Source organism: Patagioenas fasciata, chromosome 9 (genome assembly GCF_037038585.1).
Source record: "Patagioenas fasciata isolate bPatFas1 chromosome 9, bPatFas1.hap1, whole genome shotgun sequence".
NCBI classification, from domain to species: Eukaryota; Metazoa; Chordata; class Aves; order Columbiformes; family Columbidae; genus Patagioenas; species Patagioenas fasciata.
In genome coordinates, this window is record NC_092528.1 from 24,930,827 (window position 1) to 24,991,774 (window position 60,948).

The window sequence follows — 60,948 nt, forward strand, 5'->3', positions numbered from 1 at the left end:
AGTGTTTAAGATCAGAAATAAAGTCAGGGGATGCAGCAAAAGGCCAGGGAAGCTGCGGGAAATATTGACTCAAAGTCACTTCAAGTGTTAGGGAGTACCTCATCCTCCCAATGCCCAGGGAAAGCATTTAATTTTTAATAGGTTTTTTGTTTTTTGTTTTTTTTAATTTTAAATAATCAGTCAGCATCATCATCGAATCATTCTGTGGGAAGACATGATACTCGTCTTCCTGATTTTTATATACTCAACAGATTATGCAATAGCAGGTAAACTATTATTGCTCAAGGATTTGTGCCTTGTGGTTTGAAGATGCAACACACAAGTGGAAGTGGTGGAGCAGAAGTGGAAGTGCCCGTGTCCACCACTGCTGGAGGTGAGAGCAGGGAATGGCAGGAGCAAGCAGAGCTGCTGGCTCATGGCCACCGGGCCAGTTGTCAGACACACAAGTACGCCTGAGAGAACTGGGAGTGTTTTGCCTTTGAAGATGAATCATAAAAGCGGAAGCATTGGTCTAAGCGCACTTAAAAATCAGACTTGCAGGGTTTTGGCTTTTTTTTCTGGTGAGCACCCCCGACACCTATTTCATGCTGAACGACTCCCAGCACAACACACAGGCTTTTTTACAAGTCTTATGCGAGGGTTGAATTGGTCAGGTCTTGAAAATAGTGTTATAAAATTAAAAGTCATGAAATTGAAAATAGAAAAATCAATCAGCATTTTATTTCCTTACTTTTAAAAAATATCTCTTTTGCTTCTTTTTCAGACAAAATTATTGATTATGGTCCACATCAATTTTTTTTTCCGAAAAGTATTACCTTAGTAAAAACCAGAAAATTCTATCCCTGCATACAACTGATTGATTTCAGCTGTGATTTTCTAGCTCCCAAGAGAATTAATGAGTAAAGAAGAGCTCTTTGTAATGCGTGTGTATCTGTATTTAGATACTATATCGCTTAGTCACTATTTATGTCATAGGAGCTTATTCAAAACTTCGCTCTATCTTTTTCTTTGAAAATACTTAGCTAGAAAGTTACTGACCTGTCTCTCCATCATATCCCTTTCATTGACAGCTCAGGTCCCTTTTTGTGACCCTCAAGTGGGCTTCAGCGCAATACCCCAGCCTGTGCTGTGCATGAGCCTGATTCATTCTTGTGGTTCCAGTTGCTGGTATGTCTGAGACCCACTGTATTACACCAGATAAGTCTTTTAATTCCTTGTGCCTGCTTAGCTCTCCCCTGCAGCGATGGTGATGAGGAGAGGCACTCGGACACACGTGGGATGCAGCCGAACCTCCCGCCTGCTGCCCCAGCACCGCGCTGCCCCGATGAGCCAGGAGCTGAGATTTCAGCATCCTGCTGGCAATGCCGGTCTCCTGAGCTAGCAAGACACAGCAGGGCCTTTTGATTAAAAATAGGTCAAGATTTAATTGAAATGAAGGTATATTTTTGGACGTGCAGAAATTCAAACCAGCATTGAACCTAAGTTTTTTTCTCCCATTTGATGGTCATTATTTGAAAGATGTGCAAAATTTCTGCATCTCTGGAGTTGATGGTGATTCAATTATGTAATAAAGCTCTCCCCTCACTGCCCTCTCCCCTCCAAATTTCCTGAAGTTTTGTTCATTATTTCACACATCAGTAAGTAAACATCCCTCTTCCCATCACTGGCCTGATGGAGATTTACTGCATTACCATGTAAAGCAGAAGGATCATGATATGAAATCCAATATAGAGGCACAGGCAATTTTGGTATCCTTGAGGAATCTCTGCCAAGAGCATGGAAAGCAGTTCGATTTCAAATGTAATGAGATTAATTTGCGAGTCACTTTTATTGAACCTTTTGTGATTTTGCTGTTCTCTCCAACAATTACAACTCCTGACTGATAAACAGTGTTATTATATATAATAGGGAACATTGCCATGTCTCTGTGTGCAGTGTGGCTGGACAGAGTAGATTTCAGCTTCATTTTTTTCAATATTTTCCAATTACATGACCAGACGTTAGTGTTCGAACCTGTTTGGTGGTTTCCAATCATGGCTCCTTAGCAACAGAAGTAATGTTACATTAAATTGATAAATGATGCTCTTAAAAAAATGAAGAACTCCAGTAGAGAGATTAATTTGTGATGCCCTTTTAGGAAAGATTTACGGGATGTGATGTGCATTTGCTATCTGCCAAGTGCAATTCTTCATCACCTGAGTACACAAGCTTTGTGAAACTGTTTTCTGATGAAGTGCAAAGTTAGATTGACTCATCCTTTGCAGCTGATGAGGAAAGATCTACCTTTTTGTTAAAGCTTTTCCTCTCACCCTGCTGCAGCCCTGGGGAGTCCTGGCTAGCCTGGCGTGTGGCAAAGCTGTCACTCAAGGCACAGGACAGATGTCAGGCACTGGGACATTGTCTCCTAATGCCCCTGGCACTGATGCTATGGACCAACGCTTTCCAGAACCAGCTTCTGCCATGCTGTTCAGCTTATCTTCATTCACAAGATACTGAACTTATAAACAAAACAAGACCTCAACCTCCACACCTGAAACCCTGTTTTATCATTTGTCCTCTGTCCTTTCCTCTTCAGTTTAATTAAAACTAGTTTTAATCCGGCACGTGGAAGATGTTAAGACCAAGGCTATTAATTTTGTGGTGATGAGAGAGGGCCTGCTCCTTCCACACAGAGGACCAGGCAGAGTGTCCCTGCCTCATAGGAGTTGGTCTTTTATGTAGGCTTTCATGTCAGGTAAGGCTGAGACAGACCAGTGAGGGGTGGGGGTAGTAGGAACAAGGTTTGGGGTGGACCTCATGTGCACCACGAGGTGATGCTGTGCCTACCTTTCCGAGCCCACCTTGGGAGCCTGCCTTTATATATCTGGAGAAGACGATCAATGCTCAGGCCAACACAAGGCTGGAGGTGCTTTTTCTGGGCTGAGTTCCTCAACCATTTCCATGGCTTTTGTCTGGACTATCCTGATGTGTGCCACTACCCTTTCGTGACTTCCAGCTCCTTCACAGTGAAGTCACTTGTAAAAAGCTGCTTGTTTTGTACCCTCCAGTTCCCTTTTCCTTTTCACTGATTGCTTCATATTGCAGGCAGTCCTTCTGACATGTGCACTTAATCAGTTTGTGACAGGAAGATGGGTCGACGGGCAAGCTCTGAATAAACAGCCAGAGTCCAAAATTGGACATAAGGATTGCTCTGCTGAGCACAGTTCTGGTGTCCTGGCTCCCACTACAGCCAGAGGAAAGTAAAAGAGTAATTATGAGTTATGTTTCTTCTACACCTCTGTTAGCATGAATCTAGTTTATGCATCAAAAATGGAAAGGCTTTCCAAAAACCCCTTAATCGTTCTGCAGATTCTCCTTTTTCCATGCTGATGTCCGATTTCTTTCTGAATTGTGCTTGGCTCTTTTCCTCAATAATTTCCGGCAGTGTGGTATGTTCACGGGACATTTATATACTGGCTGTAAAATCTTTTGATGGGCTTTGAAAGATTATATTAAAGGATTTGATACCCATGAACTACCTGCCAGTTGGCTGCCAGTTTTTTCTAGCTTCTTTTCCTTCTGTTGTTGCTATTAAGCAAATTCGTGCCCAGAGAATATTCCACATTTGCCTTGATGATGGCAGTGATTCTTAAAGTATCTTCAGGCTCTTCATCTTTGACAAAGGCTGAAACAACAATTCCAGGCTGGCCTGCATCAAATCAACACATCTACTCCCATGGGATTGCACAGTTTGGAGCTGTGCTCCGGTCCTTTCCCCTGAAGCCAAAGATGCTGAAGATGGAAGCAGCTACCTTCAGGCCAGTTATTCCATCTCCAGGTGAAATAGTCCATCCTTAAGTGGTCCACCTGCTTTCCCAGACAACATAGAGCTGAACTTTATCACATCTTCTTCACTCCTCTTCTTAACAGGTTTTATAGCAGGACTTATCCCCGCTGCTTGTCCTGCAGGCATAATCATAGACAGATGAACGGGTGATTTGCTTCTGATAGTTACCTCCTGCCTCTCATGACAGTGCTCCGTGACTTTTCCTGCTATGATTGAAAATTTACGCTTTCATTTACATTTATGTTTACATTCTAATTTACATTTGCATTTTGTGCAGAGTAATAGATGATCCTTCTTTGTGGTTTGAAAACACAATCTTTCAAGCACTGTTTGCCCAACAGCTTGCAAAATGCCAAACTATGGGTCATCAAAGAAGTACAGGAAGTCCAAGTAATCTGTTGATTTTAGTGGATTGGATCTGCTTCAATGCAATGTTCTTTTGATTTTTAGAAAATGACTTAATATTCCAAGACTTCTTGTGAGCTCCAAGAGAACACGTGTTTCATCATGGAGCGGAGAAGAGTTTGTGGCTCCCTCTTGCTTTTAGTTTTACCACCCATGAACTCTGTTTGCAATGTTTTGCGTATAGTATTGTTTTTCCCTCACTCCATGCTGTCTTTGGGCACTTCAGGCAGATAGCAGCTCCATCACAACTGGATATGACGCTGGAACTTACTTTCCTTCAAGGATGACAGTTTCCAAGTAAATGTATGCTTGGGGTAATTCTAGATTTATTGGACCAAGTCTTTAACCTCAAGAGGTAACATGTGTTGTATTTTATAAAGAAAACATTTTCCTTGCTGGATGAAATGTAAGAGCAGAGTGTCTCTTATTTTATATAGCTGCTTGGGCATTTCTCTGTCTTGGGATTAATGCTGATGGTGTAATTTAGATTCTGTAACAACTCGAGACAGATGGATTTACAGAGTTATCAGTCTAGCCACATACAGGCAACGGTGCTTTAATTGAATTTAGTGATGGAGAATGGAAAGGAAAATACTTCTCCACCTGACTTGAGAATAATGTCCAGCTGAGGCAGGACCACACTTTGGCTTTATTGCCAATGCAGGTGGTTACCACAGGTGTGATGGCAGGGGAATGATGCCTGGGCATGCAGAGGGTTACCTTCATGATGTGCACAGAGCAGGAGCGAGGTCTGCTGCCTTGTGGTGCCCATCCCAGGGTTTGAGCTGAATGGCAAATCCTTGTGAAGCAATCCAAGGTGATCTTACAGCCCAACTGGCAAGTCCAGACTGCAAGTTCATTTGTTTGCATCACCTGATTTCCTAAAGAATCAGGGCAGTGTGATCGGTATGACTTATGGACTGATATCCATCCATCTCACTGCTGTGGCTCCACAAACTGCTGACCGTGTTCAGTCTGATTTAAACCTTCTCAAATCAACTCAAACATAATAGTGACCTCCTACAAGTTTAGGAAAAATAGCTGGCCAGTAGAAAAGAGAGAAGTGTTTATGCTTCTCTGAGAAGGAGGACATGTCAAATACAATCATATTGGGATAACAGGAGTCTGGGGCTATCAACTTGAGACCTCGAGTGGGAAAGGACCGTCTCCCTAACCAGGACTGGCTTTAGCCAGTGCAGCAGAAATGCCAGTCTCCCTGCTGCCTCACTCAAATCCTGGCCATCCTTTCTTTTGCCTCACTGTGTTGGCAGGAGATTTGAGAGTACATCACCATGTGCCATTTCAAGCTTCATTTGAATAAGCATCCCATATAATAGACTTTTATAGCTCTCTTTCTGTGAATTCTAAATTAACGCAACTAATTAAAATGTTCCAAAGTTTTATGTAAATAACTAATTAGCATTTGAGAAGGAATAGTAAATTCACAGATGGTTGTTCTCCATTCAGGGTCCAGTCTGCTCACACTGGCTGTAGCCAGTGCAGTGCTGGGCCTGTGGTGCAACATCCTCCCTAGTGGGAGCAAACTGCTCAGGTTTAACTCCAAGGATCAACCGTCGCCATCCACCCTCTCTGCAGTGGCAACTCTGCATTTTGCAGGATTAGGCCCATTCTTTCTTTCCCTGACACCAAAACCTGCGAGAGTAAGAGGGTCGTGGAAACGTGGATGAGAACCTCAGTGAACATGAGGTCTGTGCAGAGAACATTAAGTGGGTGTTTGGGGTGTGATTTTTAGTGTTCATACCAGTGTTTCTCCAAGAATGTTCACCTGGAAAGCCTTCCTCAGGCACACCTTTTTAGATGTGCAAGCTATTATGCTTAACACAATGCAGCTGAACCTCAGCACTCCCTGGTTCCAGCCCCAGCACTGCCACCAAGTCCTTGGAAGGCTCTGTTCAGTCACTCAAACGGTGTGCTCAGGCATCCCAAGAGGCAACATAAGCTAAGTATTTTCTTCTTCTCTTATAGGATTGGGACTACTTGATGTCTGCAGCATACTGGAGAGACTTTTGAAGAGGTAGAACAGGAGAAATACCCTGTGAGAATGAGGAGATCTAAAAAATAGATCCATATCTAATGCTGATTGCTACGCAGGTGGAACTGAGAAGATCATCACTTCTCTGACATCCAGACTCTCATGTGTATCAGGAGTTTCACATTTACACAGCCGTCAGCACCCTGCACTTATAAATACTATTACAGCACAAAAATACCTAACTGCAAATATAAGGGAGGAGTTTACAAAAGTATCCCATTGGTGTTTGCTTACTGTAGAAAAGAAATATTATAATCAGAGCAAAGGGGGAAGAGATCATTCTTCCCTTCTAATGAACAGGTCCTACACAACCACCCTCACCTGTTTTGAGGGCAGCTCAAATTGTTTGCACCTTTGGCTTCCAGAGCTGCAAAGGCCTGTGGGAGAATTGTAAAAACCTGCTTCATGGGAGGCTGAGGCTTTCTGGTGAATTTGAGCTAGACCTGTAGGGAGGGCAGAAGAGCTTGGGAAGATTTATATTGTTGGGATGATGCTGCTTGGCCAGAAGGAAACTGAGGGAGCAGAAGTCAGTGGGGAAATCAAAGAGTGAGTTTTAGGGGACAAGTTAAAAGAAGGAAGTGTGTAGACTAAGGCTGTTTGAATGTGTTGAATTTAAAACCAGGAGTGTGTTCTTCAGGCACGTTACCAAGGGAAGACATAAAACTGAGAGATTAAATGAAACAGTAAAGCTGATGGGGGATTTGCAAGTTGAGATGGGGAGAGAGGGCTATGTTAAGCATTCTTCTTTCATGGTCTTATTTGCAATCCCTGCCTACCTTGGAAGAATCCCACACCTATTTTTCCATCTTTTTATACATGCGGGAAACTTCTGCAGAGCAGGCAGGAAGATGCAAGCTCTCTGTCTCCAGCCAGTGTTTCTCGCCCTGGCATCAGCCTGGAGATGAGGTGAGCTCAGTGGATGGAGGGCAGTCTGACCACCCTAGAGGGCTCTGGAGGCTGATGTGGAGGAGCAGCAAACCCTGAGGAGCCTCATCATCTCATCCCTGCCCTGATACCACCTACATTGCTGCAGCATCCTTGGGGAATACAAGACAGGTGAGTACACAGCATCTCACCCCAAGCATCAACTCACTGTGTTTCCAGACACAGCATTTGACTTTTTACCTGTCACAAGGGGAAAGTTAGAGAGAAGCCTGCTGATACTGTGTTTTTTGAATTTGTAAGGGTTGATATGAGCCCTCCTTAATTCTAGGCATGTGGGTGTTTGGCTGCAGCCTGTCCTGAGCTCACTCTGCTTGCAAGAAATGAGGCTCTGAAATTACTGCTCTTCCCTACCTGGAGCCCAAGTGGGCTGGGGGTGCTTAGCAGGGGGCAGGCTACACCTGAAGCCTCCAACAATTCAAAACAAGTGCATAAAGGGCAACTGGCAAGAATTCAAGATGCAAGGTAAGGTTATAAGCAATCAACTATGGCAACAGTCAATAGATATTTGCAAAATCTGAGGAAGTCTTAGGTTGGACTGCTAGCAGGTGTCTTCATTTAAGGACACAACACACTGAGCCTTTGATGCTTGGGGTCTGGGTGTCACAGGAGGCACCAAGAGACATGCACATGTCCCTGTGCCCATGTGGCTCCTCTTGCAGAGCTCACCAGCCCCTCGACCATGGGGTTTATTGGTGGAGTAGTACATGTGCCAGCTGACAATGACCAGCAGTGTGATATATTTCAGTCTTCATTACTAAGTGGTTCTGCCTGGAAAATTTACTCAAAAATGTGTTTCAGGATGTGCCAGATATTCTTATGCTAATTTCTCAGTCAAAATCTCCCATGTGGTGTCCAATGTGATATCAGTACTCAAAGGCAGAAGAAAATGAAGCCTCTATCTGCTTTCAAGCAATTTATTCTCCTTTTGTCTTTTTACATCCAGCAGCTAAGTAAATTACAGGGATTAAAATACAAAAGACATTTATTTTTTTAACTGTAATTTCTTAGCTTCTGGCATCAGAGTAACAAAAAAAAGAGAAATTAAGAAAAATAATTAAACCCTAAATATAACTTATAATAACTAAAATACAAACACAATTTTAACTGATTAAAAGTAAGAGGACCTGTTTGAGCACAGAGAAACAGCAGCAGGCTTCAGGATTCAAGTAGCTGTAATCAGCTTCAATTTCACTTTAAAAAACCAAAGGGGAAAATTTCTGCTGGTGATTACTTTGACTGTATTTCTGGTATGTTTCATTTTTCTCTTTATTCAAGCTGCTTTTAATTTTATCAGCTTCATCCCTAATTCTCCTTTTTTTGTTCCTAAAGTCTGGAGGGTTTTCCAGCCCTTTGAACTGATTTCTGACATGCTCTGTGGGAGGCACAGTGCCTGTCTGGAGAGCTTGTGAGATGAAAGGTCTCTTACACTCTTTTTCCAGGTGGCCTGTAATACACATAAGTTTGTGGCTATGTGAGAAGTCAGTGACAGAGATTGGAATTATTTCAGGTTCTAGTGTCCATGCTAGAAATAAGAGAAGCCACACTACCATGTATTCCTCAGGTGCAGTAGATCTTAAAATGTAATTCTGAGTTTTGAATTGTCCCATAAAACCAAACAATTACTTTTTAAAATTCAAATTCTTTTCAAAAAACCCTTAACTTAGAGGGGAGAAAAATCCCCACCAAACCACTTTTCTAAATTCTTTCCGTTTTCCTTTTCCTCAACACAACACAGCTTTCTGTAAAACACCTTCACACTGTTTTCTGGTTTTAATGGTGAAAACCTGGTCAGTTCTAGAGTTGTTGGCATATGCAGAATGTTTGCTGGACAGGTGCACTTCTCAAAGTTGCTTCCCTCTGTGAATTCCAGAGTGAGAAAGCCTCTGCTTAAATCCTTTTGTGTATGCTCAATATTTCAGTTGTTGCAGTATTTGTTTCAGGTGTTCACTGTAGGGTTGGAATGGGGGTGTTTGGACAATTCATAGCAATTTCCCACAACAGTTCAGTGAACCTTATACTTTGGATAGTTTTAAAGTTTTGACTTTCTATGAGTGTATGATTTAAGGACCACCTATGCATTGAAGAAAGTTCTCAGTCTGGGATATGAACATAGGTATAGGAAAAATCCCTTTTACAAATAACTAACCTAAAAGGAGATTCCTTTTCCTTTAGCTTTCTGCCAGGCAGAAAGCTTCACTGACCACATTCTCTGCTGGATTTTCCCTGCTAATACACCAAGACAAACAAAAGGGCTCTCTGGATCATCCAAGGCAACAGAGGTAGCTGCAGTTGCCTCGGATCTGAGGGTGACCTGCAAAGCCTTGCTCCTGGGGAGGATGCAGTGGAACAAAGTCATCCTTGTTTGTACTCATTTAAACCAGTGCCCAAAGTCTTTCCTTTCTGTGCAGCACGTCCCCCGCACAGGCTCACAAAGGGTTGTATTCATCAGTGATCAGCAACTAGTTATAATCCTTTTGAAAGACAACAAGCTGTGCCAGCTCTGCTGAGTGAAAGAATCCATCCTTCCTTGCTCATGCAAGCCCTGGACTGTATTTGCTGACTCCTGTACATATGGATGGGTTTTTGACGGTCTAAGGATCAACTGGGGTGGTTTCTATGGGGTTGGGAAAGGACTCCCTGGGTCAGAAAGTCCTGTTGAAGTGGTTACATCCTCTGTAGGAGCTCAATGACTTCCGTCATGGAAGCCATTTGGTTTTGTGCCCACACTCCTCCCACAGACAAGCTGCTGCGCAACCTCACTGCTCTGGATGGGGTGAACCTTCTTTGCATTTCCAGTCTCAGTTTGTTCATGGCCAGTTTGCTACCATTTGTTCCTATGCCAGGACTGGCTATTAGCTTAAATAGCTCTCCCTGGCGCTGGATGTATTCATCTCAGCGTGTGTGTTGGGAGCAAGCAGCTCCTTGCAGCCCTTGTTTTATGAAGATGAGACTGAAGCTTCTTTAGTTCTTTTGTTGCAAAGATGCAATGCTCAGTCCTCAGTCCTCCCTATCACCCTGCTCTTCTCTTGGGTCAGACTGAACTTACCTGCCCTGAGTCTTCCCAGGACAGGTGAGGAGCGATGATAACAGCCTGCCAGGGTCTAGATGCTGAGGATGTAAAGCCTGAGCCAGCCACAGAGGTAAAGTCGAGTAGAGAGAGGAGAGATCCCAGCAGACCTAGATTGGAGGAAAAATGGATTGTGATGGTGATGTGAAAATACTGTGACATAAAAAAGCCAACACATACTTAATTAACTCTTGTCAGTGAACTTTAATGTGGAGTGTGTGGCTGCCCTGCCTTTCCTTGTCTCCCACATCACATCTCTGTGCATTCTTCATCCTGTCTCATGTCCTTCCCTATGTTTATCTCACCACCCCTTCTGCCAATGTCATTCTTTACTTTCTTTCTGGAAAAGTCTTTCACAGTCCTGTTCTTGACTGTCCTGAGAGGCTGGTCAGAGCTTAACAAGGTGATTGCTTTCCCAAAAGTCACCCCCAGCAGCTGCCAAATGCTCTGAAGGCAGCAAAGAAAGAGCTTTAGACAGGTTTAAACTGTTGGCTGTGCTTATGAGCTGTCAGGGTCTCTGTATGGGTTCCTGTTTGCCAGTGAATTCCCTCCCACTCTAACCAAAATCCAGAGGTTCCCTGAAATTCTGACTCAAACCAAAAGCATGTCTGAAAATTATTGTATGACAAGCAAGCAAAGGCCATCACTTCTAGCATACATATGTACAAAAATGAGCTCAATTTCTGAAACCTGGACCCTGTCAGACTTGACAAGTTAAATCAGTTTCTCCCAAATTCCTCCTGTCTCCCAGCCTTGCACCCACTCTCATGAAATCCAGCAAGAACCAGCCCCCAGTGGCGGTGGTTTCTGTGGCAACTCTAAAAGTCACCCTTTGGATGATCCTAGAACTGCACATCTTCTTCCCATCAAGAAGACCAGGCACTTTAAGTGAAGAGATAATGGACAATCATAAATTGCTGTATGTTGCAATAGCCCCTGTTGCTGCCTGGGAAATGCATTTGTCACCTAGCAACGACATAAGGTGATGAGGAAATAACAGATTTTTAATCTAATGGTCACAAGTTAACATCTATCACAGAGCAGCCTCCAAATTCCACTGATGAGGTAGATATAATTGATTGAGGAGACAAGAGATACCAAACTTTTAATCAGTAAGTGGATGAGGAGGAGGGAGCAGGGGCTATGTTTCCTGTATGTACACATGTATGTGTGTGTCTTCATAGAGGGAATGACAAAAACTCAAGAAAAATCCCTCAGACTGGAGGTAACCCTCAGACATGGGGGTACCCAGAAGATGAGTCTCGGTATTGCAAAACCCTGTTGGCAGCGGTGTGGTGGTAGATAGAGAGCAGGCAGGAGGGGTTGCAGCCCACTGTGCGTTTCGGTGCAGAGCACCTTTGGGCTTTCAGTGTCGTGTCCTGGCTGGCTTAGAGCAGGTGCTGGGGCTCTATGATATTCATGTATTCAAGCTGCTCAGCAAATCGCAGACACGGAGAATTTTCTTGCTGAAGCAGCAGCTTTTTTCTATATCAGAATTGCCACTCAAGCAAAAGACTGGGAGTTCATAGACCCCTCTTAACCAACTCTCTCTCCTCTTGACTTCATTACTGAGGATACAGTTCCACAAATTGCCACCACCACTTGAAACCTCTGTATGGGAGCAACCAGTAGAAAACATCAAAGTTTGCCTTTAGTACAGCAAACTGAACAGTGGCAGAATTCAGTTCTTCCACTTTTCTTCTAGCAATAGACCCAGAACAGGTGCTATGTATTATTTTTCTATACCAGGAGCTCATTGTGGCACCTGACCCCCAAAATACTGGGAATGATCCATTCAGCAGCTCTAAATGGGAAGTACCCTGGGTGATGGCAAGAGGAAAATAATTGTGAGGGGAAGAAATCTGAAATTTGTTTATTGATGGATGATCTCTTTGAAGCCTGCAGTTGTAAGTCACAAGGTTCCCAGGAAGGCTGTGCTCATTTTTATACTGCAGGAGCTTTCTCTTTTAAGAAAACAGCTAAGAACTTGGTTTGGTAATTTACTCTCAAACAAAAGAAAAGGATTGTTCTGAACCAGGACACCAACATGTTCAGATCACATATTGTGTGGCACGTGTGCTTAGCAACTTTATCAGAGATACTTTCTCAGAGGGCGTCATCTCAGAGACTTGCCTTTAATTAGCAATGATCTGAAAGCAAACATTTGAGAACTCTAGGGTTTGGACTGGGTTTATGCCAAACTTTATCAATAAATAACAAACCTGGGTCGAGTATGCATATCACAGCTGGTTAGACTTCTTGACCTTTTAGATGAAGCAAAGCCACAGGGGTATACGTTAAGAACAGCTTAGTTTTGTCAATAATTACTAAAGTAATGGCATGACAACATAATGCTTAACTTCTGGAGTGACAGCTAAACATATTCACGGCAACACGCTTTGTGTTAAATCTGGGAGAACTGCAGTTAATGGTGCGTTTCAGCCACAGGCTGTAAGCTTCAATAACAATCTATTACTGACTGCCGAACAAACCGGGATCATCTGTTCTGTGGTGATCAAAGCTACGGCGCAAACCGCCTTCCAACCCTCTTTAACAACGTCATGTGGATTTATCCATTAAGATCAAATTGGTCCTTGTATTGTGCAATGAAACCACTGGGGATGTGTGTTTTTTCAGATACGTTTTCCTAGCAAACCAAGCCCTGGCAGCTGCGGTGGCAGCAAAGGTGCCAGTGGTGGTTGTCTCAGGCTGGGATGGGTTTGCTTCATCCTTGGCCCATGTTTGAAATCATAGGCACAGTGCATGGAAGATGTTTGTAGGTAGCGCTGCTTTTCCTGTAATACCAGAACTGCAGCTGAAGGCAGCATGTAATGAAAACATAGCCTCAGAATATGGTCTTCGGTGATTCTTTATTTGTAGCAGGTCCTGTTAAATACAGCCATGAGTTAATAAGGAACTAAGATTCAGCAACAGGAATTTGTGAACTGCTACGAAAATACCGAAACAACTGCAAGGTGCTGACCTTAAACTAGTGTTCCTTTAACTTTTAGCAGCTGTTTGAGTGTGTCCATGCAAACCCAAATTCATTCTCTGGCTAACAGTAATTTCTGAAGCATGGGAAGCCATTGGGTGACGTGTCCTCTGGCTCAAGGCACAATGTGTAGAGAAGTTTTAAAAGCTTCAAATTACGGAGGGTAAAACACTGCTGCAAACAAAGCTCTTCCCATGTTTCTCCTGCTAGTGATGCAGAGACGGGGAGCTTTGTGTTTCATTTCATGGATCACAGGAACTGGAGTTCTGTGTTTAACCTTCTCGCAGGTAACCAAACCCCTCACTGGGACCAGGCTGATTTTAGCAATTTTGGGGGGGGGAAGATTTCAACTTTTATAGAATTTATTAATTGGCCCTTTTTAAAAATACTTTTTTAAGGACATGATAAATTTGAGAAAGATTTAACATTTGCAACAGTTCCAGTTAATGCAGAGAAAAAAATGAATGCTGTAATCTTTTACTCTACGGCTTTTGAAATGGAAGAGCATGAGTCTTCAGCAGCAAGGGTGGGTGTTTGTCTGTATTGATAGATTACTGCCTCAGAGCAGATGCACTTTGCTGCAGTTTAACTGTGCTAAGGTAGCTCTGTGGAGGTAAATTGAAGGATGATGAAAGAGAATCCAGAGGTTGTCATTCAGCCACAAAGAATACTCATGGTACCTGTAATCACAGCAATTGGCTGTCTGGCTTTTACCTGTTATTCTAATAATCAGTTGAAGTGCAAAAAACTAAAATATTCTGTAGCAGGGTGGATGTGTGACACGGCAAATTAACTTGTTTTAAAAGGGTAAGTCTGGAAGAGTTGAAACTTCTATACTTTTCTCTATTCCTCATTTGGGTTTCAGCTGCTCATGAAATTTCATAGATAATGTTATATATGAAAGGCTTATTATACCTAAAGACCTCTGGTGAAACCTAGGGACTGAATAGCAGTGTGTGCACAGGATCAGACATGTTATAGAGATTTGTGGGGTGATTTCTTGCTCTTTACAGTGACACAAACTTTGCACAACAAAATCCTTACAAGGAAGTCCTGTTAATTAGAGACGTAAGATGAAATCCCCCAATTATACATATTTGATACAAATTTATAATACCGAACAGAGCTTTCTAGTTTGACTCAAAGTCAAAAATCTCTACATGTTTTGCGTATATGCAGAAAGAAATCCAAAATAATTATTTACAAATTACGTTCTAATAGTTTTCTTCAAGAAATAAATCTAAATTCTTCCACCTTGCTCATTCTGCTTCCCAGTGTTATTGCAATTCTATATTTGATCTGAAGTTGTTTGTAGTTAATTCGGGCAAGTGTTGTAACACGCCTAATGCGAGCTAACCAAAAATTGTATTGAATTTGATTCAATCACACTGACTAACCACTCCAGTTACTTTTTGCCCACATAATCTGAAACTGAGGCTAGGATCAACAAGGCTTACAAAAATAAACTTGCTTGAGCAGAGAGTAGAAAATATACCTGAAAAACAAGTTTCAGGTTCACATATTTGCAATACCTGAAACCTGACTCTGGAAAAGATGCAGCACCACTATCCAAACAAGGAAAATACTGGGTAGGGCACACATCTGGACAAAACAGCTCAAATTTACAGCTACATTCACAATTAGCTACTGTAAAATGAGCTACCAAAGAAGAATTTGATCACAGGAGATTTTCAGCAGACATTTCTGAATAGCAAAGCCCAGTTCTGTAAACAAGTGCTTGTGTGTCCTTGCTCTCATCCTACACTCTTTCACATCAAAAGAAATGCTTTCCCTTTGGCCTACCTTTCATCTGCAAACTATTGAATTTGTTGAGCTCTCTGCGAGGTTATCCACTGGTTTCAATACAGACTGAGACCAGAGACAGGCGGAGGCAAGAGCTCAGCCCTGCGCTCTCTGGGGAGAGCTCTGGTTTTCATCCCTGCAGGAGCCAGCACCTGTAAGGCTCTTCCTCTCTGACTTCCCACTCTAAGATCAGTGATTATACTGGTAAATTATATATAAAAAACAGAACAAGTATCTGTCCTCTCTGATTTACATGTGTTTTCAGTTAGCAGATTCAGAGTTGGACTGTGAGCTTGGCAAGAGGTGAGTGTGCTTTCTGCTTTCTCTCCCGTGGCTGCTCCCACCCCGGGCTCTTTCGGCGATTCTGTGCTCCTGCCCAGCACGCTGGTACGGCCGGTGAATAAGGCTTCCAGGAAACAGCCTTTTCCTTTTTCTTCCAAAAGAGGAAGAGGCTGGCAATCCTTTAAATTTTCAACAAAAACATTGGTGCTGGGTGCCAGTATTCAAAGACAAACCACTTGCATGCTGCTTTGTGCATCATCTGTTCCCACCTACATAGAGAAACTTCTTGTTCCCTTGATGGAGGAAAACTTCTCAATCCTCTACTTGCTGATAATGCTTTTTTTCCATGTTGGTAGATGCGTATTGGAGCTGTTTTGGTCTCCTCATGATGGACTGAAAATTCCTTTTATTTTTCCCTTGTTAGGTGCATTGGGCAGAGCGATGAGAACTTTAGCAGCTGGTATGTGTGGTAAGTTTCGGATCTGTTTTAGAGGGAAAAACTGGCATATAATATTCTTTGATGGATATATAGAGAGAAAGGCATTAAGAGAGACTGATAGCTAGAGAGCATTGCTCCTGGGCTGTCCCTGTGTTCTGTCTTTACTGAATAATGGGAATCATTTATCCATATACTCCTCAACGTACATTGACAACTGAGCTGGGTAAAACCGATGGATGATGCTGGGGAGAAACGCTTGAATTTCCAGCCAGGACTCAGCGCTGAGTGCTCAGCACTGAGACGCTGTTTTCTGGGGACTTTGATCATGTCCAACACACTGATGGTGAAACTGCAACATTTAATGGCTATTTGCAAAAGATGTTAATGAATATGTTAATTTGAAGACATGCAGCCATCTGTCGGTGCTGCCCGCAGATGGTGATGGTACTGTTCCTCTCCCTCTGCCTCAGGTTCCTGATGTTGTTTTTCCTGGCCTTGCTCCTGTCCTGCGGGATCTGCTGCTGCCTGCAGTGCTGGCTGAAGCGGCGGAGCTGCCTCCCTCCCCAACGCACCCTGGCTGTCTTTGCACTCGGCAGCTCGGATGCTTTTTGTGGTTAGTCCTCTCCCTACCTGCTGCAAGATCTCACTGGTCCTGTTGACCTTCCTGTGGCCCACCCATAGCCCAGTAAAAGGTGGCCAGGCTTGAGTGGGAGCCTGATTGCATCTGGGTGATGTGTTTCTGGTGAGCAGTGGGGTTCCCGATCAAACATCCTGAGGGGATGTTCAGACCATGGACTGGAGGGCTTAAGCAAGCCACATCCACTTTTCCCCAGCTGTACCTTCAGGTGAACTCAGTGCTGTCCCTGTGTGCCTAGTTGGGGCTTGGCCACCCTAACACTAGTGGTGTGTGGAAGCTTCTTCTTGGTTCTGGGGCACTCAGCTACCTGACATACTCGTCCACAGGCACTGCCTGAGGTCAGGCAGCCCTTTCCAACACATTACCTGAATTTCTCATCAGGCAAGACCACACTGGTCTGCTTTAGACACCCAGCAGGCAGCTGGACTGACTGATACACCCTGGGGTCTGTCAAAAAGTTGTCTTGGTGGGTGCTGTTCTTTGTGGTAGGCACCCTCAGCATTCCCTCAGGAGAACCCAGGCTTTTGAGGACTGGGATATAATGACTGTGTGTAGCAGCCAGCATCAGCAGGCTGGGCCAGACAACAGTCCCTCCAAGAAGGATGAAGTTAATTTTGTCATTGGACTAAGCCCTTCCCAGAGGAGGTATTACCTGCTTTCTGGGTGATCATAAACGGTGTCTCCACAGGGAGGACCCAACCCAAACCAACCCTAATTCTTCTGTTCTCACTTCTTGTATAATATCTGGGGTTTATGGTGAGAGGCTTTGGCATGCCATCCTTCAAAAATTACATCCATACCTTTCTTGTTTCCAAGTGGTTTGGCAGCTCCTCCCAGACTCATCCCTCTCACCCCCACACTTGCTCCTCACACCTGTCTGCTGTACAGTTACAGCTTTGCTTCTTCCCCAGCAAGTGAAGCACCCCAGTGCCCGTTGTCTGGATCTCCGAGCCCCTGCATGACTGCAGAGATGTCCTCTTCTCCTGCCTCACAGTTCAGCCTCGGGGGAACTGACTTGCCTCCATCCTACGAGGATATTATGAAGGAAAACAAGCTCTAGACACCACATGTTGGCTTTCTGCAATTCCACTTGATTCATCGGAGATCTGTTATGCGACAGTAGTGTAAGGGCAAATCAGCCCTTTCCACTGGGGTTGGCCGAAAGACTGAAAAGCAGAACGTATTTCATCTGAACCTAAAAGGGAAGACAGATCCAACAGAATAAATGCCAAAAGTACATGTTGAATCTGTCTCAGTTGCTCAGCCTGACATTTTGATAGGGCTCTGGATTTCAAGAAGCTCCCTCAAAGATTTGTCTGTATTCAGGGTTTCTGGCTCGGTCTCCAGATTTATCTCTTCAGGCTGCTCAAGATGGTGCAACCCAGTGTGTTTTAGGACTGAATGTTGATAAATTACCTGATAGTTACTTCTCAAACTTAGGCTGCCTCCTTCACTCGGCACAGTGCCAACAAACACCCTCTGGCAAAGTCATGTTGTTCTAATTCATTGTAATGCAATCATGCCACTCTGTGATGAAGGATCGTTTGCCACATTTGAAATATTTAGCGCAGCATATCAGATTTGTCTAGTGCAAAAGGCAGCAAATTTATGGCCAGGGAAGAGAAAGCAAGAGATGGGGATTATATAAGGAGTAGCAGCAGGAGCTGGTTAAGAGAACAAAAAAGTGAGTTTGTTTATTTGAGCTGTTCTTAATTTCATACTGAATAACCCCAGCTACTCTGGCCCTAACCCTGCAGACCTGTGGACTCCGAATGGCCCAGGACCCACATGACATGAATTAGGGAGCTAGGGATTTGGTGCTTAGCTACAGAAATTTGTTAGGATGAAGAATGTAATTTTCTTCAAGGTAACCACTGCAGACAGATGGAAAGAGACTTCAAGAAGCCATCCCGTCTGCTTTATACCCAAACAGGATCAGCTCTACCTAAGGCTATGCCCAGGAGATATTAGCCTGTGTAGCTCTCAAATTTCTGAGGAAAGATGCCAAATTTCCCCCTTAACTGGATTCCAAGTGAAAGCAAATATTTCCTTTGTCTGTCATGAGCAGGTCACTGAAGGTGGGATCCAGCCTGCCTGACCTGTCTACCACTGATCTTTCAGAAGCGAGGACTGGGGGCTGTGGAAGGAAGATATCACACCTAGTACTGTGCACCACATGCCTGTGGAGCGATGAGCTCCCAAAGTGGGCTGCTGGGTCCATCTTAGGTACCCTAAAAGATTAATGGAAGCCCACAGCCTGTCTCGTGGAGCAGCTTCCCGCCTGCAGATTGGGGTTAGTACCAGCTCTCCTGATCAGGAAGGAAACTCGGAAGATAAATTCACTAAAGGTTATGAAGTGTTCACATATTCTCATAATGAGGCTATACAAGTACCTTCACTAGATAAAGAATTATCGTATATTTTGAGAGACAAATTCTCTGCCAGCGCCACTACAAATTATCTCCATAAAAATCTTATTTTAGAAGCAGCTTTAATGTTTGACTCTTGTGTGAAAGGAAATAAATGTTACTGTTGCAAAATGAATGTTTGTGCCAGCAGGCTAAAGTATTACAGGGTTTATTAATAGGGAAAATTAGCAAGTACAGACTCAGCCAGTGGAGAAATCGAGCAATTCCTGAGTGTCCTTACACTGGCTGAGCTTAGTAAGAATTGCAGGTAATCAACACCTCTCAGGGTCAGACCTCTTATATACATAACTGCTTCCACTACTCAACCCCTTCAATTTATGCCCTGAAGCATGAGATTTGATTATGTTTGTCACTTTAGCTTGTGTAGCCTGCTAGCGGGCATTAAATTAGCCATCGCTTCCTTCCCACCTACACACTGCGTTTGCTTTAGTGACCCCTTCGTGGAAGTGAACTCCACAGGTTGTCTGCGTTATATGCTGCATAAAACATTACCATCTCCTGCTTATTAATTGCTTGTCTCTGAATAAATTGCTGCCTTTAATTTCATTGAATGTCACCTTCTAATCAGATGGCTGGAGAGGCTAACAAACAAGGACTGCTCTGGTTTCAGTGCCTCCATCACTCTACATCCCTATTTCACAAGGTCCAGTAAGCACAATTCATTATCAAGGTGGTAAATCCTTCCCCAGCCACCCAACAGAGGGCAAGCGAGGCTTTCAGCAACACACCCAGGAGGCTGCTGCTCCTGCAGAAACATTTGTGGGAAAAGGTTTGTGTTGCTGCACTACCAGTGTGTATTCAAGTGCATTCAGCTTCATGTTTGAAGTGCTTTCATAATTCACAAAAGGAATAAAATTATTCCATCAAAATTGCACCAACTAATTTATAGTAAAGCAAGTTAGTGGCTATCACAAAATGAGGCTCCAGCTGGAGTCACCAGCATGGGATAACCTGTGTCCTGTGGTACTTGTGCCATGTGACAAGAGCCATGGGCACTTCCAAAAACTTCCAGTGTTGCTTAGGGCTGGGGTGGGCATAGACTAACCTTGCTGCTGGTTTGGGGTGGGGAAGGAGAGCATCCTGAGAGGGGGATCAGCCATCATTACCCTGGTCCTTTGCTTCCTGATCATCAAAATGGAGAAAAAAAATCATTTGCTTCTACAAATATATTTGGGATGACTCCACTGACCTACCTTTGCCCACAAAAGCTGCTTCTCCCAGCCTACCCTTTTACTCCCAGGTGCTCCAGCCAAACTGGCAAGGTTTCTCCAGGCCTGTATTCAATTCCTACAAAAGCAGAGATTTTACCTGGTATCCGATGCTTTTGTCAGCACTCAGCCTTTAATGAGGGCAGTTAATGAAGTTTGTGTGATGTTCCCAGAGTTACAAGGAAAGATGAACCATTCCTATATAGTTCTATCACTTTAGGAATTAGGTCTGCTTTCGAAAAGCACTTGTTCTGTTGTGACTCTCTGGCTGCCACATCCTCTGGCTTCTGACTTTGAGAAGAAATGCAAACTGCTCTAGAAAAACACAGAAAACATCAGAAGGCAGACGTATTTCTGGGAGAGCTTGTTTTCAGTAAGCCTTGAGAGGGAGAAATGGGAGCAGTACAGAGGAGCTAATTGCTTGGTGACCATCTGGAAATGAAAAACAAAGGGGACCTGGTGAGGCACATGGCTGGACTTTCACCTCCGCAAATCAAGAGCTGAATAATAAAGTCATAAACTGGCTCTCAGGCGAAACAGAGCAAAACCAAAGGCAGCTGAGTCATAAAAGGGTTACCAGGAGGGTTGCACACGAAGATGTGAAGATAACAGAAATGCTCATTAATCTGTTGGGGTCTTTTTTATTGTCATTTGAAGACTCTGGATTATGGGCTAAAGGCTTTTGTGCAGGGTCGAGGATGGGGCCAGGGACTGATGCTCGTTCTCTTCGGGTCACTAGATGGCACAAGTCTGGCTCTTTCCTTTCTCACTCAAAGGCAACTTAGAGCAGGGACCCAATAGCTACAGGGAGAAAACAGTCCTCTGCATCCTGTAACAGTGCTTGGACAGAATATTTTGGTCATTAATTTCTTGCCCACAATATTTAACAGATGTAGAAGAGGAAACCGTGGGTGTCCAGCCCCAGCTGAGAGAGAAAAGCTCAGTTTCTTGGTGGAGTTTTGTTTTTCTCTCTTTAGAAGTTTACAAAATGACCAGAAGTCAAGTGTCTGAACTGGGGATGAAGTCTGCTTTCCCAAGGGCTGGTGTGTGTTCTTCCAGGAGAGCAGTGATTCCCTTCAGGGGAGTCAGAGCAGGACACCTGGCAAAGCACCTTTCTGGGCAAAACTTGGATGAGGGTTAGAGAAACACGATGCTGACAGGCAACTGCATTTATTATATCTCACAAATGTTACAATATGTAAGGAAAACAGAATTCTGAAGTAACATTCTTATCTACTAAAAAAGATTGTTCAGATCTACTGAATTCACACAAAAATCACATTACAACATGTGAAAAGAAGGGAAATCCATATTTTGGAAAATATTAATGCAGCTGCAGTAGGAGATAATCTAGTTCACAAGGTCACAGTAGGAGTTCATCCTAATTAGAGCCAAAGTTACCAAGAGTCCTTATGAATAAGGCTGACTGAAGTAGTGAGAGGACAAAACATTGCACACAGAAAAGGACAGTCACTGCGGATGTTCTTGTTTTATTCTCTCTCTCACTTGCGCATATCAGAATCGGAAATCAATACCTATCTGTAAGGCATGAAATCAACTTAGCAAAGAGCTTACCAACAAGAGTTTATTTTTCACAACCTATAAGCAGCCAGAGCCCTGACAGCCTGCGCCGAGCTGTGTGCTGTCAGTGGAGAGGGCAATGAGGAGCCCCAAGTTCAAGGTGACACCGTGGGACAGGTACAGCAGGGAGGAAACCTGGGAGCCGAAGGTCTCAGATAAGTCCCCGACTCTGCCTGTACCCTGGGAAATGAAACAATGAGACTCAGGTGCCCAAAAATACAAAAATATTCCTTGGAAGCTGGTGGAAGTCTGGAGAAGGCTAAAAAGCTGTTGGCACTGGAGGATTAAATGTTGGGCCTCTGCTGGAAACTGCATTTGAGCAAGGAGCCTCAGTAAGCCATTAATTGCCATCAGGAAGGCAGAGTCAGTCTACTTTCATATCCAGCAAGATGCTGCTGAACGGCATGTAGTTAGGTATTAAGGAAGTACCTTATTATCTGAGCTTACCTACAATGTCTTTAGCCTTAGGGGCTGGTGGTGATTTTGGAAGAAAAAATAAGTCCTGTGTACTTTCTGGGAGGTTTCTTGCTAATGAATAAACAACCAAACTACAATCTGCATCGAGACATGGTAATGAGTTAATGAGGAGTAAATACTGTAGTCATGAAATGAAAGTCAGAATTAAATCAAACAGTGATTTAACAATTAAATATTAACAACTGATCAAAGCATCAGATAGACTGTCAGCAGGATTTGAATAATGAAGCAATGCAGCGTTGGACTGGTTATTACAATACATTAACCCAGCAAACCTGGCTGTGACCTTTTCCTAGTCCTCTTGTGCAGGAAATGGATAGATTCTTAAAAGCTATAGTAGAGTGTGGCTAAAACAGAAACATGGTTAAAGAATTAACCCTTATCCTACAGAGATATTGAAGAAGAGAAAACCTCTCAAGTGTTCGTGCAGCGTTCTTTGTATACGTGTACATTTAAGGATGATGAGTTAAGGTAGTATTTGGGGTATGTGTGTGCTTTATTTGTGTATCTCCAGGGGGAACATGGGGCTGGAGGGACTAATGAGAGCAGTCCTCTATATTCACCCCTCACCAGGGCATACATGTTTAATCCCAAAGTCTCCACTGAGCTGCTGCTTGGCATGATCCACGCGTTGCAAGTCACAAAACAACTCCCACCATCTCAAAACAAGCTGAAGACCATGAGGACAAAGGCCCAGAAGCCTACTCAAATACAGCATACTCCAGAAAAATGAGAAATCAATGGTCTGAGATCTGCAATGACACCCACATTAGCAGGTGACTCCAGACTACTTCTCCTCAGCTAAACAAGAAATAATTCTTCCCAGCCAGAGATAATCTTCGTGGCTCTGATAAAGCTATAGAAAACTGCAACAAGAGCCTGGTGAGTGTTCCTGAGTGTTAGTGGGGAGGGTTAATGCATTGCCTGCATAGTCTGGGAAGGATTTGATGCAGGATTTTGGTCCAAGTGATGACGTCTTTGCTCAGTACCTCCTCCTGAGGAGTGTCTCTGAACTGGATGAATTGGGCTGGGGCAGCCTGCGGCACTGGGGGTCCTTTCTCCCTCAGGGAGGTTGTGAGAGCATTTGCCTTGCTGAGGAGGAGAAGGGATATGAGCATTAGAGCAGGTGCTGAGCACAGCTCTGCCTCTGCAGTGGGTTCACCCTCCCTCATGTCCCTGAAGGAGCAGGGGCACAGCCCAGGAACCAGACCCAAAACTGAAACGTCCTCAGAGCTTCTCTGCCCCGGTGCAGCATGCCAGTGCCAGCTCTTCTGGCCCCAAAGCCCCACAACAAATACATGTTTCTGAAGGGACTGTGAAAAAGTTAAAAAAAAACCACCAACAAACAAACAAACAAACACCAAAACAAATAGACAAAAAACCCCAACCAAACAAAACAACAAGAACAAAAGCCACTGGATGCAGATTCCTGCAGTAACAGGCAGAAATTCCTGTCACCTCCAGATCTCTTTGTGCATTCTTGGAATAATCCATGAATTCATCACATTGCTCATAACTCTTGTACTCCTTGTCTCTCAGGACTTAGCAAAAAAGCCTCCGTCACTTCTCCTACTGTGTTTGCATCTGTTCATTATAGCTCATCTGCTGGCAATAAGTTGATTTCAGTTTGGCTAACATAAATGCCTGTCAACCAAAGCAGCATGAAGCCTGCAGGCACGAAACCTCCCTCTCCTGGGCAGCAGCGCTGCCATGAAAGCTTTTGCTGAGATGGTTGTGTTGTGCTCTGAGCCTTGTGGAGGTGCTTGAGCCCGCAGCAAAGCCATATGGACCCGCTGTTGTCCCGTCTGTCCCAGGGCCTGAGTGTTGTTTGATTAGGAGCCATGGCAGGATTTGGGTTATGTTTTAGCACTTCTGGTCAGTTCTGTGCTGGAGAACAAGATGCTGCTTCCAGGATAATCCGTTAGAGGACTTAGGCCCTCATCTTCCATCATAGGGGCTATCAGAGATGCTCTTTGGGACACAACCCACTCCATTCACAGTCATCCCACCTCCCTCTTGCTCTCGTAACATAAGGCTTCGCTTCATGTTGCCTGGAAGGAGAAAGAGAGTTTCTCCATCCAGTCTCCTCACCAAGCAGTCAGTGGAGGAAGCCAATCTCTAGTGTGTCTCAGTACCCACGGCTGTGCACAGCCTCCCGAGACTCCACTGTTGTTTCTCCACTGTCCCTGAGCAAGTATACCTCTGGGCTGAGAGCCTTTTCTCAGCCCCTGATGCCCATGATGTGGTGTTCATGGTAGAAAGAACTGGATTCGGGCAGCTCCTACCAACCCTCAGAAAACTGTGTCTCAGCTTCTCTTCCCATTAAGAGCATGGAAGAGCTTTTGCATCCATCCTAAGGGGATATGTTAAACCACACTGGTTGTTTTTGTCACCCACTCTAGACATGGCTGATGTTTTAGCCTCATCCAGCCTATGGCAGCCTGGATTGCAGCAGGGGACAGCAGTCCTGACCTGGATTTAAATATCTTTTGGTAGAAAGGGGACAATAGATTTTACTATCATTTTTCCTAGTTTCTAGTTGGCATAGACATGTTGTCATGCCAAAGATCAGACCTTGGATCTTCACTCACTTTGTCCAGACAAAATTTTTACTAAGCAGAAAAAAGCTGGCCATTTCCAGCCATCAGTGAGTCTAGGGTATCTGTAATGTACATTTTAGCACTTACTGAGAAGACTGCATTTTGCAGGGAAGAGTGCATCTGAATTTGCAGTGTTTTCTCAGTGCAGAGGTTGGTGGGCCAAAGAGAGGGCCAGGCATTTAACATAGCTCTTTATCTTCTGCTAAATTCTCCAGCAGCCTTTAAGAGGAGCACACTCCCATGCTGAGTGCACAGGATCCAGGTGTTGGCCAGATGATCAGTCCCTCTCTCTGCCTGTATTTTCTGCTTCATGCATTCTGTCGACACATTGCCAGACACAGAACAAATTCATCTTACAGTTTGCGAATCTCCATGCAGAACACTGGGGTCTGGTCCAGGAGTGGCTGATTTATCTCACTCATACTGATAGTGTTGAACCAAATGCTGAAAGAGTTTGTGTTGGTTATTTCAGTCCGTGCTTACACAAGCAGCCTCAGTGCTCAAGACAGCAGGAATCCCTAAAGCAAGATCTCAGAGATTACTTTCATGAAGGAAGTTTTTTTTTTTTTTTTGAAACTCTAGCAGTACAAACATCGCATAATGTACATCCTTGAAATTTAACTTTGCATCTGTACTACAACCACAGGATGTTGGGTCTCTGCAATCCACTGTGAAGAGAAGCAGAATTATTTCTGGAGCACTCACTTCCTTCTCACACTCTTGTGTCCACTGCATACATTTTGGCAGTAGCTGTTTGAGAAGATGGCAAATGCACATTTGTTACGATTGTCTCAGCTGAGGAATAGCCTTTCCTCAAGGAGTAGGCAGAGTGGAATCTTCCAGAGCTGGTCTCTGTGAGGCACAGGGAGAGAAACAGGATCTACTAATGAGTGCTTGGTGACTTACAGCTGCAAAGCCTTGAAATGCAAAGAAAGCAGCACTCCAAGGTATGACATAACGCATTTCATGCCACACTTATACCTCAGTTCCCATCTGAAGACCCTGATGTGCTTTTTAGAGCTGCTGAAATAACACTGAAGATATTGCTACTGTGGATGTGCAACCATCCTGAAGGATGTCCCTGAAGGACTTTTCCCACCCTGTGTGCCCGAAGCACACCCCAAGCAATGGCTCTGTCTCTGAACTGTGTTTCAACCCTACCACAGTTCCTCACCTCTGAAGAGACGCATACAGCAGGTGAGCAGGGCCCCAGATAAGAAACAGCCAAGTGACCCTGCCATGCCGAGCCAGCACGACCAGCCAAACTTGTACTGGATGCCCAGGAACACATTGTGGAAGACCAGAGAGGAGCGCTCCACGTAGACATCAATGGCATACCACATCGAGCCAGTAATGCCCGGGAGACCTGCAGGACAGGAGGGAGGTTCCACAGAGTTCCCAGATGGGTCACGAGGAGATCACAAACATAGAATTTGGAGTTATAAACTGCTGGTTTGCCCCTGTTCATTCTCAGCCCAGTCACTTTGGTGGGTCCACCCTGGCTCTCACTAATACGAGCACTGGCAGGCAGAGGCTGTGCCCCATGGCTTGGCACTCAGGTTTCTGCATTAAAAGGCAGAAAGTTCCACCCTTCTCAGCTCATTCATCAAGTTATTGCAAATTTACTTCAAGAATTTAATTTGACTTTCAGAACTTTGACAGCGTTTTTCAGATAAACTTTGGGTGGTGAATGGAGGATATTTAAAAGAACCTCTCGAATTCTGTTACATGTGCTCCCAGTAGCCGGGGTGAGTGACATGTTAAATCTGCTTGTGCTGAAACAGAGGTAGATGCTCGATATTGGCATAAAGTCAAATGAAATTACTCAGTACCTAGTTAGCAGTCTATTTATTCTTGTATATAAAATTCTCCCGGTGGCTATAACAGCATATCACCTCAGTCAGATGGTTATTTATCACCTAGGAGGTACATTTGTGTTATTATCCTTTTATTAGAGATTGGCTGCAGAGATTTCAGACTAAGTGACTTGCCCAAGGTCACATAATCTGTCTGTGGCAGAGCCAGGAACAGAACTAGAATGCCAGGACTTTCTAGTTCTTCAGCAATTAGGTCTCTTAGCCCTATCAATAACACTGACTTCTTCACAGTAAAATAGCAGTAAATGGAAGTCAGTCAAGTCAGAGTAAAGTCACCTGGCCAATACATGAAACGAAAACAGATAAACTCAACTATGTGCTGTTAGGGGAAGGCAGTAAATAGAGAAAGCTATATTGCACAAATAAGCCAAATAAAGATCCTTCCCCCATGTTTACCCTCTGGAAAATCACCAATTCCTCTCCCCAAAATAAGAGAAGGTTTTAAAGCTTTTCCTCCTTTGCTGAAGGGTGTCCTGCAGGGTGGGGAGACAGCAGAGAAATACCTGCAATGAGCAACATAACTCCAGACACCAGGCAGATGCGCAGCTTGATGAGCGGCTCATCGGGAAGGAATTTCACACAGTCCAGCCCCAGGATGAGGAAGAGAAATCCGAATCCTGCCAGGATATCTGCTGTGATCATCATGGCTCGGGTCAGCACCAGCTTCACTGCAGGACAAAAGCGGATCACTCTAGTGCACAAGGAATGGAAATGTGGGTGGGTAACGGGGTCAAATCCCATGGGAACATTTTATTTCTGGAATGAAGCTCTCTCCAGCTTCCCCTGGGAGTAATACCTCACTGAGAAAAGAAACATGGCTCTAATACATATGTGCACCAAATTCTCTGTCATGGGGTAGGAATTATGCTTTTCTTGTCTGTGCTCAGTTGTCCCCGCCACTTGGAGAAACATCCTTGATTGTTACATACCAGGGTGCTCGGCGTAGATGGAGTCGTACTCATCGCAAGTTTGGATCCCATCAAAAACGTTTGTGACACATTCCCACCACAGTCCACGGCATTTTGTACTCACCTGTGGGTTGAGAAGAGAAAAAAAGACTGTAAGTTAATATTTCCATCAACATAGTGGATGGTCAACTAGACACTTCAACAGAAATCCTAATCCAGTTATGTCTATGGAAAACCAGAGCTTATTATCTTGAAGAAGAAAAAAAGCAGCCGGATGGAGAAAAAGGACAATGTTTCCTCTGTCCCTCCTAATGGTTTTAAAACAGAGCCAAAGAAATTCAGACTAGACATTAGGAAAAATCTCTTCCTACTGGTAAGCATAAAAATTCTGAAGGAAATTTCTGGGAGGACCTGAGGCGTGGCTGAAGGAAAGATCGAAGAGCAGGTTTGATCACTCCTTGCCAAATGCTTGTCTAGGCTGAGCTGGGCAGGGCCATGGACCAGATGACCTGAAACTTTGATGTCCATGCTCCCTTTACGCCATCTGAGAAGGAGCAGCTCAGAGGGGAGCGTGACTGATGGGGCAGGCATTGCACAGGAGCCAGGCACCCGCATGGGAGGTGTCTGCGGCGTGGTAGAGTCCTTTGCTGCGGAGTGGAGGTGTGGATGTGAGCCCCTCTCCAGACGCGTGTGGGAGCTGCCCCCAAATGACTCAGCTGTAAACACTGGCTGGAAAATGAGAGGCAGCCGGTGCTGATCCTGGCCCTGGGGCTCCCGGTGTGCTCCCGGCTATGGGACCACGCGTGCCCGAGCCACACTCATCGCTGAGACATCCGGGCTCAGGCAGACCTTGCAGTAGCATCACAGCTAATTGCCTCCCTTGTCCTGAAGGTGTAGATACCATTCCCAGCCCAGCCATCCATAAATCACTTTAATATGGGAGGTATTTTCATTACCGATGCAAATATGGCAACAAGCACCTCTGAAACATTCCTGGAATTGCTCATACAAGGAGTGGAGTTAATGTCAGTGCAGCTTTGGACTCCAGCCGGCCCCACTGCTGCCAGCAACACCCGCTGCAGCTAATGGAAGGAGAAACTCTCATGGGGAATGGGTTTCACACAGGGGAAGGGGACAGAGCTTGCTTGAATGACACAACAAATCGATTTTTCTTGCACTGTGTAAATCACAAAGCAGATAATAATATATCTCAGCCACTTAATAAAGTCTCATTCAGGATGTATTGAAGTCAGTAGCCAACTGCAATATTGCCTCCACAATACAATGTCTGAGGCAAACTGTACACCTTCTCTGTGATACTGTACTATGGATTAAAAGCGAGTAAAAATGACTTGCTATTTCAGACTGGCAAAAACTATACTATTTATGTTTAAATGACAACAATCTTCTGTTTTGTGAGAATGAAAACTACTTCTAATTTGTTAGAATTTTGTGGCGGGTTTAATGAAAAATATGACCAAAAAATTAGAAGCAATGCTGGAAAAACCTGATTTCACTGATTCTGTGTTTTTCAAGAGAACAATGTCAAGTGAAACAATTTGCCATGTTTATATTAGACAAAAGTTTTTATCACAGCCCTCTTAATCCAGCTGCGACTCCTGTCTTAACTCACCACTGTTTAGGCTGTGCTTGAAATCAGCATCTTTTTATTAGATTACATTTTATTCTTCTTGTATTTATATCATTTCATCCTCCTCTCAAACCACTGTAGGTTTATTCATACTACCCTGTATTCAGCTAACACTCTCAGTTAATTCCTCGCTTGCTCTCATTAGTATTGTTTTTCAATCTTACAAGCAGCATTTTCATCTAAATTACTTATAAAGAGACTAACAGGATTCCAGGCTTTGTTAGCCTACAAGCAAAACAGAGGTCTTAAGGTGCCACAGTTGTGATCACAGTCTAGCTCATGAAACAACTCCCTTCCCAGACTAGAATAAAACTTAATAAATGTTTTGTGCTTCTTGGGATGTTTCAGTTGTCACCTACTCGTGCTAGCACTGAACACAGGCAGGAGCAGGGATCAACCCATCTCTGTGCAGCACGTGCTCATCAGGAATAAATTTATCACTGCCTGGTGCAGGAGGGATGGGAATAGATGTCAGAGGGGGAACCTGCAGCTGGTCTGAGCCGCTGCTGAGTGATTCTGTTATCTGCCTCTTAACCTTCTTGGCCATCCCTTGCTGCCCACTGCTTTGTGCACTGTTTGTCCTTCTGGTTGTTAATCTGCTCCCAAACTACACTTGGACATCTGCCCTTGTACAGACAGCACAGACCCCCAGGCACACGGGAACTCTCTGTTGTAAACAGGAGTGGGGTCAGGGCTGAGGCATTTTGTGGACATGGAGGGGGCATGGATTTCTCCATCCCATGGCAGGACCCATGCACCATGTTGGTAGCACTAACGCCCTATTGCCTCTTTCCCCCTATAGCAAGTCTGCTCCAGCTTCACTGGGCCCAAGGACTCCTCCCAGGAGCTAAAGAGCCACGGCCACACTCCTCATCTCTCACTTTTGTTACAAAACGCATTGCAACGACCTGCTTTCCCTAACACAAGTATGCATGTAAAACACAAACTGTGTAATGACTGTAATATGCATAATTATATCCTATGCATAATGTATAATTAATATTTAAATAATTATAATACAAAAAATGACAGAACAAGCATACACATCCTCTTCTGTGGAAAGCACAGAAGACAAACATGTGAGAGATGTTAGTCACAGTGTTTTACTGCACTGTATAAAGGTGCCAACACACAATGATTACAAGCCCAGCACAAGAGTAAAACAGGCAGCGTTTAACAGTAGTGGTAATTTTTGTAATCTGCCTGCAACAGGAAGGGACTGTGTACACAATACAGTTCTTGATGGGAAGCAGATTATGGGCGTTTTTCCAGCACAAACTACTGCAAAAATTGACCCAGGCTTATCTTGATGCTCACACAGAGTGCACCAGCTAAGACCAATTTCTGTGTTGCTGTAATCTTGCTGTTTCTGAATGCTGGCTGGGACCCTGCAGCCCCTCTGGAGGCGGCTGATCCCGACACTCCCTGACCTCTTTCTCCTGGGCTGCTCCTTTGCAGCAAGACCACAGTGACAGCTTCATCCTTCCCAGCTGCTGGGCGCCAGGGTCAAAGCTGGGTGGTTTCTATGCTGAAGGATTGGAGTTCCTTTCTCCTGAAGTCAAAGTTGCCTGAATTACCCTTTTTCCAGCTGAAAACAGAAGTCATTGTGGACTCCACACTTTTCTGGCCATGGATAGTTCACCTGCATTCCCCTATTTAGAGAGGCAGTGAGTCATTAGGACCATTAAGGAGATCAGTCCGTCAGGTATTAAGGCTGGGGGCATTTTTCTCCATTATTTAGTATTCACACTCAGACCAGGAATGTGAGAGTAGTGGCGACTAATAACCAGCCCGGGTGTTAATGGAGCATTTTGTGACAGCCCAGCACAGGTGCCTTTCTGCCAAGAAGACAAGGTTACATGGCCTCAGGGTAAAGAACTGGATCTCTCCTGGACTCACTTTGCTCAGGATTTGGGTTCCTCTCTTCTGTTTTTCTTGGAAATGATGCCACAATCTGGGATCCATTTGGCTTTTCTTAGTATACTGACATCTTCAGCTGACTACAGACAATTCATATCCTCCTGAAATGAATCTAAAATATCTCCTAAATTAATCTGATAAATGAAGAGTGATATCCCAGCCAGCAGCAGTGGGTGCACACTCTTTTCCCTGCCAAGAGGCTCACAGAACAGACACGCTGACCATCAGCAACCTCACCACGTTGGATCTATGACCACCTTGGCATCTCTAACCAACTTCCAGTGTGGGACCTGCAATCAGATTGTCAGGATTTCTTTTGGCATAGGGAAAAAAGGTATTTTTCTGGTAATCAGTTTAATCTTTCTTTTCTCAGATAATTAATCACTTGTTGTGATGCTGCTAAATGTTGCATTGCCATCACTGAGTACGGAAGAGCTCTTCAGGTCTCCTATGCTGGATAGCAGACAGAAAGTTTTCTGCTGATATATTCAGACAAACTCTGTCTTGCAAGCTGTTTCACCTTCACTGCACAAAGTATCCACTTTGCCAGGAAACAGATTCCTACACTATGGACCTGCAGCCCTTAAATGTACAGAAAGTGCTTATTGCTCTGGGGAAAAAAAAAAAAAATAAATACAAACTTGCAGGAGAAATAGCGATGGTTTGGGGTCTGGCATCTCTGGGGCACACCCTGCATGTAAGGGGCATTCTTCTCCCTTGTTTCCAATTTACTTTTGCCGATACCTTTCTCTAACATGAAGGTGCTATTGTCTGCACAAGTTCAAGAACACGTTTTTGAGTGCTGGATCTGATGCCAGTCCCCATGCTCCCCATAACTTTCTGCTAGCCCTATAGTTCAATGGCTGTTAAGTAAAATAGTTGAAAGGCACAAGTGTACACATGGGGCATTTCCACCAAGAAGTCTGATCTACAGAATTAGAAACATCTGCAAAATGTCCATGAAAGATGGAGATGCAGGATAACAGTACTCAGGTTTGTACATATTTAAATCTAGAGCCTGTAGACCTTTCCTGAACTTACTAAATGAGAGCAAAGCCTGGCAGAGAACTGTACAAAATACTACTTTTTCCCCGCTCTTGCCAGAGTAATTAATTTCATTTTCATCCACTTTTATCCAGCACAACAGGGAAAAAGTCTATGAGAGTGGAGCAATGATAACAGGAACCAAAACTCTCTCTAGCACACATTTGTTTCGGTGATCAGGCTCTCCTCACCCCAGCCTTACCTCCAGGGAATCATCAGCGTTCACCATCCAGCAGTCTGTCCAGGTAGATAGTATCAAAAACCCAGTAGAGAAAAAAGCGAAAAAGCAGCCCACATACTGGAGGAAAAACCTCATGCCAGCAGGTGCTCAGCACATCCAGGGGGGTGAGAAAAACAGTGCCCAGCCCTTGTTCTTAAAACTGGGGTGGAGGCAGAGCCTCAGTGTCCCAAGTCACCACCACCCTCTTCCCGTGGCCATGAAAAATGGGACCTTCTCAGTTCTGCAGATGCCACCCGTTAATGATGGTCACAGGGGCAGCGCTCACCTGTGATGGGGACGGGAGGAGGGTGAGCGCCCACGGGAGCTGCTGCAGCCAATCCGCCCGGCACAGTTAAAGTTCTTGTCATGCCTGGCTGCAGAGAAATGGGGCTGTGCAGAAGGGCATGCAGGTAAGTCCTGGACTTGCAAGGGAATCAGATATCATTGCAGGTTTTGGCAAAGTAGGAATTTAAAAAATAGAATCAAAACTTGTTCTTTGGGGCTGAAGTTTCGAGCATTGCTAAGGGACACACAGAAAAGATATCATGCACACACAAGTTTATTCCTTTACATTGGTTCATGTTTTAGCAGTGAGCAACCATAAACTGTCTTGGTGTAGATCCCAAGTTCTTTGGTTACCCCATTGGTCTCTGGTCTGATTCAATGTAGGAAAGTCACTAGAAAGTGAAGGGAAAAGGCAGCAGTCCTAGGACTTCAGAGCCAACACCAACAACCATCCCAGCTCAGATATGGAACTCTGTATTCTGCATTTAAGCCAAACCTAGATAGTTGTCATGCCCTGGACTTCAACGTGTTCGTGTCCTGAGTCCAGCTCTCACATGCGAATCTTGAACTTTTCAAGCCACCACCAGTTTGGGGGATTTTGTTTGGTTGGATTTTGCCTGTTCACTGACAGCCATTGCAACCTCCCTGTTTTCCTGCAGGACTCCTGGGGTGAGAAGGGGTCACACAGGCTGCTGGGGACTCAGCACTTCTTCTCACACAGCACTGAGAAACCCAGCAGAGCTCCAGAGCACCTTCCAGGAAAATCAAGGAGAAGCGGGACTAGAAATTCCTCCCATCCCAAAGGTACGAATGCACAGAAAGCATCACATTCTCAGTGATCTTTATTTTTGAAAAGAGAAGCCATAAAACACTGGAGACCTGCCTTTAGTTGGCAAGTCCTCAACACAGGGCTGAGGAGCAGATTTTTTGCTTTCAGCTCTGCTTGCAACCGGCTTTCCCGAACTGATGGTGCCTGTCATTTCAGCTGTCACCTCCAGATGGAGCCAGTCGGTATTTTTACACAACTGCTCAACGCTTGCTTTGGCTTCTCCGAGATTGCCTTCCAAGTGCAACGGCAATAACGAGTTTATTGCTCTTACAATATATAACTCCTACCATAACCTTATGAGGCAGTTTTACTGTCAGAATTAACAATCTTCTGCCCTGGTCCCTCTGATCCCCTGATCACTCTGTTCCTCGGGGGTCACACTGCAGAAAGTGTCCTCAACACACGCTTTGGGAAACACTGGGTAGAGGACAAAAGTCCCAGGACAAAAAGGCAGGGTCTGCAAGATTCTATGCTGCTTTAGCTTTTCTTCTGTCTGTTTTCTAATTCCATCCTTAGAAGCTGACAAGTGAGGAACTTTTCTACTTCCTTCTCTGTCAGATTCATGTCTTGATATGGGTATGCAGGTATGATGCTTTCTGATGAATTTTCTGGCATGCAAGTGTCTATATAAGGCAAAACCACCAATGATTCTCACTCCATGGCATTCTTTGAAAAGCATAGAGTTGTGTTTCCAACAGTTCTGACCCATAGGGACAGGGCATCAGCCATGCAGGTCTCACGAAGTGTGATGACTTTCATTAGCCACATATAGATTGCATTGATATGAGACACGTACCGATGATATCCATCATCTTCCTTCACCTGTGTTGCACTATGTTAATTAACCTGTGGCTGCACCAGTTTTCGAAACAAGGTACCTTGGCTAGTTGTTTTTAGTAGTAACTCAGAAAAAGTGGTGTGGTGAGCTCAGAAAAAGCCTGGAAAATCTGAGAGCATCTTGCACAAACAGAATTAAGTCATTACAGGCAGCAAGAGCAGAGTTTTACAATAGCAGAGAATTAACCAGGAAATGTATTATAGCCATATGGATCTCCCTGCCTTCTCATTTTGTCCTGCACCCAAATACAAGCCTCTTTCAGAGACAATAAGCCCAGCTGGAGAGAATGGGGCTATTTTTCCTCATTTGGTGCGTGGTAAATGTGTGCTCAATACAAGCACAACCAAGGTGGAAAGTGAAGAGCTCCCAGAGTAATAACAGACAGCAATAGCCAGGGTGGTGCTTCCAAGCTTTTCTGATGGGCATATCATACTTTCTTCTTCCAGCTTAGCACATCATATGCTCATGCATGTCAGCCCAAGGAGCAAACTCCACTAACGGATGATGGCAGCACATCCTGATGCCAGTACTGCCTGCACTTTGCTCCATCTCTCCATAGCTGTCACGGCTGTCCTGGCACAGTCTTGTTTATTTTAGTGTGCCCAGCGGTTGGTGTTGCTGTCCCAGTTCCATCCACCTCCCTGTGTTCACCCTCCCTGCAGGGCAGGGCAGGTGAGTGACCCTTCCTAGAGCAGGATGTCAGCACTTCCCTGGTCGTGAGTCACTGGGAGATGGGAAGTAGCTTCACACCAGCCACTTCCATCTAACTCAGGGCTCAGGAGTATCCTGGCCTCGACAGGAAAGCAGGTCAGGATCCTCCAGTTTTCCCTGGTATAAGGCTGCTCCAGAGCACGCAACACGATGAAGATGTTACATGATTTTCACCTGACAGAGAGGCCAATCGAATATGTGATCCTTGTTTTGATCCATGTGTCCAAGCAGCTCCATGGAAACTGTAGGAGTTATTAGAAAGAATCCGATATTCTTATTCAGTAGAAAATGATGAGTTACATATTTAATACTCTTTACTTAAAATAAGTCAGCATCTTTGTGAAGCAAAGTCTGTAGCCATTTCTCATCATACTCTACTTTCCCGGCTTAGCACAACAGATGTCCGCTCAGCTTCAAAAAACAGCTTTCCTAAAATAATTTGCCAATGTGTCCTTGTATAGCCTAAAACCTGGCTGATGTGACTTAGTGTAGCTTTCAAATGGATCTGTAAACCATACTACATATGCTAACTGCATCTATTTCTCTTGGTTAACTTAACACTTCCAGTACTTTGACATTAGGGTATGCTAATACTTAATCTTCAGAGCTCGGCCATGTAGGGCTCTTAAACTGTATGAGATCGATGTAGCATAAGTTCACTAATGTTTGCCTTATCACCTCGGCTACATACACTCCCAGCTAGGAGACAAATGCACTACAGATCGATTGTTTTTATTACTTATTAACACAAGGTGCCCTGTGTTCTCCATTAAAGGCAAGCCACTTTATTGCAGAGAGTGATAGAAACTCATAGCTGGTTCTCATATGTCTACAAAACCATTCTTGTAGCAACACCCCCATGAGGTCACAGTCCATTGAGCAGGGAACAGTTGTGTCCTCCCTTTACTTCCACAGTGTCTAATATATGGTGTAACAGAGAGCCTTGAGCAAGAGGGAAGTGGTGATGCTGTGCTTTAACGCATGACGTATGGATCCAACAGCAAGCAGGCAAGTAGTTAGTGAGGTGACTGTCGTGTTTGGGGACAGGGGCTTGTCCAACAAGCAGGGCTCAAGAGCCAGATGTGATGGAGAGCTTCAGGAGAGGTTTCTCTAAGAGTTCTTCTGCTGCCATGGGAGACTCCACAGGCTTGTCTGATCAGCTTTTCCCACTCCTCCCTCCTGGCTTTACCCCCTCAATTTTCCTGCTTCATACACCACTGTCCATAGCCTCTGAGTGTCCTTATCTTCAGAGTAGTGTTCCCCAGCCCTGAGATGCATGAAATATAGGGCAGCACATGTCAGCTGTAATGTATCCCTCCAGTTGTGCTCATATGGTCACAAAACCCTAGGAGTTAGCTTGGAAACCCCAAGGAAAACAGTAAGACTTCTGTGCAACCTGTGACTTTTCCAGCAGGCAATATACAGGATTAAAAGAAAACAGGAAAGCAAAGACATTTGCTATTAGAGGTGAACTGAAAGGACTGGTAAGTAAAAATTGTGTGCGTGTGTTTCTGTATGTGTATATAGATACTATACACACAGGTATGATGCTCAAATACACTCCTTTAAAACAGTTTTCACAATCACTCCAATGCTATAGGTAATAAAATAGGCTTTTCAATACAGCTTTTTTCAGGCTCTCAAAGTATCCTGCAACCTCTCTTTAGTACAATAAATTTTATTTTATAGCTGCCTATGAAATCCCACACCTGAGAAACACACGATCTCAATGATGTATTACTAACCCCATTTTAGAGCTGGGGAAATTGAGGCACTGACTAAGTGACTTAGATCGAGAGTAAGGAGTCACAGCCCCACTCCTCTCTAGCACCGGGGTAGCAAAGCAATCTCTGCGTGGGTGTGGTAAGATCCTTATCAGCGAAAACATGTGTGACCACTTGGGTTTCCTGAAAGCAGCCACCGAGAACACACAGTGCCGAGGCTGCATACCAGCTTCATGCAGGCGTGTACAGGCAGAGGAGCTGGGCAGTGGATTAGACACACCTTTTCTCGGCATGTCACTAGTCCCAGTGAATAGTCCTCGTCCCCAAGCACCCCGAGGGCTGTTGATGCCCTGTCACATCCCAGCGGCGTCATCCTCATCCAAGCATGTGTTTCCCAGTGTGAGCCTGGACTTTCCTGTGCCCTGATGCAAAGGTGATAAAAATGCCAGTGAAGCACAAGGTCTGTGCCACTAACAACCATCATGGTGGGAGGAGAGGGACAGCAGGATGAATATTTAACTCTTTCCACAGTATCAGAGAGAAGCAAAGGAAGAAAGGTCTCATGGTGGAAGGGGTTTGCATCGTGTCCGTGCTCCAGTGGCTGCTTCTCAGAAACTGAGCTCACCTGAGCCCAAGCGTTGTACGTGCGCTTCACCCTGCAGCCTCTCCTGGCTGAAATCCAGCCCCTCTTGTGACTCACTTCACAAGAAACATCCGCTTCAGACCTCTGCGCCCCTTGCCCCTTTTCACCAACCTGCTTGTAAGAAAGTGATGAAAGACCCTCTAGGAGACTCATTGAGGGGGGACTGAGGTAACTACTGGGTTAGAAATGCACAGTTTGGTAAAAGGATGTTTGGTCTGATATAAAAAGGCAAGGAGGGCAAGAGTTGAGGCTCAGAGAAAACAGTTGCTGCTGTGATTCACAACCCATGAGCATGGGACAGTTTTGGGACCTGCTTAGGCGTGTGTGGGTCAGGTTTGGATACAGGGTCTGCAAGGAGTTTCCCTGCAGAGCTCTGGGGCTGTGACCCTTAAAATCAGTGTCTGCCCACCTGCCCATCACCACACACTCACTGTCTCCTTCTGTTTAGTACCCAGCATCCAGCACATTGAACACTGCCCAGAGTGGATGTGTAGTGACCCCCAGGTCTGTTCCCAAAAGGCACTGGACCTTCTGTGCACAGCCAGGCTCTGGCAAGGGGTAGAAGCCAACTTCAAACATCCCAAAGACTCCCACAAGGCCACCTCCTCACTCCATCCCCCTCCCAGCATGGGTAGGGACAGAGCAGGGATGCATCTGTCCCTGCCATTGAGCAAATGAGTCTGAGCAGAGCCCCTCATGGCTCACATACACCGCGTCACCCTCTGCCTTCACCTTGCAGCCAAGCTGTGCTGTAGGCTGGAGGGCAAAACCATGGAGGAAGAGGAGGGAGGAAGGGGAAGGACAGCTCTCTGAGGAATGGGGAGACATGGGCAGAGCTGCAGTCCCAGTCCTGGGACAGGAGACAACCATGGGGGACTCCAGCCTCCAGTGCTTATCTCACCCAAGGCAAAAATATAGGGAGTGTCTTCAGAGGCTTCCACTCCTCTTCTCTCTCCTGCCCTGTCCTCTCCCCTACATCGGAGTCTTTCTGTTCACTAGGAGAGGACAGCACAGCATGACTTTTCCCTTTTTCTCCTATTCTATTCCTATTCTGCCCTGGCAGCTGTGGTTCATGCAGGGCTTGGTTTCCCTTACTGTTCTTTATGGAGATGTGCTGTTCCTCATCTGAGATCTCCCAAAGGAGACCAACCCCTGCTTCTGGCTTAGGCTTTGTTTACGCCTTCTTTGTCGACAGCACAGGGTGTGGGCTCACCCAAGTGCTTCCGCATCACCCATCAGCAAAGTCTCCGTGTACATCGGACTCGAAGAAGCGTTTTCATGAGTAGAGAGACATGACTGTGAGAGAAACACCTCCAACCTCTGGCCTCCAGCCAGATAACTGGAGTTTAAACTCCCTGTAGTCATTGAAATACGACCTTGGGTTGCCAATGTGTTCTTCTAGTGCTAACGATAAGGGGTGTGTTAGCAAGTCCAGGGGAGAAGTTCCCTCCTCCTCTGCCTTGCACACACATGCACAACTCTGCACTTAGGAAAGGGTTTTCAAGAGTTTCATTCCCTTGTAGGCTCTAGAATAACTGGTCACATTTAAAGACTTCTTTAAATGTTTGACCCTGCTCCCCACTGGAAAATCCAGCCATGTGAGTCACAGCAGCAGCTACAGAGTGCTTCAGAAATGCTTGGCTCTGATTTCACTGTCTTAAAGGGGACTGATGCACATTGGCTATCAATACTTACAAATCACATCCTAGTTCTCCTCTGACTTTCTAGAGACAACTACTTGTTCAAAGATGGTTGTACGGGATCAGAGTATCTCTGAGGATGATGAGAAATTGTTCACTGGTTCTGGCCTGTCATAAGATTTCCTACAGCACAGTGATCTGTGTATCCTGAATTGTTCCAATATCCAAGTACATCCCAAACAGGTTAGGTCTTATGGATCCCCAGAGGAATTCCTAGCAATATATAAGAAGGACTAAGTTCAGCAACCACAAAAAAGACCTGAAACTTAACCTCCTATTGTTTGCATTGGCCCGAACAGTCTGATCTACATATCTTATAGCAGTTTATGACAGAGGCTTTCTAGGAAGGATCCTAGGTCTCTTTATCTTCCCAGTACTGATTATCTGACAAGTCAGAAGGGCTGAGGAAATTGATGGGGGTTGTGGTCCAGGCACAAAAATGTGAGACATCACCATACCCTGGGATGGGAGACTCTGAGTAATCTCTAAAATGCTGAATACAGCTTGGGCTCTTCCTTGGCATAAAGTTTGCCCTAAAACCACACTCATGGGTAATTGAGATTGATAGCTTAGATGCTCACTGAGTGAGCAACATAAATGGTGGTAACTCTGGCTTCTTGGAGGTAACTGTCTTCAGCATTGGCTTAACAGCAGTTTCTGTGGAGGACCTCAGTCATGAGACATCTTCTCTTCTTCCTCCTTCTACCTGTTTGTTATATCGTTGCAGTGCCCCCACCTTCCTTCATCTGATCTCTGGAAGAGCAACCTGAGGTTCTCCCAAAGAGGAAAATTTTTCTGTGGTGATCCTGAAGGTCATTGGATTCTTACCAGTCTCAGGAAATTAATTCCATAACTAGGCCATCCAGTTCACACATCAGCACAGACCTCACCCATCACTGTGTCCTTTGAAGAGACTGGGTAAGACATCAGTAGAAATGTGATCTCTGCTATAAGTGGTCAGTGGAGGATGGGGACCAAGACCTCGAAGGCATTAGGAACATTGTGGGAGCAAACAGGGTGGCTGGATGCCAAAGATTAGGTCTTCACAGAGCCTATTTCCCAAAGGATTTGAGATATGTTTTCCTAACTGCACTTTGAAAACTCTTCCATGGATGGTAACAGGGATGAATTTTATCTCATCAGGACCTTGGTGCACATCTCTCATGACTCATGCACTGAGTACCACAGACACACACACATTGATCTGCCTTCCTGGCCCTCTCAGTCAAGCCCAGGTTTCATTTATTGTCGTTGCTTCTCTCCTGCCCTGGGCCTCCAACACCAGAAGCTGCTGTGCTCCACCTGGCCCTAGTGGCACATGGTGGGGAAAGTGGCCACACTTCGTGGTTGACCCTTCCAACAAGGCACACTCTCCACCTGTGACTTTACCATTCAGCTTCTTCCCTACATGTCCCACCACACCTCTCCCATGACACCACAACTGGTTTCATACCTGTTGAGAAAAACATTTATTGATGATATGACATACAGCTACCTTCTATCAACAGCACGCAGAAGCAAGTGTAATAACTCCCTGCTTTTCCCATCATTACCTCTCTAGTACTGTGAAACCCATTGTTTCCATTAATTTGATTGTGTCTGACTTCTGTTTTCTATCTGGCCTCTAGTACAGAATGTCCAGTGAAAGAACAATCCCAAAATAGAAAAATTGGAAGCAAAATAAATCCTATCACATGGGTCAAAACTCTTGACCCTTGTGGGGTGGGTTTCATGCCATGAAATCTCTATCAGAGCTTCCAGTATCACTTTAGAAAACAACACGTGAGCGGCCAAATGCAGGACATCCTTTATTTCTCAGCAGTTTGCTGTCTTGCATAGGCAAGCCCTGCAGTCTGAGAGCTGTGGGTAATGACACACACAGTGCAGCTTTATACCTGCCAAAACCACTTGTTTACAGACGGAAATTATTTCAGTGTTTTGGGGCATTCTGCGAGACAATCTCAGGCCTTGTGGTCATTTGTGGGTTGCTGATTCAGGAGGAGAGGAAAAACAAAGGCAACAGGTGAAAACCAAGAAGCCACGGAGGAGACAGGATCCCTTCAAGAGGTCTCATCAGAGGATGGTTTGGAGGAGAAGCCAGGAGTTTGGCCATCCTCCAGCCTTGTGCAACTTCACTGTGCTGCATATAAGCACATTTTAACTAGAGCCATATGAAATCTAACATGTGAAGTGTAGAGCGAAACTACTCTCAAAACTGTAGCTTTATTACAGCCAGCGAGAAAACATGAATGTTTGAATGACTGCAAGAAAAGGGTTGATTATTAGCTTGGTTTATCTCCAATAGATTAGGAATTCCAGGTCAAGTCTGCTGACCAAACACAGAGAGGTTTATGGTGTTTCTGACCCCCAACATCTGAAAATGAATGATTCATACAGCCTATTTTCAATCTAATTTTCACAATATATTCCCTGTGTGTAGTCAGTATCAAATAAGTCAAGTCAGTCCCTCTGAGTGATGCTGCCTCCATTAATCACAAATTCCAATTCCAAAGAGGAAATCTGAGCTTCCCTCCTGGAAATGGAGATTCCAATTCAGGTATACAGGGAAAAGCTCTGATTTTGGTGTTATTCACTATCCTGTTACCTTTTAGGCAATAAGAGTCATTTGGAGGCGGCCTTTTCCAACAACCTTTTTTAAAACTTTGTGGTGAATGGGAGTCTTGCAACAGTGAGCAGGTGATGAAGGGTTAAGCCTCCTGTGCGGCTGTTGTTCTCTGCAGCCCTGCAAACTGTGATCTTTGCCTGCTTCAGCTGCTACCATGGTCAAACACAACATCCACCCCTTACTGCAGACTGGGTTGTACACAATCCTGACTAATCCCAGGAAAGATTCACAGCCATCTCAGATCCTCCTGACATCTAGGAAAGACATCTGGGAGTTGCCTGCAGAGCAGTGCTTGGAGCTAAGGTTCAGCAAGGGTGTCTCTCCTGGATGAATGAGAGAAAAGAGAGAAGAAAAAGCAGCCTGCAGATAAACAACAAAATAATTCTAAGATTTTTCTAGACAATGTAAGCCAGAGCTAAGTGCATGGTCCCACTGGTCTTCCCTTTTTCCCCGGAACCTTGGGGACATCAAATGAAGCAGCAAGCCATAGGGTTCAAATGAAAACAGAGTAAACCTGCAAAACTCATTGCTGAAGGATGCTGCAGGTGCCAGAAGTTTCAAAAAACAAACAGTCAAATTTATAGAGGAAAATCCAAGTGAACAAAATCAAAGTTAAAAGTACAGGCACTGGTTCAAGATATATTCAGGCATGGATCAGAGTGGGATGTAACACATTTTGAGATAGTGGTCTTGTTTTATTCTCTGGCTTTGCAACTGGCTGCCACCAGTGGGCTCAGCTGGTGGTGTCTGGCCGTACTCATTCTCTGGTCCAGGTGTGGAGCTTGTGTCTTACCCTGAAACCAGAATCATGCAGCTGTGCACCTGCCAATACTTATAAACAGAATGAGATGTTTCCCCCAATACATCAGATTTAGGTCAAGGATTAATTCAGGGCAGGCTGGGGGCCAGCTTTAGGGAATGCCAGGACAGAAGATCACACGCAACCTCATACTCTCCAAATGTAAGCATTGCACAGTGAGATCTGTGAGAAACACCTGAGAGGTGAAGAAACCAGGCTGCTCACTTGCAAGTCCTGACAAGCATTAAAGCTTGTTTTTGCCAGAAAAGGAAACGTATCGTTTACTACCCACAGAGCACAAATCTCTGCTGAGTATGGAGCTGAGGCTGCTTGCTGACTAACAACATTCAAAGGAGTGATATGACCAAGGTGTTAAGCATTTGCTCAGTGCAGGAAGGACTGTTGCATATGAGAACAATCTCTATGCACAGTTAGAGGAGTCTGTGTACCTGCAGACTAAACCAATCCCAGTTTGATTTCAGTAACTGTCTACAGACATGTCTCTTCTCACATGATCTTGCTTTTGTAAATGGCAAAAAATGAAGACTCACATGTTTATTGAGTCACTAAGGACTGTCAGTACTGGAGTACCTTTAACCTGGAGAATACAGAGGAGATTGTGACACCTTGGATAAACCCAGGCCTTTCAGCTGAGTTTCAGGATCTGAAGGAATGGTATTTCCCCAAAAGTCATGTAGAAAGAAAGGCAAAAATAGAGTGAAAACTCTTTGGGACTTCCAGTGAAAAAATTATCTTGGGCAGAAGAGGAAAACCACTGATTATTGAGTAAATAAATGATTTATTTTGCCCATTGAAGCAGTGCAGAAAATCATTTAAAGAAAAGAAAGAGGATACTTCACATCTCAATGACAGGAAGGAAGTCCAGAAAAGGAGACTCAATGCTCTTAGGGATGGTGTAAAATTCTCAGTAAATTCCAGGGGGCTGAGAACACTGATGAGCGATGAAGGGGAAAAGCGGAGTTTCAGTGTTTATCTTGCTTTGTAAATTCCTCGTGATGTCCACAGAAAGAGTTGCTGGGTTTTGAAATATTTCATGAAACGTGAGTAATAAGTATCAACTTCAAATTGTCCCTGGAAAGCCAAATGTAAATTAGGTGTTTGTGAACCTGAGACTCTGCACACGAGGTGTTCACATGGGTTGTGAGGGGGGTTCAGTGGTCAGGGAGACACAAGCAACTCATCTTCAAGCTCTCACTTCCACAAAGCAAGATGCAGGCACAGAACTTGTGCCTGGAAAGTGTGCAAAAAGGCACAGGGAAGATCCTGTGCTGCAGCCTACGTGGACTATGGGAGGTCGAAGAGCACATGGGTGTAGTTCAGTATTGCCTTTCATCAGCTTTGTTTGACCCAAGGCTACTCTGTCATGCATTCATCCAGTAACACTGCCCGATACAGCACCCAGCATGGTCAGAGGAGCACTGGGATGGCTGTACAGCCCCTGAGGAACACAGCACCCATCTCCAGGCACCTGTGGACTGTGATCCCACAGCTCCCTCACAGAGTAAGACTGTATTTAGTCTAAGCTACATGGCCTTCTGGAATGGGGATAAACTGAGGACACAGGGTGTCCTACTGTATATCCAAGCAGTCGCATTCACACTATGGACAGATTTGGCACAAACTGGACCAAAGGTGCCACCAGGACACATGGTAAGCTCAGCTTTTCCCAAGTACAGGCTGGGCATGGATTGCAGTCCTTCCAAGAGCCAGCAGTGTGGTCAGAGCACTACATCACACAGCACATGTCTGCTACATACATCTCCTCAAGACCACACTTGATGTCCCTCCCAGTGCAAGCGCAGTCAGATCATTGCCACCCAGGACTCCTCCCTGTACTTTCCTAGAAGGTTCAGTAGAAAGCCCAGGCCTTTCCCACACAAAACATCTCTTTTTTCTGTCCTGGCTGCTCAGAGCCTTTAGCCAAAGGATCTAAACCTACTAAAGTGTCTTTGGAACTTGTACTCCTGTCCAGAGGTGACCTCAGCTGCTGGAGTCAGCAAGAAGCTGCCTGCTTTGTTTGGGGGTGGCAGGAGGGTCACGAGAGGAGTGAGTCAGTTCAGCACACTGAAGCACCTGAGAACACTGCACATTCTTTTGCAGATGGACATTAACAGACTGATATGACTACCCAGACATCAGTGATCAAATCCAGACACTCCTAACCCTGCTCTCTTCAGGTTCACATGGATTTCTGTCCTGCCTCTTTTATCAGGCAAGGAATTGTTCCTGCCAGGGACCAGCTCAAATAGCCAGCACCACCCTTATTTCTCTACTCCCTGTAGCAGAGTTCTTGATAAACATGCGGAGAGATGCATCTACTTTGTTGTCTCTGCAATGCCAAAGAAAACTTTGCTGCTTTCCTCTTCTTCACTGCTAAAGCTGTAAAACCAGGGCCCACAGAAACCCAGAAAAACACCGTTTCTTCATCTCTCAGATTGACAGATCCGTAGTTTCTTTGCAAGTGAAAAAGGACACGACTGGAAAAGTTTGCTGCCAGGTAACTAGGATGGATTTCATCAGACCAGCACTGCTGACGGGAGGTTGGGTACCAGCAGCCACAAGTGTTTTCAGAGCAAGCCAGCCTTGCTTTGTCTCTGCCCAGTGTGGCGAGATTGCAGTTGCTTTTCTCCCCTTTGACCCCCCTCCCTGTCATTGCACAGGATGGATCAGGTAATCACGAGCCTGTTTGTTTATCTGTTTGCAAATCTCAGGAAGCAGCTCCAGCAAAATCTCCTAAATCATCAGAATGCAGCAAACCACAGTGTCAAAACAATACAATCCTATCCCTACCTCCAGCAGGACGTTTATCACTAATTATCACCTGTTTATCTCAGAGCCTGGGATTACAGCAGGTCCGGGCTGAACACCCTCTCCATGCAGCCCATGGGGAAGGCAGGTGGCACCACCCAGATCATGCCCTGTGCTCCCCGGGCCCTCTGAAGCAGACAGTATTTCCTCACTCCGCCTATTCTGAGTCCAGATCTGTTAATATTCAAATATACACATAGGAGAAAGGGAAACTGTACTAACTGAACAAATACACGCCCAAGAAATAGGACGTTCCTTCCTGGTCTGTAATCCCCTTGTTCAATAAGCCTTAGTAAATCACTGAAGCATTCAAAAATTGAAATTTCCCCTTTAGTAATTTCTTTTTAGAAATTTCTCCTTTCTCCCAGCAATGCGAAAATGTACAACACACCATCCTTATTAAAATAGTAGATTTCAAAGTTTGGATTTAGGGTCCTGGCCGCATTTGTACACGGTTGACAAGTATTTGCTCAGCTGCCTCTTTAAAAGCCTTTTGAAATCATAATACTGATCATTTTTATGACTTCTCTATTGCGTTCTCTGCAGCAGTTTATTCCCGCGTGTGCTGCGTGCCCGGGGAACCGGGCAGTGATTCTGCCAGGTGGGAAATGTCCCCTTGTTCCTGCCTTGCAGTGGTGGCACTGGGATGGGCTGGGGAAGGTGGGTCACATAGACACCAGCAGGACAGGTGGGACCGGCATAGCCCCATCTCCACGTTTCCCGTCACATAAGCTGGCCCAGGGAGGTTGTCTCCACCGAAAAGGGACATCTATAATTCCAGCTGGTAAAGGACAGCAACAGGCAGCAAAATCCAAGGAAAGTGAGTGTGGGTTCATGCTCTCAGGGCCCCCAGCTCTAGAAACGGGAAGACCCACAAGCACAAACAGAGCACGCTTTGGAGGTGCCAAAACCTCCGAGGTGCCAAAGCATCCCCTGTACCCTTGGGGGTACAGAAAGAACAGTCCCACCAGGCGTTTCTCCAGAGTCAGTAAGAAGGGGCAGGGTGAGCCCTAGAGGCTTTGTGTCCGGGCGAAACCCTGAAGGAGGGGGGCCACCCCCGGGGGCCGGCGTTTTGCTGCCCCCTCCTTACCCCGGGGGTATCGACATTTCTCCCGACAATGCGCCCCAGCGAGGAGCGGGTGGGTGGGGGCGAGAAGCGGCAGCACTCAGGGCGGCTTCCCCGGTTTCACCGCGGAGGAAGGCGGGGCAGAGGGGGGAGGGAGCCGCGTCCCACCGCGGAAAACCCCGCGGGGCGGGGCCGCCAGGGGGCGCCCTTTGCGTGGCTTTAAAAACTGCGCGGGGCGGCGCGCGGGCCGCAGTGGGGTGCGCGGAGCAGGTTGAGATCGCTCGCTCCCCTCGCAGTACCCTCCGCCCGCGCGGAGCAGCCCTTCCCCCGCGCTCCCCCCGCCCCGACTCCACGCAGACATGGCCAGCGGGGGACTACAGCTCTTGGGCTTCGTGCTGGCCTTCCTGGGCTGGATCGGCATCATCATCAGCACCGCCTTGCCCCAGTGGAAGATGGCATCCTACGCGGGGGACAACATCGTCACGGCCCAGGCGCTCTACGAGGGGCTGTGGATGTCGTGCGCCATGCAGAGCACGGGGCAGATCCAGTGCAAGGTGTACGACTCGCTGCTCAAGCTGGAGAGTAAGTTGAGGGTGGGGGAGTGCGGCTTTTGTGGTGTTTGTCCTGTTGGGGCTGGGGGTGTCCGTCCCGTCGGGGCTATCCTCTCTGTTCCAGTGCTTCTCCGCTCGGGGCTGAGGGTACCGGTTCCGTAGCGTTACCACCCCCCACGCCCGTGCCGGTCGTGTCGGGGCTCTGGCTGAAGTGGTAGGATTAGGGGTGCCAGTCCTGTCGCCCACCCCCACCCGGTGCCCCGTCCCGCTGGGGGTGCCGGTGCTGTCGGGTGTCGAGGTCTCCGTCCCGTTGAAGCTACGCCGCCTGTCCATTCGGGGTTTAAGGTGCAGGGCTCGGGATCACCCTACTTTTTGGTGGCGCCTTATCCCGTCGGGGCTCGGGTGGGTGTCTCTTGGGGGTTCCCCCGATGGCTCTCCCTGCCGCGGCTGAGGGTCACTCCATTCGTGACTGTCTTTCGGGATAATCGGGTCTCTGCGGCGCCTGCTGAAGCGCATCCCGCGGCATGCTGCCTCCCCGCCCGGGGGGGCTCGGCGGAACAGTACCCGGGGGAGGGAACCGGAGCCGTCCCACAGCCCCCTGCCCGCATGCCGGCTGCCTGTTGCCTTCAGAAAACGTCCCGGGAGGGGAAGAGTCAGACCCTCCACGTGTGTTCGGGAAAACGCCGTGATTGCGAGCAAGAGCTTTTGGCTCTGGCTCAGCGGGAAGCAAAGTTGATCAGCGGTGCTGAAGTGGTCTTTTCGAGCACTTTTCATTTTTGGTTTGGCTGTTTTGGTCTTTTGTTCTCTGGGAAAGTCGCTGCAGCTCCCGTGGGGGTTTTCAGCAAAGGGCTGGCAGGTGAGCTGGACTCCAGCCAAGGTAGCACTGCCTGTAGTTTTTCGGCAGACCAGTACATCAAGGTAATCTCTAGGTCTATTATGTTGTCCTGGGGCGGCAAAGCCATATCTCGCATGCATGGACTGCAGCCTGGCTTGCTGGGGTGTCAGTCGGAGCGGTCATGCTGATCTGTAGCCCAGTGAGGGTTGTTTCTAGGGTGCTGGAGCATAAAACTTAGGCTGACACCCAAAGGAATAGATTAAAAAAAAAATCGTACCTCCCCTCATCCAGAGTGCAGTAGTGTCCTGGAATACCTTAATCGCTCTCCCTCTCTAATTAATAAAATAATTACCACCTTGGTCACCTTCTTGTTCCCAAAGGAATGGGCAGGCACCAGGGACCGTTGGGAGTATCCTCAAGTTCGATTGCCACCAACCCTTCCTATGTGTCGCGCAGTGAAGCCGGACACTCCGGGCCCCACCTTCGTTGCTATCAATCATTCCTGCTTTCTTGTCCCGAACACCCGTGGGCCCTGCAGCTCCCTTCAGGAGTGCGGTGCGCGCAATTAGCACTAAGAGGGTGCAGGGCTGTGGATAATCGGGGCTGGGTTAAGCACACAGTCAGGGGTGGTTTGCGTAGTTATTATGTGTAAACTCTGCTTCGAGCTTCTTATCTCGCACTGGGGCTGGGGGGCGAAGATGCCAGCAGGGCTGAGGAATCTCCAGCCACCCCCTGGATGGGTTGCGAAAGGTAAACTTGCCTCGGGGGCTGTGTGGTTGCGGCCCATTGTGCTGTAAATAAGATCTGCAGAATCAGATGCGGAGCCTGGCTTAAACAGATTCCAAAAAACCTGCCCGAGGACCTCCAGACCTGCCCCATTCATGGCTGAGTGCTGAAAACCAGCTGCTCCCCTCACCTTTGTCCTGCGAACAATAAAGGCTCTTCTCTTCCAGAGCTACGGGGGAGGGAGGTGTGAGGTGCCAGGGACCGAGGCTGAGCTATTAGTGGCCTTTTGTCCTCTTACTGAGCCCCTGGCCCTGCAGGGCATGCTCTCCTGAAAATTCCCAGGAAGCTCATGAAATATGGAAATCGCAGGGGATTTTTTTCCTCGTTGGGGAAGTCAGTGAGGGCTGGCTAAAGGGAGTCCTTGTTCTTTTGTACCCTGGCTTGCTTAGGTTGCACCCTTCCCACCTGAAAGCAGATCATGCCTAGGGATATACACCTTATCTGCTGTTTTCCCTGCCTGATCTCTCTTCAAGGTCTTACAGCCACATAGGCTTGGGCAAGGACCAGCAGTGCTGTTTTGGGTGGAGGTGTGATAAAAAACCATTTATACCCAATTCAATGGCCGCACCCTGGGACAGGTGCAGTTTGTGTGCTAAGAGCTCCCTCACCACATTCATTGATGTCATGGTGAGGGCGGTACAGCTCTGTGGGCAGAAAAACTTCTCTGCCTGGCTACACTTTTCCTGCCAGAGCTTCACATGACCTGAATGCTCTGAGCCACACGTCAGAGCCTCGTGTACTGATGGGATTGCTTTGGTGCCATAGAAAGGACTGAACTTCCTCACACCTGCAGTAATTTATGGTCGTGGGAATGCTGGACAGCATAGCCAGGAAGCTTTTGCATAGCTGGTGCCATTTCTCTAGATGTGTCAGTGTTTGGCTGCTTGAACTGATGCTGCATGTCAGAGATGGGGTTGGCACAATCTGATGACCACTGTTGGCCAACTAAGGGGCCTCCAGCTTCCTGTGTGGCTGCGCTGCTGGAGTGCACCCATGCTGGCACTTCTCCCGCAGCTGTGTTCAGCTGAGGGCTTATGTCAGTGCTCCCATTCAGGCAACAGAAAGGCTGCCTTTTGCCGGCTTATGTGAAAAGCAGTGCGTGGCCACATGCAGACATAGAGGTAACAAAAGCCACCCTTGCAACAAGGCTTTGTTGCACGGCCTCAGCATTGTACTTATAGCCCTCCAGCATCGTCCATGGAGCTCAGCTGAGCTTTGTGCTCCTCCAGGGTCTCAGGGGGGTGGTCTTAGACAGGAGGAAGAAGGGTTCTTGGTACCTGTCTCTGGAAGCTTTCAACCCCACCTAACCACATTCTCCTGTTCAGAGTAGAGGTTCTTCTGGGTATTGTCTAGACTGTTAGCTAAACACACTCAGTGCCTTGTTTGGTTTTGGTGGGAGAGGTTCTGTGCTTGAGACAAGCTGAGACTCATCTACCACCTCATTACCAAACCTAGTACATCCACAATGAGCCTTTGTGCTCTAGCCTAGAAAATAAACAAGGGTTTGGATGCCCTCTGGTTCAAACAGCATCACTGAAATGTGAGATCTTTTCTCCTACAACTTTACCACCCTGGCTTGAGCCTGTTCAGGAGCTGGAGAAGAGGGTGGGTGGGGAGAAGGAAACATTCATGCTCAAGTTACTGCTGCTCTGTTGTGATGGTGGGTGAGGGTGGCCAAGGGAAGGACAAAGCTATGGCATGAGGGACAAATGTGTCCAAATATTTTGTTGTCTCTTCATCTTTAGATCTGGAGTAAGCAGGTAGAACCTGCTGGTATCTGTACTTTCATGTGGGTTAAGGGTTAATTTACTCCCATGTTTCTCAATTCCTGGTCCTTCCTCATGAAAAATCATGATCAAGTGATAAAACAGTCTTGCTTGTTATGCTGTTACAGAAGGTAGAGGGTTACTTGGAATGCTGCTGAGGCTGTTCCTGTGTGCTGGTGCCCTGTTGTGTCTGCAAGAGAGGATGGGAGTGTGTTGCAACACACTGGCTTTATTGCTCTACAGGCAGCTTCTAAGTAGCTTTAGTAGCCAGTGTTACTATGTGTTACTAAATCTCTTGCTAAGGGAATTTCTAGGCTTTGTGGGAAAACAGGCTGCCCAGGTCTCTTCTGACCAGGGATCTGGAAATGGTGGTCGTGTGTGTGGCTCGTCTTACCAGCAAGCTTTCCCTGCTGCTTGAATAACTGCAGGAGGGAACTGAAGCTTATTTGCCTTGAGGCAGGCAGAGTACAAGGCCACTGTCACCTACTGAACTTGTCTCTTTTGCACTGGACATGCAGTGAGGACTTCCCAGCCTTCCTGTTCTGGCAAAAACCGTGACACTGTTTGAGTCTGTGTCCTGCCTAGATTCCTCTGTACAGTCTTCTAGAGTTGTGAGGAGGTGCTTTGAAAGAGTCCAGACTGGAATATCTGATGGTGATGGGTGTGCAGAGTCCTTACAGAGGATGGTAGGGGACTGAAAGCCTCCAAGCCATTAGCAGGCTTTTGAGGTCAGCCAGAATGACTGCAAAGCGTGAGAGAAGTTTGCTGACTATCTGTGATGCTGTTAGTGCTTGCTCACATCTTTGTTACCTTGCCTGCTGCACAAAAGTGCCTTTCACGTGCAGGCAGGGCAGAACAGCAGCATCTCGGATCCTATTCCTTCGAGGAGGTAGATTCAGCTTTCATGGAAACCACGATGGGAAGACTTTGAAGGCTTTAGAGGGCGTAACATGCTTCCTACACTACAGCGGTGCTTTTAACTCCTGGGCGACTTCCCTCGCAGACCTGCACAGCATCTTTCACCTGTGTTCTTTCACCACTTGGCTGCATGGGAAGGGAAGGAAAAGTCCATAGTTAAAATACAAACAAGGCAATCAGAGAGTATCCCTATCAGAGTGAGCATCCACCCCTATCAGAAAATAATCTGCACACAGAGCCATTACAGCAATTTTGCATTACAAACAGGCATTATAAAAATCCCATGGCACTTTCCCAACAGCTCTTCTATAATGTAGATGACATAAACAGAGTAAATAAGGAAATGTGATAACGGAATAAATAAGCAAATGTGATGACAGAAAAATAACCTCAAACATGCTGGTGACATCCTTATTTTTATATCTAAGCAGTTGCCAGAAATTGCTTCTGTGTCAGGTAATGATAATTGTGGGAAGGAAAGTCTTACGTAGGTTTCAGATAAAGACGGCATCATGTAGTTTGTGTCCAAACCCACTAACAACAAGAAGTTGGAACTGTTCGTTACCATGTTTTTAAAAACCGTGGGTTTCATTCTTTGAAACGGGTGTGAGCTGCTGTGTTGCTTTTATGGACTTGCACAGTATTATGGCTTGCAGAATTCACATTTGTTATTAACAATTGTCAGTAGTTTTAAGCCTCTGTTCTTCAGTACTTCCTCCTTTCTTGCTTTAGGCTTTTCAGGCCAGGTCTCTCATTACTAACCAGCAATAAAAAGGCTTGGCTTCTGAGTCAATAGTGGTTTTTATTGACAAAATACTGTTGCCATCCGACAGCTGTTGTTGAGTTCCTGGCCAGTTTATCTTGCCTTGTATGGGACTGTTTTTTCCCCAAGGGCTCCTGAGACTGCCTGGGCTTTCCAACAGCCATAGTGCATTGCGTGGGATGCTATAAGTGTTGTGCTACCTGTTCCTGTTGGGAGCTAGCTGTGGCAGCAAGGACTGTGGGGGAAATCCTGTATCTCTCCAATATGATAGGAGTTGTAAAGTTAAACTGCTGTAGAGCACTTCTGCTTGTTGTTGGCAGCCAGTCCTGTTTAGCAGGTTGAGACACTATTGTATCATTTGGGATTTTTTAAAGCACCTGGAAAGGCCCATGTGAACAATAGAGCTAATATTAAACTAGCTTTCTCAGCTTCTGGATGTGCTTCCATTGACAAATGCAGTTGTTAATGTGTGCGTAATAACTAATAGCTTCTGCGATGATTAACTGCTCTCAGTGTACTGCAGGCGCTGCAAAAGTGGCAGAAAGACAACAGCTCTGTCTCCCAGTGTGTGTATGAGCCCAGGGCATCCAGGCTGGGTGGAGGCGAGAATGGTTGGCTAAGACAGTCATGTAACGTTTGAACTTCTTGGGACAAAGTAACAATCTGTTCTGCGAATGTTCCAACCTGTTGTTCTGTCCTACTGTGAGCTTCCTAAATGCTTCTGTCCTCTTATGCCATGAGCTGTGCCTAAGGGAGGGGTGAGGACACCAGGAGATGTCCCTCCAGGGTTTGCCCCTGGAAGGGGGTAGCCCTGGGAAATGCTCACAATGGTGCTTTTTGTTCAGCTGCTTCTGCAAAGCTGTTGTGGCCATGCATCCAGTTAATTCTTGTACATATTCAGGCTTCAGCAGGTTTCATAGTTAGGTCTTCTGAGGTCATAGATACTGTTTCAAGCATCTTCCTCTGCTTGTAGTACTGTGTTTGAAGGTGAGAGGTCTCTTCCCACCCATATAATTAGTTTTCTAGTTGTTTGAGATAACTTTTTCCTATTTTCACATTCACAAAAGAACTCTCTCAAAGCCCTCTCCTATAAAGCAATTTCTTCTGCAGCAAAACTAAGCCAAACTTACTGTAGACTTGATGAAACGATTTGGTACTTCTGCAGAAAATGTCCTTGCCTGTGCAAAGTATGAACTGGTGTTCAGCCATTGCTGTCTCCAGAGCTGCTGCTGTAATGCACAATTTAGCCTTAAATGCATGGCAGCTGAACTGGATGCCTGGGTGGTAACCTGTCAGCTGAAGTAGTTCTGAAAGCTGGCATAACTGCTGTGAGCTAAAAACTATTTTTAGAGTGTGTCCTCCAATATTGGAGATTAATCTATTTTAAAAGTTTCGATCCTGCTGTTGTGATTTATGCCAAAGTGATAAATCACTGTATAAATGGGTTTCTGTAATCAATGAAGCAAAGTGGTTTTGATTAACACCTGGGCAGTGTGGAGGTGTGTCACCTTTCCCCTTTGAAGTAAGTGAGAATTTACATTTAGCCAAGCAGATCTTGGGGGCTTTCCCAAGAAAGCAAAGACTGTTTTTACAAAAATGTCACTTCCTGTTTCTCTGAACATCACCTTTTTATTGTGTTGTTTTTAACTGGTTTCACAATCTATTTACAGAACAACAAGTTTGTGTGTAGAGACACATCCAGATCTGTGTTAAAGCAGAACGAGCCTGGTAGCCTGTTGTTGGTGTGGGTCACAAGAATTTCCCTGTGTAAGCTGTGTCCTGGGGCAAAGTGCAGTAAAGAATCTCAGAGGATGGGTGTGTGGCTGTGCTATCCCCTGGTAGGGGCTCTGAGGAGTTTGCAGGTGCCCTGTTGTAGGTGTAACTTAAATCTTGCAGCTGCAGTTGTCCAAGCTTGAAGTGCTTTGCAGAGCTCTAGCAGAATGCAGGCAGTGGGCTTTCTGAGCTCCAGACTTGGGAACAGATTCTGGTGACACTTTGCAAAAACTGTGCCTGTGTCACTGCTAGACAACCTTCCGTGTCAGGGGACACTTCTGCCTTGGTTACAGCATGCTCCAGGGAACTTGTTCCTTTGATTAACCAGCCCTGTTTGTTCCCAGATCTTAACAGGACTGTGTATTAAAATCAGTGTTGTTCAAACAAACCTGATTTACCAAGCAATAAAGCTCAGGCTCTTACTTCACTGCTATTCAGGTGTTTTATCACCTGAGGTTTTCTATCAGTAATGATTTCATTTATAACATAATTTCCTTTTCTCCTTTATCAAGAAAATATTAATTCAGTCACTCATGTACATAGGGTTAGTGTGACTGCATTCAGATGAACAACATAAAGCCAGATCTTGGATAAAGTATGTTGTCCAGTCTTACTGAGAATGCAGGCAAATACAACTGTTGCCTATGGGAGGCATCACCCCATGCTCCAGTTCTCCAAAAGCACAAGAGACTCTTAAAACATTTGAATACCTTTGAGTCAAATAAGCTACACATTGTAGGCAGGGGCAAATAAAGAAGTGTGGTTTTCATTTGGCTGGGAAAATGCTGTTGCAACTATATTTTTGTACCCTCTGGGACTCAAACTGGGGATTTAACTCAAATATCTGAGGTATTTGTATAAGAGACAGGTTTTCGAAGTGTTGAGCAATAAAGGGGCCTTGCTGTCTGCTGTGGGACTATTCATATGTATGGTGCTATTCATATTAAAACATGTGCCTAAATGCTTTGTTAAGGTAGAGCCTAAATCTGAATACTTCTTTTGATAAACAGATGTACCCTTCCAATTGGGATTCAAATGATCGAGGAACAAAAGATGTCTGAGGCCAATTCCCAGGTCATTTCCTGCAAAGAGCTGCATGCCCTTGTTTGCTATGCATTTTAGAAGAGGCCTCTGATCTTGATACATGACTGTCCTGGAGCTTAAAGCTAAAAAGGAATGTCTTGCTTGGTTGTATCCTGTGTAACATGGAGCACAAGGTTTTGACATATGGTTATTGAGACCAGTAATTTGAGTTTCTATTTGTACATGGAGTTTTCTTTGTGGTAACTCAAATCCTAATGTCTTCTAGGCACGCTGCAGGCTACTCGGGCTTTGATGGTGGCTGCAATCGTTGTGGGCCTGATCTCTATATTCGTTGCTATGATTGGCATGAAATGCATGAAGTGCATGGAAGATGACCAGACAAAAAAGATGCGGATGGCTGTCTTTGGTGGGGTGATGTTCATCATTGCAGGTTGGTAACATACAGATAAGTTTAATATTAAATGTACGATTTCCTAAACGGTGTTTATCTTGCATTGGATGTGAGAGGCCAGGGGAGGTCTTACTGTTGCTCCAAGAGCATTTTGGGCTGGGAAATTCCCTAGAGGACTTTCCCTCAGACAGCAGCTACTGTGCCATCAAATAGGTTTCTTGGCACTAAGATTATGCTTCCTATATGGACTGTGTGCCTTCCATCTGTTAGCAGAGCTGAGTGTGACCTGTAACCCTGCTTCAGTGAAAGGCTGTCAGCAGTCTCGCTTTTGGTGCAATGTAACAGTGGGTGACCTCAAATCCTTTCCTTATTTCTCTCCAAATGAGCACTAAATAACAGCTCTGATCTTCTCAGGGTAGCAGCATCTCAACATTACTGCAGATGCTGGTTCTGCTACACTTTGCAGTGATTGTCGTGTTTTTCTGAAGTCATGACATTGTGTTTCCTTCATGTGCAGGTTTGGCAGCGCTGGTAGCCACATCATGGTATGGCAACAGAGTGGCTCAGGCCTTCTATGACCCTTACACCCCTGTCAACACCAGGTACTGACCCATTTGATGTAACACTATAGCATGACAAGTCCTTGCAGGGCCTGGTTTTGAGTAGCTGGGGCTCAAAAGAAAGAAGGGAATTTCCTGAGCTAGCTGGGTTGGCTTCAAACTGCAGAAAAAGCCTTAGGACCATCATCCATGTAGTGCTTAAGTCTTGGCTTTGTTTTAAGGCAGCATCACTGTAGAGACCCAGCTGATGTGACTTCTGTGTTTGTCTTCCACTAAATGCCTAAGGTCTGGTTTGCACGGAGCGTGGCCCTCCTGCAGCTGTGCAGGCTGAGCTCAAAGCCTGGACTAACCCAGTGTGCAAAGCTCTGAGCTTTGAGGGTCACAGAGTCTTAGATGCCCCAAACTGCTGCCTTGCAGGAAGCCAATTCCATCCCAATTTCAGCTCCCTTCTGCTTTGTGTGGAAATTCTAACACTGTAATCCAGAAGCAGAATTTTTCATATTCACTTTCTTCCTTCTTTCTCCTCAGATATGAGTTTGGATCAGCTCTCTTCATTGGATGGGCAGCTGCTTCTCTGACCCTGCTGGGGGGAGCCTTCCTCTGCTGTTCCTGTCCACGGAGAGAAACTTCATATCCACCCACTCGAGGCTATCCAAAAAATGCCTCCTCCACAGGGAAGGATTACGTATAATGAAACAACGAAGAGGAGCCACCGGCACTAGTAGTGAAAGCATTTTGGAGAGGACACTACAATACCACTGTCCTGACCAGAGTTCAGACTCTAGGTTCTGCCTTCCTCTTCTCCCAAAAATGTGTATATTTTTTTAATCCTCTTTGCTACTGGACATAACTTCTCCTTTCTCTCCCAGCCCATGGAGGAAGGCTAGCCTAGGTTCATAGGTATTGCCACTGGAAAGACAAAACCTCCAAGCTTGAGTTAAGTTTAGTGTTTGGGAGTAAAAGGGAAAAATGATACTGTTTTTTTTAGATGGATGTTGGTGCTTTTTTTAGTTGTTTTTTTTAAAAAATAGGTTGTAAAAATTCAGTCCCATATCCCATTAAGTTAGAGCCCAGTGTGGTGTGTGTAGAAACTAAAGGAACATATAGAATATACAAAGTGATGAAACCAATAGCTTAAGGGGAAACATAATTTTAGGGAAAAGACTTTACATGTAAGAATGCTTGAAGAGACCTAAAATGCTCTTGTACTGTCTTATTGGCATCTTCAGCACACTCCTTTCTGTGCAGATTGGCTTGGCAAAGGGTCAATCACAATCAAATTGCTGTTATTTAAGCCGAAATCTGGAACTGTCCACTCACATGTGGTTGGCCAGCAGAAGGTGCAGTGTAAAGTGGCTTGGCTTAGCTGTATATTGTCACTGTTTGACAAGACCTTGGAGGTTGATTGTGTCTGAGCCCAAGGCTGGAAAATTCTAACTACAGAGGTTAGGAAACTCTCTAGCAGCTGCAGGTTTCCCTGGTGCCAGGGAAGACCCAAGGAAAAATGATTGCCTTCTGGTTTTGCTGGGTGTCTGGTGGGGCTGTTGTTGCTGTTTCTTAGACACTGAGTGCTGCCAGTGATTTGTTTCTCCATGTTCCCACCCTTGTACCTGAGTTTGAAGATTTATCCCTTTGTGTGTGCTACAGGCCACTTTTTAACAAAATCTCCTATTTCCTTGAGTCTTTCTCATCTGGGCTTAGTTACCAATCTCAGTTTGCCTCATGCAGATAAACGTGTTAAACCAAACTAAATGCACTGCTGCTCCCTGATGTTTCCCCAAGGATACCTCACATGCAGCCATTTGATCCTGTCTTTTTTCTTGTAAACAAGTGATGATATGAAGGCAAATTCCAAAGAAACTGACCCAAAGGCTATGCCATTTTCTTTTAATCCAAACTCAACAAAGAGGAAGAAACTAGCATTTTAAAGATAAAGCCATCCTTGCATATTAAGTCACATCTTAAGCAAAAAAATAAAAGGGGAGGGGAATCATGCAGCTCAGAGGTTTCCACCCTTTAATCTGAAACACCCAGTCAGTCACTTGATGTTTGACTAACACTAGCTGAGGTTGGCTGGAGTGGTCTCATAATTCCTAGAATAATTGTACCAGTTCTCCAAAGATCAAGCTTGCTTTTTCTACAGAAGGGAACTTGTTGCTTCTGAACAGGCTTTGTAAATGTGTATGTGTTCAGAGGCACCAGATTTTTTTTCTTCTGTAGAAAGGGAGAGGCTCTGGGGCTGAGCTACGTACAACCATGGTAATGGTGGCTTGTATAAGCATTGTACCTCTGTTTGACCCAACTCTTTGCGACATGAACCAAAGTTACTAAAAGAAACCGGGCAGAGCATTTGCTTCAGGCTTGAGCTGATGTTGGCCTGTACTTGCAGCTGGGTCATGTGGCTTCCATTTCTCCATGGGGAACTGCCTGTGAACAGCAGCTGCCCCATGAGACCTTGTCTTAGGAGGTGGCAGCTCAGGTCACATTAAAGAGCTACTGAAGCCTGTGCTTTTGTATTTGCATTAACCCTGAGCCAGGGAGCAGACACTTATATTGGGAACTTGTATAGTGTTTAAACAATTTCAATAAATGACCTTTTTTAAGGAAAATAAGATTGCATCACTTCTTGTGTGGTTTTTCTTTGGTTGGTTGGTTGTTTTATTTTGTTTTTTTTTTTTGAGCAGAACTTGGAGAGTGTGCTAGGAAGAAAGCACTGGGGCTTGGGCTTTTGGGAGCTTGCCTGCTAGGATGGAGCTTGTTTAGCTGTATCTACAGCAGACATAGGTGGGGACAGATCTTCAGCAGTGAGTCAGGCAGCTGTGGCCTCTGGCAGAAACTCACCCAGTAATCTGCTACGATTGCAGCCCGGGAACCAGAAGGTCCACTCCTCGGCAAGGCTGCACCCTGGGTGGAGCAGGAAGGGGCAGGGGGAAAGCAAAGGGCTCCCTGGCAGGGGAGGGGAGCTGGAGGAATGGGGAAGGGATGGGGTGTGGAGCCAAGGCGCTCCCAGGAGAGATGCCCCATGTTTCGGCAGTGCTTTGCACTCAGTAGCTTTATCTGGGGTAGGGTATGTGCAGGCTGTACAAGATGTTCTGCCTCCAGAGCAGGAAGAGACCTGCCAATCTATGTATCATAAAAACTACATGCAATTCCTTGACATTCCTGGGTTAACAGAATCATGAAGAGATGGGCTCTGGGAGAATCTGTCTTACTCTAAAGCCCCCACCAGGAGGGTATTGTGCTTTTCCCAGCTGTGACAATGGGCACAACCAGTCAGGTGTACATTTTTCCAGGTCAGGTAGGAAATGGTTCCAGCTGGGGACAGCTGCTTCTAACCTGTGCTGATATATCCCCAGGGTAGCAAGGATCTGTTCTCCTTGCTTCTACCTGGCCTGGAAACCTCTTTCCATCCACTAGGGCTCAAGTACATCTGATGAGAGGCAAACTTTATTTAAAACGTTTTCTTGAACTCAAAGAGCTGCCTCTTCTATTCCCTCTCTCTCTGAGGGCTGTTTGCTTTTATAATTACAAACAAAAAGAATAGAGCTAATTAGGCCTTGTAAAGCTGGCAGAGCAAAACAGCCAGGCATGTGGCTGGCTGAGTGAGCTTGCAGTGCCTGGAGCAGACTGGTTGCATTGGCATAGTTTGGGATCTATGGTCATTCTTATTCCAGCCTGTCAATTAGTCAAGGATTTCCACTGAGATTAATTTTTTCCCATGTTTTTGTGCCTACTCCCTCTCTGAGGACTTTTGCATGTACCATTCCGAAGTTCCCTGGGCAGAACAACAGGAAAGCAAAGCGGTCTATAAAATAAACAGTAGGACTTGTCAGCTGCTGGCAAAAATAGGTTACAGCAGGGGATACAGATCTGTGTGAGACTGGCACAGTGGAGAGGGCCAGATCAACCTTGTTGATTTGCTATACTTTTGATTTGACAAAACTCACAGCCCAACTTACATTTGTAAATGGCTTTTTGGCAGGCTGAGTGCAAAGCCAAGGATGAAGTTTGGGGGTAAATGTAATTTCATACGGTTTGTGATCCTCACTCCTGTCCAGTGTGACAGGAGAGTACCTCTTGGAGGGCTGATGTCTCAAGAGATGACCCTGACCCTACTTGGGAGGGAGCTTTCCAACCCTTTTCCCCTGGCTTTCATGCAAGATCATGCAATTCCATTTGGCCATGTTTTCTACAGCCCTTTGGCCATCTCTACTGTAGGTTGTATAGAAAAGGAGTAACATGAGTTGAAAGTTGGGGGAGAATTTCCCACTGGATTTCAATACTTGCATGTGACATATTCTGCTGTTAAAAGTCATCTTGCGGTGAAATGATGGCATTTGTCTGTACAGACAATGGGAACTTTGCCTGCTTCTTGGCATCTTCTTCCACACCATATTTATTATTCATGTGGTGCCAAAGCTGTCTATACCGTGCAGGGAACTTCACTGTCAGTGGGAACTACATGCTCATTTGTATTACTCAGAAATTTCAAGGAAATAAGAGAGCTCAAGATGTTTTTGGAATAACATCAGCCTGTTGGATTTCTTGGCTTCTCCAACTCAATTTTAAGAAACTCTGTGATAACGCTTTTATCAGATTCGGCTTCTGATTTACACACAGACTTCTTAAAATGATTCTGCCTTTGTTTTCTGTACTGCTCTGAGCACACAGATACATTGTGGAAGCACTGGAAACACTCTGACAATGGAGATCCCAGAAATGACCAATAGAGCTGGTGACAAGGAATGTTTGAAATATTCATGCAAGCCCAGAATTTTTTTATGTAAGGCAGAAGAAATAATGGCATTATCGCGGGAAAGAAAACACAGCACTTCTGCTTAAGAGCAAACCCCAGAAATACCAGTAACTTCCAGAAGTTGCTCAAATGTAGCAGACATACAAATCTGGGTAAGTCAACCAGACTGAAAGAGCTTAAGCCTTTCTCCTGAGCGTGGAGACATATGGAATAACTCTGGGCCAGCCAGTCAATTGGCAGTGATGTAAAATTGTATCAGTGTTTTTGCAAAGGATACCTAAAACATGCCACCAGTAGCAGCACCTTCTTCCAGGATCTTACACCAGTGTCCAGCTGAAATGCATCCTATAGGGTCAGGTCTGTTTGCAGTGGCAGGGTTGTAGTCAAATCT

The 60,948-nt window shown here is 45.5% G+C and overlaps 3 protein-coding genes across 4 annotated transcripts; 2 read left to right on the forward strand and 1 right to left on the reverse strand.

Moving 5' to 3' along the window:
* The first annotated feature begins 13,364 nt into the window (after positions 1-13,364).
* Positions 13,365-19,424, forward strand: TMEM207 (transmembrane protein 207). 2 transcript variants are annotated; one of them, XM_065845165.2, is made up of 5 exons: positions 13,365-13,575; positions 15,357-15,394; positions 15,798-15,842; positions 16,283-16,425; positions 17,361-19,424. In XM_065845165.2, exons 1-5 carry the CDS (start codon positions 13,483-13,485, stop codon positions 17,507-17,509), a joined length of 468 nt encoding a protein of 155 aa, XP_065701237.1. In that variant the 5' UTR covers positions 13,365-13,482; the 3' UTR covers positions 17,510-19,424. The 2 variants fall into 2 exon arrangements, with proteins under 2 accessions (XP_065701237.1, XP_071668755.1); XM_071812654.1 differs by having other exon boundaries at positions 15,798-15,833.
* Positions 19,425-21,329: 1,905 nt separating this feature from the next.
* On the reverse strand, positions 21,330-32,666 carry CLDN16 (claudin 16). Its single transcript, XM_065845017.2, has 5 exons — positions 32,347-32,666; positions 27,551-27,653; positions 27,125-27,289; positions 25,919-26,110; positions 21,330-25,596 (listed from the first exon to the last, which is right to left on the reverse strand). The coding sequence occupies exons 1-5, from the start codon at positions 32,458-32,460 to the stop codon at positions 25,457-25,459; spliced, it is 714 nt and encodes a 237-aa protein (XP_065701089.1). The 5' UTR covers positions 32,461-32,666; the 3' UTR covers positions 21,330-25,456.
* A 13,979-nt stretch (positions 32,667-46,645) lies between these two features.
* On the forward strand, positions 46,646-58,413 carry CLDN1 (claudin 1). The gene is made up of 4 exons (XM_065845028.2): positions 46,646-46,996; positions 55,116-55,280; positions 55,759-55,843; positions 56,330-58,413. Exons 1-4 carry the CDS (start codon positions 46,774-46,776, stop codon positions 56,490-56,492), a joined length of 636 nt encoding a protein of 211 aa, XP_065701100.1. The 5' UTR covers positions 46,646-46,773; the 3' UTR covers positions 56,493-58,413.
* The last annotated feature ends 2,535 nt before the right edge of the window (positions 58,414-60,948 follow it).

Bases quoted from the DNA above. Each gene is read 5' to 3' on its own strand.
- TMEM207 (XM_065845165.2), top strand. From the start codon at position 13,483: ATGTTTCTCCTGCTAGTGATGCAGAGACGGGGAGCTTTGTGTTTCATT. The intron at 15,395-15,797 runs GTGAGTGTGCTT...TTCCCTTGTTAG, and splicing joins GACTGTGAGCTTGGCAAGAG to GTGCATTGGGCAGAGCGATG. The intron at 15,843-16,282 runs GTAAGTTTCGGA...CCTCTGCCTCAG, and splicing joins TTTAGCAGCTGGTATGTGTG to GTTCCTGATGTTGTTTTTCC.
- CLDN16 (XM_065845017.2), bottom strand. From the start codon at position 32,460: ATGAGGTTTTTCCTCCAGTATGTGGGCTGCTTTTTCGCTTTTTTCTCT. The intron at 27,290-27,550 runs GTATGTAACAAT...TTTGTCCTGCAG, and splicing joins CATCTACGCCGAGCACCCTG to TGAAGCTGGTGCTGACCCGA. The intron at 25,597-25,918 runs GTGAGGAACTGT...TGTGCCTCACAG, and splicing joins CTGTATGCGTCTCTTCAGAG to AGACCAGCTCTGGAAGATTC.
- CLDN1 (XM_065845028.2), top strand. From the start codon at position 46,774: ATGGCCAGCGGGGGACTACAGCTCTTGGGCTTCGTGCTGGCCTTCCTG. The intron at 46,997-55,115 runs GTAAGTTGAGGG...AATGTCTTCTAG, and splicing joins CTCGCTGCTCAAGCTGGAGA to GCACGCTGCAGGCTACTCGG. The intron at 55,281-55,758 runs GTTGGTAACATA...CTTCATGTGCAG, and splicing joins GGTGATGTTCATCATTGCAG to GTTTGGCAGCGCTGGTAGCC.